Source organism: Centrocercus urophasianus, unplaced genomic scaffold (assembly GCF_019232065.1).
Source record: "Centrocercus urophasianus isolate 14NV4802_14NV808 unplaced genomic scaffold, USGS_Curo_1.0 seq_17, whole genome shotgun sequence".
In the NCBI taxonomy this organism is placed as follows: Eukaryota; Metazoa; Chordata; class Aves; order Galliformes; family Phasianidae; genus Centrocercus; species Centrocercus urophasianus.
In genome coordinates, this window is record NW_024884722.1 from 31,964,493 (window position 1) to 32,025,440 (window position 60,948).

The 60,948-nt window shown below is 41.3% G+C and overlaps 3 protein-coding genes and 1 long non-coding RNA gene across 4 annotated transcripts in view; 1 reads left to right on the top strand and 3 right to left on the bottom strand.

The window, feature by feature from the left end:
- Positions 1 to 12,895, bottom strand: part of BMS1 (BMS1 ribosome biogenesis factor) — a 22,084-nt gene extending 9,189 nt beyond the window's left edge. The window contains exons 1-14 of the mRNA XM_042818587.1: positions 12,863 to 12,895; positions 12,486 to 12,710; positions 11,521 to 11,711; positions 10,534 to 10,613; positions 9,148 to 9,336; positions 8,541 to 8,683; positions 6,974 to 7,095; positions 6,112 to 6,308; positions 5,551 to 5,687; positions 4,205 to 4,971; positions 3,283 to 3,384; positions 2,156 to 2,313; positions 1,552 to 1,633; positions 291 to 367 (exon numbers count right to left, since the gene is read on the bottom strand). Of these exons, the coding sequence (XP_042674521.1) occupies positions 291 to 367; positions 1,552 to 1,633; positions 2,156 to 2,313; positions 3,283 to 3,384; positions 4,205 to 4,971; positions 5,551 to 5,687; positions 6,112 to 6,308; positions 6,974 to 7,095; positions 8,541 to 8,683; positions 9,148 to 9,336; positions 10,534 to 10,613; positions 11,521 to 11,711; positions 12,486 to 12,661 (2,421 nt within the window). The 5' untranslated portion in view covers positions 12,662 to 12,710; positions 12,863 to 12,895. The remainder of the gene's footprint in view (positions 1 to 290; positions 368 to 1,551; positions 1,634 to 2,155; positions 2,314 to 3,282; positions 3,385 to 4,204; positions 4,972 to 5,550; positions 5,688 to 6,111; positions 6,309 to 6,973; positions 7,096 to 8,540; positions 8,684 to 9,147; positions 9,337 to 10,533; positions 10,614 to 11,520; positions 11,712 to 12,485; positions 12,711 to 12,862) is intronic.
- A 13,520-nt stretch (positions 12,896 to 26,415) lies between these two features.
- Positions 26,416 to 31,753, top strand: TMEM254 (transmembrane protein 254). Its single transcript, XM_042818853.1, has 4 exons — positions 26,416 to 26,550; positions 26,737 to 26,840; positions 27,813 to 27,872; positions 30,278 to 31,753. The coding sequence occupies exons 1-4, from the start codon at positions 26,452 to 26,454 to the stop codon at positions 30,396 to 30,398; spliced, it is 384 nt and encodes a 127-aa protein (XP_042674787.1). The 5' UTR covers positions 26,416 to 26,451; the 3' UTR covers positions 30,399 to 31,753.
- A 5,718-nt stretch (positions 31,754 to 37,471) lies between these two features.
- Positions 37,472 to 46,603, bottom strand: LOC122160404. Its single transcript, XR_006168806.1, has 3 exons — positions 46,464 to 46,603; positions 46,136 to 46,193; positions 37,472 to 38,114 (listed from the first exon to the last, which is right to left on the bottom strand). It is a non-coding gene; the product is annotated as an uncharacterized LOC122160404 (long non-coding RNA).
- Positions 46,604 to 47,300: 697 nt separating this feature from the next.
- Positions 47,301 to 59,081, bottom strand: LOC122160082 (L-threonine ammonia-lyase-like). Its single transcript, XM_042818301.1, has 8 exons — positions 58,914 to 59,081; positions 56,478 to 56,594; positions 55,478 to 55,719; positions 51,038 to 51,203; positions 49,668 to 49,764; positions 48,754 to 48,829; positions 47,811 to 47,936; positions 47,301 to 47,349 (listed from the first exon to the last, which is right to left on the bottom strand). The coding sequence occupies exons 1-8, from the start codon at positions 59,079 to 59,081 to the stop codon at positions 47,301 to 47,303; spliced, it is 1,041 nt and encodes a 346-aa protein (XP_042674235.1).
- Between the last annotated feature and the right edge of the window lie 1,867 nt (positions 59,082 to 60,948).

The window sequence follows — 60,948 nt, forward strand, 5'->3', positions numbered from 1 at the left end:
TACAATCACACTTGGTTTTAACATATTTTACTTCTAACTCCAGATCCTGACATCTACAGTTTAATAATGAGGTGCATTGTGTTGCCTTATTAATTTTAAACAACATCTGAATTTGAAACAAAATATATATGCTACTCCAGATACTTACAGGTTCCAAAGTCATATACCTTACCTTCCTTACTCCTACTGATTTCGTACCAAATCACAGAAATGAAATTTATGACATGAGATGCTTATCTCTTGATCAGAAATACATATGTGCTACTCCAGAACAAAGGCAGAGGTCATACCTCATCTCCTTCAGTAGCAGGCCTTCCTTTGTGCACAGCACCTGTTTCAAGATCTTCAAAATCTCCATACAACTCTTCTGCAACAAAACATCTGACAGTTACTATTTTGTTATTCTCATTTTCAGTATTGTGTATTTCTTAGTACTACTTTACAGATTAGTTTCAGCCCAAACTTATTTCCTTTCTATCAGTTTTATACACCTGTTCTTCTCTATATTCTCAGTTGAAGTTCACTGGATCCCACTCTTCCCTTTCAATATCTCAACTTGATGATTTTGAATATGCAAATAAAACATACTCAAATCACTCCAAATGACCACAAACATTGCCTCACAAAATTAAGTTAAGGAAGAACATTCCTATTGTGTTAAGATGAATGGTACAAGGCATCATCAGAGCAACTGAGCTTCTTCATTCAAAAAAAAAAAAAAAAAAAAAAAAAAAAACTGATTAAAAATTTAAATATAGCAAAACCTTTTTAAAGTTAAAAAAAAAAAAAGCTTAAATAAATCTATCAAACCTCAATCAATTTATGCAGAAGACACAGCCACATTATTCAAATTTTCTCATTTTTCCCAGATATGTCTAAAAACATACACAAAATACCCTCCAAAAGATCTCACTTTTTAGCCAAATGCAAATGACCAGTTTGTCTTTCCATTAAAAAATCATTTCTGCTCATCTCTACCCACACCACTGAAAAAAATGAAATACATGTATGTGTAAATAGAACACCTGTAGGAAGCAATTCTTTACTTAGAGGGTGGTGAAATACTGGAAATGGTTGCCCAGAAAGGAATGCGAATGCTTCCAGGAATGGGGCATCCAAGGCCAGGCTGGATGGGGCTGTGAGCAACCTGGTCTAGTGAGAGGTGACCCTGTCTATAGCAGAGGGTGGGAACTACATGATCTTAAAGGTCCTTTCCAACCCAAACCATTCTATGATTCTATGTCTAAGTAGATGAATTAATATATACAGTGCAAAGTTGACACAATCAGGGACGAATCATTTCCTAATTTAACTTACATATCCTATATTTCAGAGAGCAAATTTTAAAAATATTCTACTTCTATGTTTCTTACAGCAACATTTAAATGCTTTAACAACTGTGTAACATTGTGTAACACAGCAGTATTTAAAGTTGGAAAACAACTGTGCAAGTATTAGCTAGTGCAGGACATTCTGAACACATAACTGTGGAGTAACTCCTAAAACCCCTGAATCCATTGATATCTTCCCCTTAAAAAGTCTTACACATACCATCTTCTTCCAACAACTTTGCTGCATCTTTATCTTCTTCCCACTTTCCAGTAACAAAGCAATCTCTAATGCTGCTCATAACCTGCAAAATAAAGTGTTGTTGACTTGTACAGTTAAAGCTTCTCATCAACACAAGCATTCCGTTATTCATTCCCCACTCCTCAACCATCTTCCAAACTCAGGGATAATTTGACACTTGCATACACAGATCTAAGTCAAGGTACCACTACCAAAACTACATAATTCCTCAGCCACAAGCAGGAACGAGAAGCCACCTCAAACCTTGCCCAAATGTCATTACACTAATGAAGCCTCTATGTAGAGATTTGCACTCATGCTTTCTACTTCTGTATAAGCAGAAAATTACAATCCACTAGACAGTTGAGAGGTGAGCATTCAACAGACTTATTCTAACTTCCCACTGAACCCTTCGGCTACTAAATATTCCTCTTGACCTTGAGTAGCACAAGATGTAACAAAGACTGTAGCTTACATAGGTCTGTTTCAGTGACACTTCTCCATAATAACTTAGTAGTGCTTTTAAAAATACAGTCAGGACATAACAAGTATAGGATTTGCAAATTCAACTATCTGACTGAATTACCTCTTCTAAGTCCCAGTCTTGAGGCTTTTCCACCAGAAATTTAGAGCAGTCAAGACCATTAGCCTTCTGTTTGGCTTCTTTATCTGGACGGCTGACATGGAACAGACCTCCAAGTTCATCACCTGCATCCTCACTTTCATTGTCTTCATCCTCGATGGCTAAATGAAACCAACTGTGATTATTTCCCCACAATACACGAACTACATTTGTCAACAACCCCTCTCCTGCCTTATGTTTCACAATATCTGTAGCAGAAGCAGCCAAAAAGATACTATATCCTACCAGTTTCAGTTGTGCAGCCATTCCACATTGAAACATGCAATTTAATACAAAACTCTATACAGTCCTTTGAACAACCTGCAGTCCAGTTTCTACTCGCCCACCTGGAATTATCTCAAAGAACATTGCCAGTAAGCAAACAGTGCTCACTAAATACCATAAGTAGATACAACACTGGACTACCTCGTAAATCAAGAACACTGGACTTGAGAATCTACTACTAAATCTTTCCACTTCTGCACTGTGAAAGTTCAATAGAAGACAAATACTCATTGTATTCTGCGTAGGTTCTGCATGATGAGGTTTGTACATTCAGATAAATAATGGAAAAGCTGCAAATTAAATAGCACAAATTACAAAAAGAAAACAATCTTATCTTTCTTCTAAGCCAGAGTATTTTTTTTCCCTCAGTGAACACCTTGGATGTGATAATGCACAGACATGATAACACTGAGACACATTTAAAAGAATATTACAGTCACTGTGAGAAAAAAATTAATGAAAACAGAAAAATTAGTATTTCACAAAAAACATAAATTACCAAAATGGATTTATGCAATTGCTACTATACAATTGTAAAAGTGAGCAAAATTCAGATATTTGAGGGAAAACAGTTACACCATACAACAGGTAACAGCAGTATCCCAAACAAGCTCAGGATATATATATACATTTTTTGGGGGGAAAAACTAACAACTGCCTTTATTACAAAAGGAAGTGAGTACTGGCAATTAGGAAACTGAATTAACTCTCCTCAAGACTCTCACTGAAAGAGCTCAAAGTTTCAGACTTACAAACTTGCTATTAGCTAAAAACCCACCATAAATTAAGACATTACGAATGTGTACCTGTTCCATACACAAGCTTACGGAGATTTGGGGTTGCCTGCTGCTGCCTTAGAAAGGCCTGAGCTGCTTTCTGTGTGAGGTCTTCTTTCCATTTAAGTGCACCTGAAAGGGGAAAAATTAGCATCCGTCTTCAAAAAAGAGCAAAATTCAGGAACTACTTAATCCATTCAAATAAGAACATTACCTCAATACACATTTGATCAGTTTTTTATACTCCATATACACATAGAAACTAATTGTGGCTAACAAGCTGGAGCTCTGATTTCTTTTTCCCTTAATGAATCCTAACTTGAGAAGGATGAAAGTGTAAGAGATTATGAGCAACGATAATAGATTTTAATATTTTCAAATGTGGAATTACACATTCCCTTGCTGCTCAAAGAATCACAGAATGGCTAAAGCTGAAGCTCTGGAAGTTAACTTCTCCAGCTGTGCTGCTCAAGCAAGGTCACCAACAGCGGGTTGCCTATGACAGCATTCAGGCACTTCGAATGTCTCCAAGGATGGCAATTCCAATGCTTCTTATGAGCAACTTAATCAAATGCTTGGTCAATAATTAAAAAATTTTAGTCATGTTCCTCCAAGAATGGTTTGCTCTAAGTGAAATAATGTACCTTGAATTCTGTTACACACAGATCCATAAAGATTATAATAAAATTTGGTGCAGAAATGCCAAAGTTTATAAAATGAATCATCTCCATTTTCTAGCAAGGAAACCTGAAATCTGTATACTGCACTACAAATGAAAGGCTTGAAAGTAAATAGTACCAGGTTTCCAAAGGTGAAGTTTGCCACCCAACAATTACACAACATTATACAACTCAAATACATATAATATTTGCTCATTATACTATCCTTTAACAATTAACAATGAATTTAATGCAAAATGGGCATACAAAAAATTACAACATTTACAGTCTACCTGCAGTGTCAGCAGAAAAATCTGTTTTTTCTTCATACTCCTCTTCTTCTCTCAGCAGATTTTCAACCTCATCATCTTCAGGTTCAGCTTGCCTCATCCTATCAGCTTTCTTTGGCTGAAATCCTTTCCTATCTGATACTTCAGCTTCTAATTCATCACGTGATTTTTCTTCATCATCTCCCTCACTGAGGGATTCAACCTCAGACTCTGATGCCTCTTCTGCTGTGCAATTTCCCGAATCTGTTGTGAGCAAGGATTTTTTTTTCAGACCGCGAACCAAGAGTTGAGATCTGGTGTCTTTATCTTCATTCGCTAGTTCATTTTGCTCAGGTTCCACAATTCCATTGCTGCCGGCTTCAAATTCACTACCTGAGCTCTCATATGTCCTTTGTTCTTCATCATCATCATCTTCCTCTGTCTCGTTTTCTTCAGAGGCAGTGTTTTCCTCTTCTTCAGAACTCACCTCAAGATCATCCTCACTATCAGCAAATGCTGGCAGTTCACTCACAGTTTCTTCTTGAGCCACCTCCGTTTTCAGACGTTTGGCACTCCCAGGAGCCATCTCTGCCTCCAAGAGCTCTTCATCACTTTCTTCCTCTTCATCATCACCATCACTTCCATCCTCAGACATGGCTTCTTCTTGCTCATCTTCCTCATCACTAACTGCGTCATCATCTTCTTTCTTTTCTTCTTCATCAAATAATGCTTTCCGACGTACTCTTCCAGTGTTCAAATCAATCTGCCTCTCTTCTTTTGGCATCACAATCCTGTTTTTCCAAAGATGTTTGGGGGAAGACAGTGAAGTGCAAATAAATATTAGCAAAATAATTTTGTTTCACATCAGTAATTTAAAACATTTTTGTGGAAGGAACATCAAAAGTTATGAAAACACTAACTATGGATATTCATAATTATGAAATTATGGAAAACACTAAAAAGGTAACAGACTTCATGAAGTAAGAAAAGTCTTTTAGTTCAATTCACTGCAAATTGCAGATGCAAATAACTCCATGAAATTTCTTCATTTGCTGTGGTATGGAAATAGGTTAAACGATGCATTTCACTGAGGATTATAACTGCCATTCTCTAAAACTCTGAAAAGAAACGTTCCACTTAAAGCTGAATCATCCAGGAAATTCTGGGTAATAGAACTATACTACTTGTAAAACATTCTTAATACATTATTTGAGCTAAGAACAATTGGTATCTGGCTTGAGTAGTCTAACAAAATGAACTAAGTAACAAGCCACTCTGCTAACTGCACATAACTGAGAAACTGTCCTAAATTAGAACCCAAAATCAGACACTTAGAATTACTCAAACGTTGCTCAGAATTCGAAACTTACTCTTGTCCCACATCTTCTGAACCTAATGGTCTAGAGTCCATGAAGAGAGAAACCTTGCTTGACGCCATCTTAGTATCTATGGCTGAGTGAGTGGAGATGAGGCTCTGAACCAGCTCATGATTTGGTCTCACTTCCTCCTGAAAAGCCAAAGTTTTTTACATTTCAATTAAGGTGAATAAACAAACATCCAATGAACAGTCAATAAAATCAGTGATCCGACAAAAAAAATGAAAATATGTATTTGTAAAAATGATCATCATCATCATTATTCTTTCCTGCAACTGCCCTACCCTGCAAAATAAGAACAATAATATTCTGGCACCAGAAGCTTATATAAGTCTTGTCTTAACAAACAAAACTTCTGAAATTAACTACTTATTAACTCATTCTTCAAATGCTTTGCACAGAGTTTTACAGAGAAGCCATCTGAGAAGAAAAAAGAAATTAATATAAAGGGATTATTTTTCAGAAGCTTATTATTAAATACTTACTTTTACTCTAGAGGTGAAAACTACATTTTTTAAGATACAAGAATTGAAATCAATAACATAGCTCTTTTACCTCTTCATTTTCATGAGCATGGCTTCCTCCAAGGTCAATATAAACAGCATCCTTATCATATACAATACCCCCAACTCCTGAGAGAGGGGCATAGATTAGTTTTTCTTTCTCACTTAAAGAACGCTTCTTCTGCTGCTCAGGTAGCGCACAGGGATCTGGTAGGAAACTCACATCACTAACAGTGAAGTCCCCTACACCTAGGGAGACAGGCAAGGGGACAAATAAGGTTTTCATTGAGTTTTAATTCTAAAGTGTGTGCAATTCATCATGAAGAGAGTAAAGAAAAAAAGAAAACAAAAAAACGTTGTAGTATTCAGCAATTCATCACCTCTGTATCAAACATCTGTTTCTGCTGTTAAAGCAATGAACTTAGAGGAGAACACTCAAGTTCACCAACACACAGCTCTAGGCTTGCCTGACTGCATTTAATGAGGGGAACTATTAACTCACTTTTCTAAATAGGTCTGTGTATTTAATATTAAAATCTTTGAAATTAAGCTTTTAAATCATGTGCTTAAAATACTGAATTTATACAAGGAGTATGAAAAATTTTACATAAGTCAAATTTACTTGTCACTATTAGAGCTGGTGTGTTTTATACTTCAAGCACCTCATAAAGTGAAACATCACTGAAGATCTTCAGATACTGTGTTTAACACTGCAAGAAAACCGCAGAATTGAAAAGCACAGCTATTTACAACTACATGCTTTTACAGAAACATGTATTACAAAAAAACATTTCCAAAAGCTTAACATGATTTTTTACAATTCACTGTTTAAAGATACAAATCAAACCACTATTAAAATACCAACAGCAACACAGATCAGCACAAACACAAGTTTTAGGAATACGATAACTTACCTGGCATATGAATTTGGCTTTTGTTTTTCAGATATGCTCCTCTTAAGTAGCCATAAAGTGATATCTTCCTGTCACATTTGGGATTGGTTCGTATATCTTCTGGGTTTGTCAAGTCTTCCATTCTACCAAACATTAAAAAAAAAAAAAAAAAGTCAGATCATCTAACAGCCCTAATAAAAAAAAAAAAAAAGAATTTATAGGAACACAACCACAGCAGCACTGAGTCACGCTCTGCAGGCTCTAAAAATCAAAACAGTCAATAATACGAAACAGCTGTATATTAAAACTTGTTGAACACAGATGTACACACCTCCAGAAGATTAACCAACATTTCATGAAATACGTACCTCTGTCTCAACACTTCAATTATTTATATGCTATGCACACTAAACACTCCTCAAATCAATTTTGTCTTCAGGGTGATAACAGGTTACCACCATACGACAGCTGAAAGATGCATTCCCTTTGGACATGCAATACCATCTTTTCTTTAATAATGTGAGTAAGCAACACAAGAACTACCAGAGGGAAGGGAAGAAAGAAGGACTGGCAATCAGATGGAAATCCCTTCCACATCCACCTTCTGTACTGCACAAAGAAGGGGACACAAACAACCAGCCATGGAGAATCACAGAATGACCGCAGTGCTCATCTGGTTCCAACCCCCTGCTGTGTGCAGGGTCACCAACCAGCAGACCAGGCTGCCCAGAGTCACATCCAGCCTGGCCTTGACTGCCTCCAGGAATGGGGCATCCACAACCTCCTTGGGCAACCTGTTCCAGAGCCTCACCACCCTCTGCGTGAAAAACTTCCTCCTAATATCCAAACCTTCCCTGTCTCAGTTTAAAACCATTCCCCCTTGTCCTATCACTATCCACCCTCATAAACAGCCATTCCCCCTTCTGTTTATAGGCTCCCTTCAGGTACTGGAAGGCCACAACAAGGTCTCCCCAGAGCCTTCTCTTCTCCAAGCTAAGCAAGCCCAGTTCCCTCAACCTTTCCTCATAGGAGAGGAGCTCCAGCCCTCTGCTCATCTCAGTGCCCTCCTCTGGACCCGCTCCAAGAGCTCCACGTCCTTCCTGTGCTGGGGGCCCCAGGCCTGGACGCAGCGCTGCAGATGAGGCCTCACAAGAGCCGAGTAGAGGGGAACAATCACCTCCCTCCCTGCTGGCCACCCCTTTTTTAATGCAGCCCAGAACACAGTTGGCCCTCTGAGCTGCAAGCGCACACTGCTGGCTCATGTCCAGCTTCTAGTCCACCAGGACCCCCAAGTCCTCCTCTGCAGGGCTGCTCTCAAGTCTGTATAAATACCTGGGATTGCTCAACTGCAACACCTTGCACTTAGCCTTTTTGAACCTTGTTATGCTCTCATGGGCCCACATCTGCAACCTGTCTGGAGGTGGCCTACGTTCTATAACAAGTAACCTAAAACAATGTTACTGAAAGACTACCATTATTTTTGTTCTTTCTCTCTATGTTTTGTGTTCACAGATGCTCAGCTATTTCTAGCTTTTTAAACACTAAGCATGTTTTCTATGTTGATATTGAGGAACAGAGAGCCACATACCTGTCTGCAAGGACATATGGGTGAGTCGTTTGCCAAGTAAGCGGTCGGAATTTCATAACAGAGATGAAACGTCCCAGATTGTGAATTTCCTGCTTTTGATATTCTCCATGAACCATCCCAGACAGATAAAACAGCTTAGCACCCTGAATATATCAAAAAGACATTAAAATATTAAACATCAATGCAATACTTGCAAAACTGGAAAAACCTAACACAATTCTATTACATAAATCATAATTGTAAACTGCAATTTACAACTGATTCCTGAAGTTCAAGCTCATTAGCACACTTCAACATGAAAACACTCCCCTAAATCTTAGTGCAAAACCATTCAAGGTCAGAAAATCTGTTGTAAAGATTTAGTTTGTCTCCATAACCCATGTAACAGATCTCTTTACTAGTATCACATGTTTGCTAGCAAGGCATGCTCAGATAAAGATACAAGCATTTTAACAAAGACTGCATTATATGATATAATAACAAAATTGTCTATTGATAGCAATACTCAAAAGATCTTATAAATGCAATAAATATTTAAGTATTGCCATAGACTTTATTAACATACTACAATGCAAAATATGCAGAAAATAAATGTGGGATGCCATACCGGATATACTTCAGTCCAGAATCTGTGCTTTAACCTCTTCTTTGTCTTCTTTAATTGTTTGTTGTTCTTGAATGTATCCAGGTGGGTAAGAATTCCCATAATTTTGGGAAAGCCATGTACCTGACAAATGTTCAGGAATTCAAATGTTTCCATCTCAAATCCAAAGCTGGCATCAATGAGCATCAGAACCTGAGAACACAACATCTAAGTTAAGTCTTTAAAGTCACAAGCTTCTCAGAAACCAAAAACAATGAAAAGTTGAGCAACCTCCAATATTAGCAGGATTATTTTGTGTAATTTGTCACACTCTCTGTTTGTTTATCTGACTAAAATTCACTGACAGAGGAAAACGGCATGAAAGTTGAAATAAAGCTCTGCTGGTTCCTCAGTGATGAAGAACTTAAAATGCACGGCAACTGATGACAAAGATCTGTGACTAATGATGTAAACTCAGCCTCCTAACAGTAAAACCAAACAGATTCTCGGGATCACTCAGTGCATTTGGAATCTTCAACATCATCTACATACCAACAGAATTTAGTACTTTTCATACATCTTACTTCCTTGAGAAGGAAGCATGCAGGTAGGACAGGATCCTGGACTACTGCATGCATTTTAGTTTAGGTGGCTCTGGGCAGCCTGATCTGTTGCACACAGCAGGGGCTCGAAACTAGATGGTCCCTGAGGCCCTTTTCAACCCAGGCCATTCTATGATTCTATGATTAACATTCAGCTGAGGGTCCCAAGCCCAAATCAACCATGAACATTCTATTCTAAATCCACACACAAAGTACAATTGCTAATAGTTTCATAGATTGCGTATTAGATTCTCAAGACAAAAAAGACTTCAAAAACAAAAAGTTTAAATTTAAAACAGAGACCACATTTCACTGAAATCAATCCTAGTACTACCTTCAAGGACAGAAACAGCCAAGTATATCAAACAAAACCAACTCATATTTCCACTTTATGCACTAAATGAAAACTTACTGAGCTGAATACCATTTTCAGATTTTACACAGTTTGACGAAATCCTCAAATAAAAAGTCATTTCAATATTTTGCCCTGTTATAAAGTCTTATGCTAACAGTTTACCAGTTCTGTTCACAATAAAGTTGTGTAATTTCCCTTCATCCTCTCAAACCATCCCACACCCAAATCCCATCTTCCCACCCCCACCAGTCAAGGAAACTCCTTGAGGTTCTTAGAGAATATTAGGTTCATTGTAGGAATTAGACATGTTATTTTGGAAGCCCAAGACAGCACTGCCTCGGACAGCAATGACCAGAGAAAACAGACTACTTATGCAGTCTACTTCTAGGACTTCCAGGAAAAAGTACTTTCAACATAAATTAGAGTAGAAATCATATGCTATTTGTAACTTACCAGATCAGCAACTTTAGCCAGGTCAATCATTGTATTAACATCGCATCCACATTCAATAATAGTCAGCCTGCGTTTCTTACCTGAAAACAAAAGTAAGGAGCAGAAATTCAAAGAGGAAGCAAAGGAATTACTCCACTGATTTCCTTCCAGGTTATACTGCTGCAGTCTAGCAAGTGGACTGCCAACTATGTGCAATTGTACAAGTACTTGTTTTCAAATGCTTGCAATTCTCTGAAACGTTAACCTTTCCCTTTAAAATTACCAGGCTGAGCACCTGGTTTCCAAGAAGTTGTTCTGCCTTTTCCAAAAACAACCTAACAACCAAAGATACACTGTATTTTGAAGGAAACCTCTGCTTTACTTCTATCTTTTGTATCCCAGAATTAATTTCCAAGGACTTCATTTTACTACTTACTTTTTCTCCTCTTCAGACAAAACCCTCAGCTGCAGCTTCCCAAAAAACACAATAGTTTAAAAACACCAAATAGATATTAAGAGATTTCTTAACATGCATCTGAATTAGAACAAAGTACCCACTGTTCAGTTTAACTAACCTGAGCTCATTAACAACATACCACTCAACAAGGACACCTTTGACTGAAAGTTACCATATTTTTTTCTCCTTCATATCATCAACTGCAAAGTTCAATTCCTAAGTTTCAGTAGACCAAATAGAAAATCCAATTTAGCACATTTTTCCCATCCCATTTTTTCCTTTTCCATATTTGTGAATCATTTCTGACAAAAAGCAGATTTATTAGTTTAAACCTCTCAAGAGTTTACCAATACCAGACACAACTGTCTGGATCCAAGCAAGATTTTCCCTTACAATTTTTTTCTTCAAATGCTGTGGGTTGGGCTCCTCAATGATCCAAATGGCAATATACAAGAAAAGTAAAAAGGCAATGGCCAAGTGGAAGTTGGGACTGAAAACATAACAAACAAAGGAACAAGTTCAAAAGAACAAAAGCCCAAATTTAATCTCACCTGAAACGATAGTAACAGGGCCCCGGATTTCAACTAATTTTTGTCTTGTGAAGTTCTTAATGAGACATTTTATTAAGGTGCTCTTCCCAACCTTGGGAGGGCCAACTACAACCACCACCACTGGAGGAGGCTCCAAAGGAGTACGGTCAACCACAGGAATGTGATGTTTTTTAGTCTTCAAATCCTGAGTTCTGAGAAGAAATTTAAAATGAACACAAGAAGAAATTAAAAAGCAATAAGTGCTCTTTTAGAATATTTTCAGCATCTGCAAACATTCAGACACGAAAGCTCACCAAGTGCCTGGTTCCTACAATGAACAAGGAACTCTGACCAAGCCGAAGGAGCTCTACAGACTTTTTTTTTTCCAAGTAAACCTAGCATACCTGCACCAGGTAACACATATGCAGGATGCACCACACCACCGACACACGTGCAAATTACAACACAGCCTTGCAAATGATGAAAGCTCAATGAGCCTCTTTATGAAAATTACACTACGTATATTTATGTGCAAAACAATAAGGAAACACCAGATGGAATCACAGAGGGGCTTGGGTTGGGAAAGACCTTAAAGCCCACCAGTTTCAACCCCCTACCGTGGGTGGATTGCCACCCACAAGAGCAGGAAGAAGAGCCCCATCCAGCCTTCCCTTGACTGCTTCCAGAGATGGGGCACCCACAGCTCCAGGCAGCTGTGCCAGGGCTTCATAGAATCACAGAACAGCCCGGGTTGCAGAGGACCTTAAGGATCATAAATCTCCAACCCCCCCACCACAGGCAGGGCCACCAACCTCCACATTTAATACCAGATCAGGCTGCCCAGGGCCCAATCCAACCTGGCCTTGAACACCTCTAGGGATGGGGCATCCACTGCCTCTCTGGGCAGCTGTTCCAGCACCTCACCACTTTCTGAAACCTGTTTGGCCAACGGACTGCATGCTCTCTACCTAATTCCTGCTGCTCACCTATGGAACGTTCTGGCCATCCGCACGGCGGACTGCACTGTGAAGGCTTTGGGGTTTCTTTTCCGAGCATCCTCCTCCTCTCCAATTCCCAGATCATTGAGATGCCGTTTCCTTTTTTTCTCTGCTTTCGGTCCGCTGTGCTTGGCACGGTGCTTCTTCTTTTCCTTTTCCTCCATCTTACTCCTTCAACAGCCGCTTACAGTCAGCGTAGCATGGAAGGTTTCCCTGTGACCGCGCACAACAGGCAGAGGACACAAGGCAGTGAGCTCGGGTGGCACACGTGTAACACCGCGTTCCCGCCGGGCCCAACAAGGCAGCCCTGTATGCGGAGCGGGTCTCGCACAGCGCTGCCCCGGCCCAGCACCCGCAGCACCTACCTGCACACCGCGTGGGCACGCAACGCTTTGCGGCCTCCCCCGGAAACAAGCGGCCGCACCCGGCGTTCCGGCGCTCCGGAGTTCCGGGGGACGCGCTGCGGCGGAGCGCTTTGGCCGGCACACCGCTGCTTCCCGCCTGCAGTGCCCTGTTTCGGCAGGGGTCTTTTTTCCTCACCTCGTGTTCAGAGAGAGGTGAGAGTGCCCGTGCTCACAGTGCCCGTAGCAATGGAACAGGTTGCCCAAGGAGGTTGTGGATGCCCCACCCCTGGAGGCATTCAAGGCCAGGCTGGATGTGGCTCTGGGCAGCCTGGTCTGCTGGTTGGCAACCCTGCATATAGCAGGGGGTTGGAACCAGATGAGCATTGTGGTCCTTTTCATTAATAAAATAATGGTCTGTGTTTAAGTTTCATTTTATTATATTTATTTCATTCTCCATAAAAGCAGTGTACATGTTAGAATCTAGGTATATGGAATATACATATACCTATACATATATGTATACCTTCCTTTGGTAAAATGAAATTTGCTTGTTTGGAGTGTTTGTTTTTACTTAAATCAACACAATTCCTTTAAAATATTAGCAAACAATCTGAAAAAAAAAATTATACAGCAGGAAATCACAAAAAGAAAACCTTCTAAAAGGCCATAAATCTGGACGTTTTTAAATGAAAATACTATACAGTAAATACCTAAAAAGACACCAGGAGTGTCCTTTATCAGGAGCACACCTAAAACACAAACACACCAAGTGAGCCAGCCTGCCGCCACCGAGGCTGCATTTCCCATGCTCAGACCAGCTTGCATTCATGCTTTCTCCACTAGAGGCTCTAAATGTAACGCCAGTTTTCTACATACTTCTTACGTTAAAGAAAGTGAATTCACACCCAAATACAAGGAAAATCTTGTGCAGTAAGACTACAAAACCAATTCCACAGTCCCAAGCCTCCTGGTAGAATCCAATGCAGTCTGAGCAGCAGAAGACAAAGTCTTTGGTACTGAGGTACAGAGGTATCCGAGGTACTGAGGTATCTGTCTGTAAACACAGGTTAATACGAAGCTACTGAAAGCCAAATGTTCACAGGAATGCTGGTTGGTGACTATCCCAGCAGGACAGGAGAGGGACAGGCAACACATCTTCCACAGGTTACTCTCTTGTGCACCTCCCTGGCTTTCCTCATCTTCCTTTCCCTTCCAGACCGAGCATGAAGCTCACAGCAAGTGCTCCATCCTTCCACCTGCAAAACCTCTAACCACTTTGGGACAACACTGTCAATCGAACAAAGTAAAAGATGATTTTTCCATCAAGCAGCCTTGATGTCATGGTTTCACGTGTAACCCAAATGACAGGCTGAATTCTGGCCACCCAAAGCAAAAAGGTAACTTTGAGGCCCACCCTGATCCCCATTTTGCTCAAATAGTGAGTCTAAACCATTCCCCAAAATTTCATTTCTCATACCCAGCCAGTGAGGGTCATAGTCACTCACTGTCCCCAGCAGCTGCTGTCCGTACAATGGGTCCGGAGCAGCACACGTCCCCTGGTACCTCCCTTCATATTTTGCAGGTACTGCAGGAGGGCTTGCCTCGCTAGCTGCAAAATGAGGAGAGCTGTGCCTCATCTGCTTCAGCTCAAGCATAGACTCTCCCTCGCCACAGCTCGGAATGGAACTGTTACTAAACGGAGAGGAGTTAGGTTTGGTATACGAGTAGGTCTCATCGACCAGACCTTGGTCAGCATTTAAGTAGCTTAAGACAGGCTTGCTATATGTGTTCTCTTTAGCTGCTAGATATAGGTAATCTTCTGTACATGGCTGCAAGACATCTGCATAGTAGTTTTCAGGGAAAGATTTCTTCAGGTACGGGTAGTCCTGCGCTTGCTGCACAGGGAGCGAGTGCTGAGGGGCACTGCCTACGGTTCCCGCACCGAACTGCTCCCCTTTTCCCATATAGTCCAGGCCGAAGTGAGACGGGGTCTGAGCGGGGACTCCACAGCTCCTGCAATGATTATCGAGCCTCGCGTACTGCGGCCCCGACCAGGGCAGCGGCTGGCCCGAGCAGCACTGGTTGCCCCCCGGCTGCAGGGCTCGCTCGGTGCCGATGCCCCCGCCGCAGTGCCCGCGCTCCTCCTTGGCGGCCGCCGCCTGGGGGGGTTGCACACCTTCGCTCTTCTTGCGGTTCAGCTGCCTGGCCCTCCTGTTCTGAAACCAGACCTGCGAGAGGAAGCAGAGTTAAACACGACGTTCCCGCCGCCCGTCAAGGCACTTTGACTCGGTCCCGCCAAAACGCGCCGACAGCCCAAAAGACTCTCGCGGGGCTGCGGCCGGCCGCCGCTCTTACCTGGATTCTGGACTCGGGGATGTCGGTGAGGCCGGAGAGCTGCTCGCGCAGGGCGATGCCAGGGTACGGCTGCTTTTCGAAGGTGCGCACCAGCAGCTCCAGCTGCGCCTTGCTGAACGACGTGCGCTTCCTCCGGCCGCCCTCCCGCGGGGCGGCGCGGCGCGGCGGGGCATCGCCTGCCGGGATGCTGCGGGGCTCCATCAGGGCTGCGACGGCCGCGGCCGCTCCTCGCCTTATGAGCCCTCCGCCCGGCTCTCGGCGACCCCCACCCGTCCGGGCCTGCCCCGCCGATAGGGCCGTGTGACTCACGGCTGTCTCCCACACCTCCATTGTCATCCCATCACCAAAATACACACGGGGAGGTCTCGCCCCGCCGGAGGAGCCAAGGCGTCTCACGGCGAAGCGCCCGCCGCCGCCGCCAACCCACCCAGCGATTTTCTAATTCAAATAGAGGGTCAATAACATAATGAGGGCAGCTTTTTAGTCCACTTGGGCCTTCTGAAAAGCCGCCTCTGCTCTCGGGCAGGCCGGCACCAACGATGGAAACAGAAGGATTCCTCTGGGCACTGGGATTCTTCCAGGCTAAGGAATACAGGTGTCTCATGTCACCTATATGTCCACATCACCCCTTCTCGAGAAGGGAAACCATTCTGCACGTTACTGAGCAAGTTACAGGTCCTATTCCCAGTAGTGGGAGATTTCTCCTTGACTTTAGTGGGATGAGCAAAACGCTGGAGCCTTGTCCAGATACTGCACCAAAACCCACTGCTAAACATTGAAGCCACCCCCAGCTTCTGTCACAGAATCACAGAACGGCCCAGGTTGGAAGGGACTTCAAGGATCTTGAAGCTCCAATCCCCCGCAACATGCACGGACACCAACCTCCACATTTAATACCAGATCAGGCTGCCTAGGGCCCAATCCAACCTGGCCTTGAACACCTCCAAGGATGAACAGGGCATCCACAGCCTCTCTGGGCAGCTGTTCCAGCACCTCACCACTCTCATAGTAAAGAACTTCCCCCTGACCTCCAACCTAAATCTTCCCTCCCTCAACTTCAAACCATTTCCCCTTGTCCTGCTGTTATCTACCCTTTCAAAGAGCTGGCTCCCTCCTGTTTGTAGGCTCCCTTTAGGTCCTGAAAGGCTGCAGTGAGATCACCCCACAGCCTTCTTTTCTCCAGGCTGAACAAGCCCATCTCCCTCAGCCTCTCTTCATAGGGGAGGTGCTCCAGCCCCCTGATCACCTTTGTCTGATCATTTTTCTTCTCCAGACAGCTCTACTGACTGAGTCATGTACAGAACAAGAAAGCTCTGTGTTTCAGTCCAAGGTGAGATTGTGACCAATTAATTCAAAAGTACTAATTCAAAAGGCAGGCCAGGAATATTCTTTTATGGAACCAGGAGTGACATAACAACTTACAGGGAGCAATGGCTGCAATGCCAAAAGGGATTAGATGTTAAAACATGATTAGAAGAGCAAGAAATCAATTAGTTAATGTAATAATTTGTCAGATTAGGCCATTAGAAGCTATTACTGAAGGTGTTCAAGAACAGCATCATCGTTACTTCACGTGTCTTTTGTCTCAGCACATCTCTAGTCATTTTCAGCTTTGGAACCTGTTCCATCTTACTGTGAAACTTAAGGGTCCAAGAACAAAGTCTGCACACTATATTACATATCTGCATTCTACAGGGACCGCTGTGTCTGTGATCCAAGCAGACACTTCTGGATTTAGCAGGACAAGGGTTTTAGTGTTCCACATTCCACCACTGAAATTCACAATAAAAAGAAACGCTGTTGCAGACAGGCATGACTGCCAGCCCCCATGAGTCTGCTATTCCTGAGGCTGCATTTTTTCAGGAGCTCTGCCCCATAAGGCAAGGTAAATGCTGTCAGAAGCTGCTTTGCAGTAATATCAGTAAAAACATTAAAGAATTTAAATTTAGAAACATCTGAATTTAAAAGCATTTAAACAGTATATTCCAACAGAAATGCATATGATGGCAGTGAGAATTTCAGAAGGATGACAGCAGCATGTAGTCCAGAATATCAGGGAGCAACAGCCTGAAACTATTTCTCACTATTCTTTCCCATTCTTCTACCACATCACTCTTGTCAGCCCGTGCTATCACAACTCAGATACATCCCACAAAAATTCTTTTCTCCCTCAGAGTTTCAGGTTGGTTCAGAGATTTTCCTTTCCATTTGTGCAATACAATTTGTGTACAGCCAAGCATTTTCACATAGGAGAAAGGCAAAGAGCAGACAGGTAGCAAATAGTTCATCAGTTCTAGCTGCATTGGAGCTGTGCTGCTAAGCTTTAATTTGCTTATATTATTCAGATACATATTTAAGGAAGAGTCGATTAAGGTTCAGACACAATAAGCAAATTTACAGAGCTTAATGGCACAGTTTTGTCAATGATCTTCTCCACAGCAAATCCAGCTTTAGCTACTCCTAATTGTCATCACACAGGATGCAATTCTGCTTGCATTTAAGCCCACAAATGACTTCACACATAGACCTGCACATGCCAGCTCCAACTGGCATATGGTACTAGAAAATTAGCCAATTCACAGAGCTGCTCCTTCCAAAAAGTGTTTGTTTGCTGGCCAGGTCAGTTTGTGGCCAGCTTATTTCAGACACCAACATGAGATGAGGGATAGGCACAGAGATAAAGAAGTGTTGGGGAGCCCTAATTCAAATTGACCCAAGAAAGCACAAAATTGCATATGGCCTTTCCATCGCTGCATCATTAATGCAACTATCCATGGAGTCCACAACAAACTGGGTCCAGGAAACCCATGAGCAGGTTACAAAGAGAGCTAATTCATTCAGTCTGGCCAGAGTGAAAGTGATACCCTGAGGAAAGCTAGAAAAAGAAAAAAATTAAAAAGCTGTCATTTTTTTTTCCTGTGCAATTTTCCAATTTTCATGGCAGAAAAAAATATGAAAACATGATGTCATGGGGATGACTGCAACATAAAACCGACCCTGCAGGCAGCCCCTAATACTGGTCCCAGAGGGAGAGGAAAACCCCCCCAGCACGCACACACACGCCTTACAGACACAGCCTGCTCAGAAGAGATAAGGAAGGAGTCAGCAGAGGAGAAGCTCTGGGGCTTGCAGCGACTTGCACTGCTTGCTAATAGCGAGTGTCCATCACTGCTGGCTAGGTCAAATAGACAGGCTTTTGTTAACATCCTCTGGCTATGGAGAGAGTAGTTCACACTTCCTGGAGTTATTGTTTCAGGCATTCTGCCAGGCAGCCTCTTTACACCCTTCATTTCGAGAGATTTTCTTTGCAATGCTAATTGATAGAGACTTAGATTGTGACTTTGTTTTTAAGTGAGATTCCAGGAAACAAGATGGCAATCTTGTCCTCCCCCTCCTCTGCTGCTCTTCTGCTGAGGCATTTGGACTTGGCCTAACCTAAGAGCCAACTTCTGCTACAGCAGCAGCTTGGTCGCACCTAGATCCAGGCACTGATCTGCCCTTGCTGACTGTGTTCCCTCAGCTGCTGTGCATCAGTTATAATCTAAGCCATCCTATGATTCTATGTGTGGGAGAAATGTGGAGAAGAAAAACAAAACAAAACAAAACAAAACAGAAATACTGAAAGCAGTTTAACAAAAAATATCTCTTCATATCACAGGTTGTCTTCAGGTTCCCACCAAAATCCATGGAATTTTGCTGCAGATTTCAGTAAGGTCCAAAAGCGTAAACTTTCTTTGTCTTTCTTCTGCCAGTGTCCCTTCAAGTCAGGGGCATGATGTAAGTGCATCTACAGAAGAATCAAAATTACATATGCTGAAAACGCGGGAAGAAAAAAAAAATGGAAAAAAAAATGTAATGGACAATTAGGAGAGGCAGCAGAGTTATTGTTAGAAAAGGACTAGCCACAGCGCTCGTTAAAATGGCTTTGAAAAAGGTTCGCATTTATCTTAGTCCAGATCAGGGCATCACGAGCTCGGAGCAGCCCTAGTGTTAGGATATGCAAAGAACCACGTTAGCATGGATGGGATGCCAAATCACCCAGTGCTGCACGGCTCTGCCACCAGGCGCCTGCCTGGGGAGTCTGTGCTCAAGCACAGACCTCTAGAAATCCCTACATCAAACATTTTCTAGGGCAGCGCAGTGTTATTGATGTTTAACCAGATCTTTCATCCTGATGGAGGCAAGATCAATTTCACTAGTTGGTCTTCAGACATTAACACCTCATAAAAAGAATGTTCATGCTCCCTTATCTACAGTGCATCTTTAATTATCTTCTGGTACACCTTTTGCAGCCCATTACTTACAAGTCAACACCACTTTAATTATGGGCTTGGCAGTAAAAGACAGCCCTTACATCACTGAAATAAAAACACTACAAAACAACCCTGGAGAATAACAGAGATGTCATGTCCAAATGTTGTGGAATTCAGCAGAATGAGTGAATTCTCTTCCACAGAGATTTCCCTCTGTGCTATACTGTCATAGAAAACATGCCTAGGAACATCCCAAGGAACACAAGCAGCCAGGAAATGCTTGTTTTCTTGCCTGCTCTGCAGGGTGCAGTGTGCTCACAGTGGCATCTCTTGTTTTGTGCACTTCCAAAACGGACCAAGGCAAACAGGGTGGAGACACATTTTGCACCTCAAGCAAAAAAAGGTGAAATCATACAAAGAATCATAGAATCAGTAAGGTTGGAAAAGACCTCTAAGATCATCTAGTCCAGCAGCCCACCTACCACCAATACTGCCCACCAAAGCAGGTTCCTTAGTACCACATGTACATGATTCTCAAACACCTCCAGGAATGACGACTCCCCCATCTCCTTGGGCAGCCTATTCCAGTGTGAATACTCTTTCACAGAAGTTTTTCCTAATATTCAACCTGAGCCTCCCTTGGCACAACTTGAGGCCATTGCCTTTTGTCCTATCACTGACCCCCACCTCACCACAATCCCCTTTCAGGGAATTTTGGGATAACACTTCCTTTGCAAGAGGCATTTGTTCCCCGTGCAGTTCAGAACCACCTCTAAAGAGAGCTGTCACCTGCAACATGGAGCTCTTCCCTATAGCAAACGCCTTACACCAGAGTCTTGTTCTAATCTCTCTCCCTACCTCAAATGAGCGTTGTTTCTAACAGCTGAAGTGGAGGAAAACAATGCTGCTGAGAACAACATGAAGTATTAAAGCTTGCTCTGACACAGTTCTCATTAAAATGGATAGGTTTCAAGGTGAAAAAGCATTAGTTTCAAGGCTTTAGAATAATCTCACAGTTAAGTTTTTGTTATATTCCACTCTTAAAATAGTTCATAGGGTGGACTGTAAGTATCTGAGATCTAGGGTCACCCTTCAGAAACCAAATACGTGTCTAGCCTGACATTTAACTTTTCAGCAACAGCCAGAAATGGATACTTGGCTGGGGATTGCAGGTACACATAACCAGCACACTCAGCTATATAATGGTACTTTTACCATTTTACTTTTACTTTGTCATTTTCATCCCACAGATCAACTATGTGTTATATGAAATAACACTTCCATTTGCTCTTAATGTGTTACCCACTAGAATCATTTGGTGTCTGCTGCCTCCCTTACAAGAACTTGGAAAGCCACACACTGCTTCCCGTGGTTGCTGCCCACTATTTCATCAACTCCCAGCACTTTCTCCCTTCATCACTCACTTTTCCACACTGAAAAATCCCACCTCACTCACTGTAGGTGATCATCATTACTCGCCCCATACCTTTGTTCATTCATATTGTCCTTTCGTTTAAGGTACAATAAATCAAGGTGTTTTAAGTATTAAGATTTGAACATCTTTTTTTTCCTCCATTGCTTTTCCAGTAACCAGTAACTCTTAACATCTGTGGGGATTTTGTTGTTGTTTGTTTTGGTTTGGTTTTTTACTATTATTGATAGCATTCTCACTGCTCAGCAGCGCAGGATTCCTACTTGCAAAAAGCCAAATGCTTAAAATCATCACAAACCTCGTTCTTCTTTGATTGGAAAAACCTCACAGTAACCTCTGCAGTTGCAAATGAATTCACTAAAATCCTGCCTTGAAAAACAACAAAAAAATTGTGCATAATATCCTCCCAAATCCAAACCAGTCCTCCAGAGCACTGCCAGGCACAGGTCCATCTGGCAGGCCCTCACTTGCCCCAGCACCACCCAGATAAGTACCATTTCATTTAAATGCAGAAGTATTTGCACCCATCAGGGTCAGGTTCACAGTCTGTGTTACTTTACTGCAATCTCTTCCCTCATACTCCTGATCGTCTCCATCCCTGTCTCCTTCCCCTTTGCAAGGGAGGCTCCAGCAGGCTCCTCACCATCCGTGTAACCAGCAGATGCCTTGAGACTGATCTGCTCCAGAAGCACTCGTGGACCCACTGCATCTGAAGAGGGTCAGAACTCTGAACTGCAGATGTTTTGGGACAGGGACTATATCTTTTTCTGTGTATGTGTGTTGACAGAATACAAGCACACTCACACGAAGCTATAGGAATACTACATCGTAGCCTGCCAAGCTTGATTATGATAACTAGTCACCTAAAGACGAGTGAATGTGGCCTTAAGGCTAGTCTGCTGGGCCTGGAGACAAGCTGTCTGCAGTCTTCTCCTCCCTGCTCAAGGAACTATCATCTAAGTTCCCTTGTCAGCCCTATTTCTTCTCATCTCCCAAACACCATCCCCACCCATGCGGATGTCCTGAAGCATGCTTCCCACCCACCTCACCCATATGCTCACCCATATGCTAGTGACCCCAGATCTCTGCTAGATCTGTGTTAGATTCTTATACGGCAGCCAGTTTTTCCCTCACAAGATTCCTATTTCAGGCACAAAGAAAAAAAAAAAATCTAGCTATAAAGCAGTCAATTGACACCATGTTTTCATTAACTGAGAAACACGTTAAAAATGCATTAGCTGGGCCCAACTGACCCTCAAGAGTAACACACAAGTTGGAAAACTTCCCTTTTCCCAACACTGCAAGCCCTCGTTTACCACCATGCACATGAAGAACTTGGCAAACAAAGGCTGTGGCTTTCAAAGTAGTCAGAAATAGAAATAAAAAGACAGGAATTCCTCAGGAAAGGAAGAAGCAGCAATACCAGGTACCAACTAGTCTGTATTAAAATAATTACTGTCATCACGTGGTTAAGGGACAGAACAAGGCACCAGGATGCTGGTGGTTTGTTGGAGATTGACTGCTTTGTCGTGTTTTAGTAGCTCAGTGTGTAATACTGCAGGATGTTGGCGTGCACTCACAGCCCACTTTTTGAATAGTTTAAACAGGCCATGTTCTTCCAACATAAACAACTTGAGGAGGGCTTCCTGGTCACATATCATTTATCCTGGCAAGGTAGGTTCAGTATTATTAGTCTCTCAGAAGGGTGTAAAATGCTCTTTTTGTTCGTATACTTTTAGAAATTCCTGACAAATACTTCATTATAAACCTAACCTAAAGGAATCCCATCAAATGCTTGTAAGATAAATTCCAACTTCATAAACTGAGTTTTCAAATGGATGCCACTTGTTAATACTCCACATTTTAAAGCTACGTCACATAACAAAAGAAATCCATCAGAACGGTCTGCAAAATACTTTTGTAGGAATAAAGTTATTGACTTCCAACAGACACCAACAGAAGCAACTATAGATCTGTAAAATGCACACTTGTAGTCAACACTGACACTATTTTGGCAACGTGCATTTCAAACTGGTGAGCTTTTGCTGGCTGTTTAGAAAGGCTTATTAATGCAATGTTGGCTGAAGCACATCGTGATAAAGAAGTCTGTTTCTTTTTAATAACACTGTGAAAGCACACAGTATGGGCACACAGAACTCAACGTCAATTGATCTCTAAAATGCACAAACCAAATACAACACTCTGCAGCTTAAAAGTAATACTCAGTTCTTAATCTCTGCAAAGACTAAAGAAGGAGGCTGGGGCCTTTACAGCCGGCAATTTCCAAGACTTGCATTATGCTCCTGATTATATTCAAAATACAACAGAAGAGACCTAGATTTATCAAGCACACACAGAATAGGGATACGTCAGGGAGACGTGTAATTACTTGCAAGACACAAAGAATCACAACCAGCAAAATTACTGCACCTCACAGTTTCTCCTTATGCACTTCTCATTACTCTTTAAAAGTTATTTTGAAGTATGTGCATGTGGTACAAATGTTGGCCATTATCTGTGAAACTACCAGGCTTGTCAAACAGCAGCAGGCAATATTTTAAAGACCGTATATTTCCTTAGATTCTTTAGTCCTAGAACTTACAGTGACATAATGTTCAATACTCCACTAGAAATTAAAAATGACAGAGGAGCAAAGTCGTACGTTAACTGGTTAAATTAGCAATCAGACATTGCTTCCAGTAGCTTCATTACAGCACTGTATCTTATATTGATAGTTTCATCTCCTTAGGTAACTTCCGCTGACTACATCTCATCTTTTTTATACAAGCTTCAAAATCATTTTAAAGCTGGAGTAACTTCCTAAAAGGAGCCCAATACCATAATCCTCACTAATACAGCAAGCAGCTGTTTACACAGTCACATCCCTGACTTCAGTGGGATGACTCATGCAATAAATGTTGGTCTGGATTAGAGTAACCACCACCACCACCACCACCCCCCTTTCTTTTCCTTTTTCTTTTTCTTCCTTTTGGGAAGAATTTTAAAAGACACAGAAGAGCCAACATGTCTCTATCTACTCTCCTCCGGCATCTACCAGAACACAAAACAAAAGAGGCAGACTACCTGGCAAATACCCTTTGTACTTCCCGATGAAAGTGAGATAGTCAATATCTCTAAGTTAGAGATAGCAAACGTTTCTAAACTGGGGGATGGGGGAGAACGACAAGTTTTCTCCAGTATTAGATACAACAAAAACGCCAACATTTGAAAATCTAAGAAAGTGATATGCTGCTATAAACAACGTGTGAAATGAGCCAGATATGTCTTAGGCATTAGTAAGAAAGAATGCACTACTCCATTTTATTGTTTTCAGCAGAACTGCCCCATTTCAGCTACATACCCAGTCACTGTGGAGATGTCAGGACCCTCCAGGCATAAGTTCAGCAGTGAAAAAAAACAAAACTCACAACATTACTTTTCTAAAAAAAGTAGTATCTCTGTTTTTGAGATATACAGGACAATCATTCTGCCATCATTCTTATGCTTCAGTTAGCAACCATCCTGTGCAAGTGAAAGAGAAAAGATTGTATACAACTATGAGAGTGCACACTTCTTTCCCCCTAACTTGTTTTTAAGATTGTGCTTTCTCTCTTTTTTATGGCCTTAACTACTACGAAATAGTGGTCTTTCCAACCTTAATGATTCTATGATCATTCTGCGATCATTTGATGATCAGGGGACTGAAGCACCTTTCCTATGAAGACAGGCTGAGGGAGATGGGCTTGTTCAGCCTGGAGAAAAGAACGCTGCAGGGTGACCTCACTGCAGCCTTTCAGGACCTAAAGGGAGCCTACAAACAGGAGGGGAGTCAACTCTTTGAAAGGGTTGATAACAGCAGGACAAGGGGAAATGGTTTGAAGTTGAGGGAGGGAAGGTTTAGGTTGGATGACAGGAGGAAGTTCTTTACTATGAGAATGGTGAGGTGCTGGAAGAGCTGCCCAGAGAGGCTGTGGATGCCCTGTTCATCCCTGGAGGTGTTCAAGGCCAGGTTGGATTGGGCCCTGGGCAACCTGGTCTGGTATTAAATGTGGAGGTTGGTGGCCGTGCATGCTGTGGGGGATTGGAGCTTCAAGATCCTTGAGGTCCCTTCTAACCTGGGCCACCCTGTGATTCTATGATTCTATGAAAACAGTCCCAGTGAGCAATCTATGTAGCCTGACACAGAGTAAAGCCATACTGCTCATCACTGAATACCTATAGAGCCCCATCATTGCTGATTGTTAGTTACCAGCATATGCATGTGCTCCAGCACAGGAAGCTGTTTTGATGCATCACACAAACACATGTTACAAAGTGTGCACTAACTGTGTGAGGTAAGTGAGCTGCATGATGCTGAGCTGCCAGATCTCATTCCATCACTGTGTAACATGGGTCAGAGGAAGCACTAGCAATCTCAAAAGTCAGGGCTGGTGAAGCAAAACAGGCAGAAACAACTTTGTTTCCTCTGACCTTGGCAAAGTGAGTTGGTTCATCGTTTTTCCTCACTTCACATAGTGCTGTTTTCAGCCGCACTTCCTAATTCAGATCATCAGTACTTGAGGGGGGCATATAAACAGGAGGGGGAATGGATGTTTATGAATGTGGATAGTGATAAGACAAGGGAATGGTTTTAAACCAGACAGGGGAGGTTTAGGTTTGATATTAGGAGGAAGTTTCTCACCCAGAGGGTGGTGAGGCACTGGAACAGGTTGCCCAAGGAGGTTGTGGATGCCCCATCCCTGGAGGCATTCAAGACCAGGCTGGATGTGGCTCTGGGCAGCCTGGTCTGCTGGTTGGCGACCCTGCACATAGCAGGGGGTTGGAACCAGATGATCATTGTAGTCCTTTTCAACCCAGGCCATTCTGTGGTTCTATGCTTGCCAGTAAATGTAATTCACTGACAATTAACACTTCCAGCACTGGGACAGTAGCTAAATATGAAAGCATACATAGAAGTCTTTGACCAAAATATGATAGAATAAAACTTTCAGCCAGACTGCAAAAGCCAGCTGCCCCAGAGTTAGCAGTCTGGCACATTCTAGCAAATGCTACGAAACAGTGATAAAGACTTATGAGATAATCTGTCTTTTGCCTTCAAAATCTGTCTCCAAAATAAAGAGGAAACAGTGTGTAAAAAGCCAGGCAGGAGTTGTTAAAACACTTGATTTAATATATAGCATAGATCCCAGCGTGCTTTATCATAGCATGGCTTGGGTTGAAAAGGACCACAACGATCATCTAGTTTCAACCCTCCTGGTACGTGTAGGGTCGCCAACTACCAGACCAGGCTACTGGAACCCGTGGGCACACTGGAAGTGAGCCGAGGACCATCCCGCTCACCCGGGCCGTGTCTCAGAGGTGCCGGCACCTGCCCGTGCCGCCCGCTGCGCTCTTTCCCCCCGGCGCCACGACCCGCAGCAGCCCGGTCTCGCCGCCAGGGGGCGCCACGTGCTCAGCGGCCGGCGCGAAGAGGCTGAGCTGCAGGAAATGACGCGGGCCGCGGTCGCTCCGCCCCCTCGCTGCACTGTTTACCTGCGGCGGCGGCTGGCGGCCCGGCGCTGGACGGCAGGATGACGGGTGCGGAGCGGGTGCGCGATGGCAGCTGCCACTTCCAGCGCTCGCGGCTCATCTGGATGATCGGCATCATCTTCGGCATGATCCTGCTGGGTGTAAGGGCGGCGGGCTCGCGAACGCTGCGATTGGGATTGAGGTGACGGGAGGGGGGCGGCCATCCCAGCCATCGTCGACCCGCGTGCGTCTGACTGCTGTCGGAGATACGGCCGTGGCGCGGGGGGCGGGCGAGACAGCGGCCCTCGAGGACCTTAACGTTAATAATACTGTTTTTGTCTCCGCAGTGGGTATCGCTGTCACCTTCAACCATCCCTTACAGCTATTTGGGACTGTTTGGTAACTTCCTTCGTTATTTAGTGGACAACTACCACAAGTGGGTGTGCTATGGGTGAGTGCCATCTGGCTGCCTGCTCCTCTCTGGCTGTCCTTGTTAACGAGCTGTTCCGTAACCTAGCTGTTAAGTACACTTGGAGCTCTGCTGCCGGGCTCGCCGCAGCTCAGGGTGCAGGGCAAGAAGTACTGCAGGAGATGAGGCAGGCTGAGGCCAGGCTGGAAGGATGAGAATTCAGCTTACAGTTTGGCATCTCTGCTGGTATCCTGAGAAAGGAAAGCATACAGATAATACTTTCAGAGACAGTTACTGGTCCCTATTTAAACTTACGCTTGCTGTTATTTTGCCAGTTTGTTGCTCAAGTAGTCTAATCCTTTGATCTTAAGAACTGGAAAACATTTCTCTGTAGCCCAGCACTTTTCTATGCTGTCTCCTTACGGGAATCCTCAGCCTGCCTTATTTATTTCACTGTATTTCATGTAGTCTTTGCTTAAAGCTTCCTATGCTTTAGTAAGGTACTGAACTGATCCTAATTGGATGTCCTTTTTATGAAAACTTTCAAGACAGGTTTAAATAATTCTCACGTTCTATATTCTCTATCTGTATACACAGTTGAACTATACCTGTACGCATAGAACTATACCCTTAAAAGCTTCCCTAACACTACAGGATCACTGAAATTACTCCTGTAGGTAAAAGGATAGGTTTTGCACATTTAATTAAACCACTGCATTCAGTCAGCTTAACCAAGTACTGAAACTTGTGGAAACGTGCAGTGGGTACTCAAAATGGCAAGCTCAGGTGTATTGCATGAGTTTCCATTATACTTTCTAGTTTTCTGGGCTCTAGGTTCTTCTAAGACAGTGCTTTTTTTCCCCACATCTAAGATAAGCAGTGCCTTCCTTTCTAGCTTAAGGTGTAGCGACATTGCTGTGCTTACAGTTTGACACCCTTTGCATAATAGATCTTAGATACAACAGTTGTCACTCTGATGTAAAACAAAAATAAAATGTATTTTCTTTTTATTAGGTTCTACGTATCCTGGTTGATTCACATAGTAGAAGCCTTGTATGGTATAAAATTATGCCAGTAAGTTATCTCCCCCCTACTTCTTATCTCAGATTCTCTGGAAAGGATTTCTGGTACAAGTGACACTTAAGTTACAAACTGGTTTTGGTGGTTGTCAGGAGTAATATTAGTTCTGAGGGTGCTGGTCAAGTTCATGCTAGAGTATTCCTTTGCTGTCATCCACAGGAGGTTACTGCTGTACTGGATAGCAAAAATTAGGAGATGGCAGCTTGGGCAACTGGCAGCAAGGTCTGCCAAAGCTCATCTGGCTGCAACCAAACACAATGTTCTGTACAATTGTTTGTTTGTTTTTTGACAATTACCCTTTGTGTAATAGGCAAGTTCTTATTCATTGTTGGTTCAGGTGCTGGGTAACAGCACCTCAGATAGCAGGGGGAAAAATAGGTGGGTGTTTAATCAGGTCTTACCTCATCAGAATTCTGCCTCCTGTTGAAATAGATTGCATCTGTATTGTGAAAATAGACTTGGATATCTCCATTCGGGATTACTTAAGATCTAGTTATATATGCAGGTCTGTGAAATAGAATACTCACTAATCAGATTCTAATGCCAACCAAGTCTTAAGTTAGGATCACAAATCATTTGGGAGTTCTTCTATTCCTTTTAATGTTGTTTCTAATTCAGAAGAATTAGAAATGCTCCTATTTTGCATTGATTCTTCCCACTCCACAGAGATGTCAGATTAATTTGCCATTGTGAGAATTACTTTTTCAACTTACTTTAATTAAGGCCTTATCTGTCTCTAGCTTCTCAGATAACATCTCTTGGAAGCAAAGCAATTTTGTTCCATTGATAGCTATTTCAAGTGGCTCTCAAGCATATTTTCTGCCTTCAGAACGATATCTAATGATTAACTATTTACTGAACTCCAGTTGTAAGCTTTAACTTTCAATTAAACCTTTAACTCTGGTTCTGCTGAAAGCTTTTACATATATTGGCTTAAGGTTGTATTAAGAGTGAGGCAATTTCATTACTATTGAGCATACCAAGTGGATGTATTGCAAACAAATAATTAAGTTTCTGCAGATCAATGTTAAAGGCCATAAGAAAGCATGGATTGTCTGCCCATCTTCTGTTGAGGCACACTTCTGTACGTAACTAAATAGTCCTATTAGCACTAAACACTGTTTAATGATGAAAGAAGTAGTAACATCTACACATGAACATCACAAAGGAGACATGAGGAAGAACTGGAGAGAAAGGAGGTATAAATTCATTAATTATTAGTGGTGCTTTCACCTAGTTTTGCTCTGTGTTTCTTCATACAGTGTCTTCAAGTAAGTTTGCTTTATACATAAAAAAGTAAAGTTCTTGAAACCTAGTTTTTCCAGTGTCTGGACTCATTTGGAAACACTGCATTTGGGATTATAAAAGTTTTCCCACAGCTGGTAAGAAGAAATCTAAGAACAAAAAAAAAAAAAAAAAAATCAACAAGCGTTGTGTTAATCAGTACTAACTACACATTCATCTTCTCTGTGTAGACACAACAGATGAATGCTTGCAGCAAAAGTCAGTAGAGGGAGCTCCCTTCTAAAATTAACAAGTATGCTTATGCTTGACATAATTCTCTAGAAACATGATAACAGTTGTTTTTGCTTCTCTCAAAGTATTTCCCAACAATACTAAAATGCAAGAGGTGGTGTGACATTCCTGAGCAAGACAATTATCTTTACTAAGATGAATGTGATTCAGTTTTTGGGAGATAAAAAGTGTGACAGTATTGGTACTGTGGGCTGAAGTTACTATTGCTTCACATCCCTAGTGTATGTAGTGCAGCATAAGTCAGCTTGCAGACAGGTTCTTTATAGCATTGCTAGACCTCTTTCTGTAGCAAACAAAAGATTTGCATATGCTAATTTAAAACTAATTGACTTAAATCAGGTCAAGCATCTTGAGCCCCCTCTGCTTTCTTTTTCTAGCCACAAATTCAGGCAGCAGTGCTCTGCCATCCTGTACTGCAGTCACACCTGAGCAATTGTTAAGCCACTTTGCCTTGCTAGTGTACAGACTACCTCCAGAGTCTGTAGTCAGCAAGAAGGTACTCACAGACTTGTGGTGAAGAGCAAAGGTAGATTTGTTTTAAGCTTGTCTTACTTATTGATCCTTGAATTATGTAAACTTGTCACATGAAACAGCACAGACTGAAGTTGCAGGTTATGTATTACTGAGGAAGTTGTATGCACAAAACCTCTGTAAGTTTCTGTTGACAGCTTATAATCCACTAAAATCCTAAGAACTAGTGCTGTCTTGTAGGAAATAAGTTTCAGTTGGAAACAAGTCTGAGATTAAATGTTCTAATCAAGTCTGAAGTATCAAGGTTAGGTAGAAGTACCTTTTTAATTCTCACAGTGTAGTCTGCGAGACTAAGCTTTTTGATACATCTTATGCTTTTGTTAATGTTACAGATCTAAAGGCATCACTGACCCAGCAGTTCAGTTCCACTGGTTCATTCAGACACTTCTATTTGGGTATGCTTCCTTCGGTCTCCTGGTGTCTTACAAGCCTCCAGACAAGAAATACTACTAGAAGCCTGTGGCGGAAGTCTCCTCTCACATACTTCATCCTTATTTTTCCGAAAACAACCTCACATGTTTAGAAGCTGTAATTAGCTAAGTTACATTCCTACTACATGATGCAGTGCCCTTCTACCAAAGTAGCACTCTTGCTAAAGAAGAAACTCAGCTATAATTCAAAAGGCACTGTGGATGGTTTGGTAGAAATTCAGCCTGTCAGTCTTGGCACTGCCTAAGTTTCATTCTGTTACGTAAGAGCCAAAGGTTGCAGCCTTGCACTGTTTGAGATAGACTGTATACTCCAGTTGTCATTGGTGAGAAAAGGACCTGACAGTACTTAGTAGTGGTTCATAGGTGACCTTTCCACAGGGAGAATTTTTCTTCTACAACAGAAATTGTTATTTATGGCCACAAAGCAACTTGCACCTGTTTTGTGGCAGGATCTAAGTTGTTTCTGCAGTTTTTCTACAGGACTTTTTACTAGCTTTTTGTATGTTAGAGCCTAGTCTGTGTTATTTGTTTTGTCGACTTACTTTCTTTAACAAAGGACAGACTTCTTTATTGCTGCAGGCACATTAAAAAGACCAAGTCCTTTAAAAGACTGAGTTCAGGTTGAGGTGCAGTGATGAGCTGGGATGCATAAAGAGCTTGAACTTGGTTTAATACAGGTGCCTTAAGTTTCACGCAGCCTGACCTCATCTTTCAAATGTAGATTTTTATTTCTGAGTTAGTGCAGTATATGCTATAGAGCATAGAGAGAATCCTGTAGCTTTTTTGAGAACTAATTTATTATCCAAGAATAAAAGCACAACATTCCAAAAGCGAAGTCTTGTAGGCTGTCACATGAAAAGCATAACAAGTCAGCACTCATCCCATCTGCCAGATGTTCAGTGTCTGAAATGTTTGGTTTGTAGACCACGTTCAGCATCCCTCAGAGTATTTTCTTTATGTCTAATTGAGCCTTTTAATCTGATAATCTGTTTTACATCTCTCAGTACTTAACCAGAATTAACTTTTCTCTTATTTAAACCACTTTCAGAAACAATTACTATTTAAAATACTTGTCATTTGGGGAGAGGTTTTTACCACATCACCCACGATGCTACTGTTCTAGTAAAAAGAAGAGAACACAGGCTTTGCTCAAAAGAAAAGCTTCTTGAGTCAGTAATGAGCAAGCATTTACCTAGTGTAGCATGTATGGACTATGCTGTGCTATAAGATGTCTGATACAGAAGTCTTACTAAGTACAGGTACTTGGGGTTTTTGCTTTTTAGCTAGAACTAAGAGCATAGAGAAATAAAGAGCTTTAAATGGTGGAGTGGGTTTTTTTCCTTTTTTTTTTTTTTTTTTTTTTTGACCAATGCCCAACTGATACCACTAACAGTTTTTAGGAAAGTAGAAAGTATGTTTAGTGGTTAGAAAACCACAGGAATATCAAGAACCTGGGCTAGGTTTCCCTGTTTAACTCTGTATCTTACTGTGATCCTTTAATAAAGATTGGAAAAAAAAAATAATGTAGATTTTTTTTTATCCTGGAAATAGATGTATTAAGTAAATTTCATTTAACTAGTCATCATCTTTACACTACTATAAATACTTGGAACACACAGATTCAGCTTTTTCTTAACTGTTTTGTCTTTGTTTCCCACTATTCACTTTCCATCTAAAGTAAAGCTACCAAGTCAGGACTAGTCTGTTACCTTGCCCTGCCAGCTGCAGCCTGCAGAGCAAGCACTTGTGTTGCCAGCTGTCAGATCCTATCAGGTGGGTTCAGGAATTTCAAGCAATCACTTCTTTGAGCAGTTAGCAGCCTACTTTGGACTCCACTCAATTAGAAGAGCTTCCTTTTAGAGTTAGAGCAGGAAAACATTTCTCAATGCAAGACAAGCTATAAAATAGGCAGTCAATAGACAGCTGCCTTAATTGCAAGCTATTTCCAAGCTGGAACAGATTTTTAGCAAAAAACAGCATCAGCTGATGACCAGAGAGAAGCATTTCTCCAGGCTATCCTGATGAAGTATCACTCTTGATCATCTAGAATAGTTTTTTCCACTGCAATCAAAATACTCTCTCTATTAAAAAAAAAAAAGTGGGGAAAGCAAAGAAAACTATGAAATCTATCCTTATTTTCTTAACAGCAGCACAGAGTTCAGACTGCCACATCTGCAGTCAACACATCCAGCCCTCCAGACTTGCAGATGTTAGTGCTTTGCTGTAGAGTCTCAAAAAGTGTTACTTCCTACCAAAAGGAAAACCATATGAAGCTTACAGAAAGGCTTTTACAGTTAAAGAGCATCACTAAAAATAAAAGGGTAAACCACCAAGAAAGCTAGGCTGACATTATGAAAGGTTTTCAGGATGGCTATTTCTGCCAAGCAGACGGATAATACTGCTGAATAGAAGTAAATGGAGTTGAACCATCCATTTCAAATTGAAACCATAAGAAGAAAAATCCCCCTGTGAAAACCAGTGTGTGAAGACATGCATACTTATGCTAATAATATGAAGAAAGAAAGAAAAGTACCTGCTTTGTAGGCATTTGCTAAAATGAGTTATTTATTTTACTTGCATGTTAAAAAAAAATCTTACATACAAATAGTAACTACCATCACTTCTAACAATGGTCTTACGCTGGGTTTGCTTAGTAACTTAAGCTCAGAATGCAATTCCAAGAAACTACCCAGATTCTTTTTTCGTCTTCAAAGCATCATTCATGGAAGCGGATGGACATGAGTGCAATATACTTGTTGAAACAGAGTCACCTCTGGGTCAGTATACTTAAGAAATCACTGCTCAGAATCTCATTCTGTTGATGAGTCTAGGTCAGGAAATGCAACATGAGCACAGGGAACCAGCTCAGAAACTTTCTTAAATCCAAGAAGACAATGAGATGCTTCCTATTTGTTTACAAGAACTTTTTCTCAAGTCTTTGGGGTCATAGGTCGTTTTTGCAAGGAAGTTATGAAAAGAAGCCTCAAAATCATATCATGTTGTCTTGGTTTGCTTCTCTTTCACTCTGACCTAGATTCTTCTAAAGACAATGGGAGGCAACTTTGTAAATCACTAAGTGGTTGGTTGTTAAACGCATTTAATTTGCCTAGGAATGGATAGCTGGTTTCCCAAATGGCAATGTAGCCCTGTTGCAACTGGGGAAGCAACCTGTTGTAGAGTCTGCAGGAAGTTTGTCTGCTATAATCAGGGTCTTCAAAGTGTTGCCATCTGCTGCGTATGGGCACTGTGGTGTGCTCTGGAGAGGAAGGGGTGGCAGACAACAGACATACAGAAGATTTTAAAGGTGCACTGTTCTAGAAAGCATTAACTCACTGATTTTAAGGCTTTCATACTTTCAAGATTCTTAAAGAAAGAACTAATACAGAGATGTTTTCATGAAAGAGAAATCAAGTTACACATTCCTTCTGTATTTATACCTCACGTGTAAGTAATGAGAAGGGAACATCCATTCACACTTCTTGATTACACTACTGTTGTAAACAGCAGGTTTTTCTTTGTGCGTAGGTAACTCAGCTTATTTCAAGACTCGATGAAATACTTTGGCACATGCCGTAAGCCCACACATTCAGTTCACCTTGTCAGTAGAGTGTTTGTTCAGACTGGTGTCTGCATGAACTAATCAAGAGACCATCATGGTGTGTTTTAATAAAGGGGTGAAAAAAAAAAGCCCTGAGCATTTACTTCAGTGTTGGCCATCAGCCTGGCAGGCCCCCTACAACACCAAACATAATTGCAGCATGTGAATGACTGCGGGCAAGGAAGGGAGAGGGGAAAGAAATACAGCTGCATCTTTTATTGGAGTTCTTACAGACTTCTCTTTAAGAAAAGCCTCTTAGGTGCCTCTTGAGGAAATAGGCAGAGACATCAACTTACTGACTCAAAAAGCAACACAGGTTAAAATCTCCTTAAAGACACTCCAGGCATCTCAAGGACCAGACATCATAAGAAAAACAGAACAGGAAAACTAACACTCACCTCCACAACTTCCAGGAGCTCAAAAGATTTTAAACGTTCACACTAGCCAGCCAACAAACAAACAAACAAACAAACAAACAAACAAAAAGAAAGAAAAAAGAAAACACACACCACCCAAACTCTCTTTTTCCTCCTATGGGCAGGGCAAGCCCCTCATATCCTTTCTGTGGATGCACTCAGGTGTGCTTGATTCACCTCTGCCCTGCCCTCAGGTCTTTTTTAAAGAGACATGGGCGAGTTGGGCTTAGGGATCTTATTATTTATGCACAATACTGAATTACTTCAAAACATTCATATTGTGTTCAGTTTTGGGCCCCTCACTACAGGAAAGATGTTGAGATCCTGGAGCGTGTTCAGAGAAGGGCAACAAAACTGGTGAGGGGTCTGGAGCACAAACCTTATGAGGAGCGGCTGAGGGAGCTGGGATTGTTCAGTCTGGAGAAGAGGAGGCTCAGGGGAGACCTCATTGCACTGTACAACCTCCTGAAGGGAGGCTGTGGTGAAGAGGGATCTGGCCTCTTCTCCCAGGCAACGAGCAGGACACGGGGCAATGGCCGCAAGTTGTATCAGAGGAGGTTTAGGTTGGACATAAGGAAGAACTTCTCTCAGAGAGTAGTCAGGCACTGGAATGGCTGCCCAGGGAGGTGGTGGAGTCACCGTCCCTGGCAGTGTTCAAGACGTGTCTGGATGACGTGCTGCGTGATGTGGTTTAGTACTAGTGGTGGCAATGGTGATGAGGAGACGGTTGGACTGGATGATCTTATAGGTCGTTTCCAACCTTGTGATTCTTGTGATTCTTGTGATTCTTGTTAGGATGCTTCCAATCACTGGCAACATTTTTTAGTGCCATCATTTGACTGAAGAGAAATGCATCAGCCCAGGAATGTGTGATATTCAGCAGAATTTGCCCTCCACTGGTATAAAAAAGTTAGGAGCATATGAAAGATAAGGTCAGTAGTAGAATAAATCCTGCAAACTTCAATATCCCATACATGGCAACTCATTTACAGTTAAACTCATGGCAAAGAAGGTGACTGAAGAATCCAAGGCCATCAAATAAATGACTGACAGTAATTTAAGCCCAATCCAGGAGCCTCCAGGAGCTTTATGTTTTGTTTTCTGATCTCTAAAGCACATGCTTACCTTTGGATCTAGCAAAAGTTTGATGCAGCATGTCAAATACATTTACTGCATTTTGGAATGAGAACGTGGAACATGTCCCCAGATCTTCCAAAAGTAGGTTGAATGCAAGGGACAGCTTGTGAGGATGCATGGGATAATGGTTCCTGATGCTCTGTGAACATTACTGGCAAAGTTTTACATGTTGATGCAGAGCTAAGATGCCTTGGCTTAGGAAAGTAGGAATCCAATGGAGAAGAGATATTTCCAAGAGAAGATAAACCTTGTTTGCTTCAGTTCTTGGAAGAAGTTCTGCTGTGGCCGGAACAAATCCTGCATCACAGAGCTGCTCCCAGCATTAAGCAGCTTAGCTCCAACAGAATTAACCAGGTCAAGGCATTCCCCTCCATTGGAAATAAGAACATGCATTCTATCTAGTAGAATTTGCTACGTTCTACAACAGAAGGCCTGCTTTAGTTAAGTTTGCAATATTTGTCAGAGTACCTCTAAAACCTGATTTACCTAAGAAACCAGATGGACCTGCATAACAGCAGTACAGAATGGTATCATTATTTTAAGGAGATTTATACTGAAGAATATGTTACAATTTATGGTGATACCTAATACTAAAACAAACAAACAAACTGTGTATGTCATATGTGACATATCAAATAACTTACAGATAATGCTTTCAATTTTTTTTTCCAAAGCAGAGTTTTGAGAACATGCAGCAATTCTCAGTTTTTGTTGTTGAATCTCTTACCTCACTCATCCCATTAAGTGAATATTGTCTAAATGCAGTTATCTCTGATTAAAAATGAAATCACTAATATTCTGAGTTTCTAGAAAAGTAAAATCCAGGACAATGCATGACAACAAACCAAGAATTCAGACAGCAAAAGCTGTCAGCCACTGTTGAGACCTTTGGTTATAAAGTCTAAATTTGTTCTCGTATAGATACCTAAAACACCCTCATAATTTTCTGAGAGGTTTCCCAAAGGAGATGAAAAGGTAATTTGACCCTCATTTCTAGTGTTTTTACCTCCCCAAGTCTGCTCTTTGGTGAAGCGATCCATCACCTGCTTCAGTGATAACAACGGTACTCAATATGTATTCTGTCATCGTGTGTTTCTATACGAATTTCTTAAATTCTTGTGATTGGAAACAAGGAGTAGTGTCTCTCTCACAGGCTGTAATTTACAGAACACGTTCTGGTGGCCAAACAAGAACTCAAAGAAAATAGAATCATAGAATGGCCTGGGCTGAAAAGGACCATAATGCAGTATCAATAATTTCTTAGTTACATGTACAAGTCAACGTGGTCCTTCCAAAAACACACCAAAGCAGTGAACTTCTTTTATTTATCCATCAGCCTCTGCCCCATTTCCACTCCTTTATGAGCCACAATAAAGGACAAATAATTTGTAATTCCTTAGACACGAGCAGAAAGGTGGCCGTTGTACACACACTTGGAGAAAGGCATTCCAATGAATTTCTCTTACATCTCTTGCCATCCCGTTATGTTACCATATCAGTAGGTCTTCATCTCCAGCAATGAAAACAGTATTTAGGTCAATGTTTTCTTTCTTAATTGCATTAGCCACTTGCCTAAGCCTTGGGCTTCCTTCGCTCCCTAAGCTGCCTTTCCTTAGTAACGTGTGGTCTTTAAATATATTTCACTCTTAACGTTGCACTTAATCTGTCAGGTGAGAAGGATCAAGTCTGCTTTAGGCAGAATAAAGTGATAAGTGGGATTCTAATTAGAAAACTCAAAAGGGTGGAGAGATGCCTTCTTATAATAAATCGTTCCCATCTTATGGCTAGCTTTTACACTCCAAAAGCAGGGGTGAGAACTTGTTTTCTGCACATGTGGTCTAATTATATTCAGAATTTTTTCTGTTTTCATTTTTTAAAACTTTTGCAAAGTGTTCTGAAACCTTATAAATAAGGAAAAAGTACAATATTGGCTTTTATCTTTCAAGAGTTTCTTTATATTGCATTTTATTAGCACAGTATTTTTTCATGATAGCAGAGCTCTTATGCAAACTTAAATACATTCACACTCCCACACACTTATGTCCTCCCTGAAGCAGATTCAGCTTCTGGCTTGGAAATAGAAAGGATGGTACTAGTGATATAGGAGAACCCAGCAGAAGGAGCTACATTGCTTTAATAGTGGCATCAGTATCCAAAAACCCAATGGTCTACATTCAAATATCAAGAAAAATGCCTTCTCCTGTTTATTCACTGGATGCCATAGGATTCTACGTTCTACTAAAAAACAGTGAGCCAGCTGAGAATTCCAACACTAGCAGAAACTATTAAATGGCCTTTAGCTAAGCTAAAGTTCCGAGTTAAACTTCATTTCCAAGGACACGTGCTACGTTTTGAGCAGGAAATAAATATCCTGAAGCTATTTGCTAAGCGTTCAGCCCCAAAAGGTACTATTTGTTCTGAATGCCTCAAGATTAGTGCTCCACAAAATACTTGTCCTGGGGCCTCAGCCCCATCTGTGCTCTGCTCGTCATCGCTCTGTCCACGCGGCTGTGGGGTAGCGTTCCAGCAGCGCGTTCCGCAGCTGGGCTGTGTGGATCTTGTCTCTGGTCTCCACGGTGCAGGTGACCTGGAAAAGGAATTAGGAGCATTCCTGATGGCATGGCAGCATTCTCAGACAAAGGCGTTTCCAGCTAAGTCCTAAAATGCACTTGGGAAAGCAAAATGATCAGTTTGACATAGAAACTCTGGACTTTACATTCCCTATCTATGCATGTGAGAAAGCTGACATTATAGAAACTCTGGGACTCAAGTTCTCATGTATGATTTCAAAACCTTTCAGTAGTCTAACTCTGTTGTCTTCCCAGTTAGAAGAAGAAAGGCTGATCCTCTGCTGGCTCCTGGGCAAATACTTTTGTACTCTTGGTCTCCCTAAGGCCTCCATTAACAACTTCTCCATTCCCTGGAGCAGGTATCTGATGCTGGTGCTGCCTCCTCCACTTCTGATGCTTGCTTCCCTTATTGCAACATTTCTGGGCAACATTTGTTCCAGCACCTTTGTTTTTCACACCTCTTATATTCTCCTAATCTTCTCTCTTGAATTTATTCCCAGATTATCCATCCCTGCAGCATTTTGGCTGTTTTCCTCTAATCACACATCTTGTTACTGTTTCATAGAACCATAGAATGGCCTGGGTTGAAAAAGACCACAATGATCACCTGGTTCCAAACCCCTGCTATGTGCAGGGTCACCAACCAGCAGACCAGGCTGCCCAGAGCCACATCCAGCCTGGCCTTGAATGCCTGCAGGGATGGGGCATCCACAACCTCCTTGGGCAACCTGTTCCAGTGCCTCTGATTTCATTCTGATTTTCTTTGCTTGCTCACTGCGTCACTTCTAGTTCACTGTTGCTCTGCCATTAAGTCAAACTAAACTCAGGTAAACTAGAACTCGAACTCCTACAATTCTGTGATTCTGTGTGATTCTGTGATTCTGTGATTGATAGGTCCCTTTTCTTCTCTTTCCTCCACAGTGACAATCCTGTCACACAACCTCTGAAAACAGTAACTTCAATGCCATTGTTTTCAATTCTTCTTTGGCCCTTTTGATATCTTTTTCTAAATGCTCGCTTTCCTATTGCATCAGTCTAAAATATAAAACAGGTGAGGCATCAACATGAAGGTGCAGAATGAGCATACTAGGTGAATAACTCAAGCCACCTCTAACCCTGTTGCCATTATCACTGATGCCAGAAGTGCCACATGGAAAAAGACCTCAGAATAATGGAAACCTAGCAAGGAAGGGATGCAGGATGAGTCACGGTGTGACAACAGCAAGGCCAATCTACAGAGAACAGGAGCAGCACTAGTCATGGTAATTTCAAGGCAGACTCTTAGAGGCAGATGCCATGTGTAATCTTCCTGTCACAACTGTATCCTTTACAAAAGCAATAAGGCAACACATAAAATTGTCTCAACTCACATGTGTTTATGACAACACTTCTAAATAGGAAATTCGTGAATTCATGTTTCCTGGAATGAGTTTAAAATAACAATCAATAAACCATTAGGAGGACTATTGATAGAGAAACAGCTGTGAGCTCAGCTAATTGGGAAATTCAGTCTAAAAGATCTAGCATGAAATAAACCATAGTGTTTCTGTAATTCTTTGCTTCTTTTTCTGAACATAGTTCTATTCTTTTGTGTGCGTGTGTGTGATTCTTTGGAACAAAAATGATTCTAATTTCTCTCTCCACTGAAAAAAGTGGGATTTCATCCAAAGAAAAGGACAATCACTGAGGACAGGATTAATAATGTGGGAAGAGGAGAGAACACTATGACTTGAACAAGGATCTAAAGGATATCTTGGCACTGAAGTTCCAACATTATACACTCCATGTTTCACATAGAATTCCTAAAGCTTTGCAACCATATCTTTAAGAACACCGTAAATAATAATAATAATAAAAACAACCTCCTATCTCAGCCATCCTGCTTGTTTTGTCCTGAGCAAATCAACTGTTGTGCTAGGAACCACTATGAACTTGTGAGGTTTGGCTCTGATTATTTTGCAGAAGACAGTTGCTCTGCCCTGGGAAAAACATGGGAAAAATGTTGCCTTATCATGTTAATTCTCCTCCTCTCTGTCTTATTTTCTGCTATTGACTGAAATCAGAATGAGTTGGAAAGACTGGAACCAGACTTCTTATAAATATTTTGGATAAATAATGTCTTTTTGTTCTGTTTATGAGCAGCATCCAACAAATGGTAATGGCTATCAAAGTTGGTGTAGTCTATTGTAAATGTAAGACCACTACCAAACAACTCCAGGTATTCATCTGACCTTTTACACATGCCTAATAAAGGAAGAGAGGACATCTGTTCACAACAGAAGCAAAGAGCTGATCACTTTATAACAGCTACAGAGCTAAGCAACAAAGAAGGCAAGTATGTGGAGTATGGAAATTTGCTTTTCCTGTGTGGATTACGCCAATTTACACTGGAATTTTATATTCACAGAGCTCCTTGCTCTTCACTTAACCTGGGAAGGATAATTTATATGAATGCCCAACAGGGCAATCCTCATACTAGTGGGTAGGTGTGAGAGGAATCCTCTCATTATTCTAGGGTATGTACTAACCTAGGTGCTGCTAGGAGGTTACCAACCTACTGATGAGCTATGAGTAAGTGCTGCAAAATGTATTTAATCTACTGCCTGATGTTTCTTATACTACAGGCAAGATAATCCACAACAACTAAGGAAAACTTGTTTGAACTACTGTAACTTGAAATTCATTTCATAAATGTAAGTAGCAGACATAGGCTTTTGATCCAGCAGAGCTCTCAGTGACTGCAGGACCATACTTGTGTAGGAACTTTCTTTTGTGTATTAAAAAGAATAACCCAGTTCATTTTATGGATTTCTCTCCTAGCAGATTGCACTTCTGCTGAACTAAAAAATAAAAAGGCTGTTAAAAGTAAAGACTTAACCATCTAGATGGATCCTTTACTGCAATTAGAGTTCTACTCTGTGGCAGGTAATGTAAAGATTGATTCCAGCCTAAGGATTTAGCTAGCCTGGTTTTTCTTACAGAAAGCCTACAAATAATGGAAGACAGAGGGGTCTTCACTGACTATTGCAGTCTTGTGTGTTTAATTTAACAATTAGAGAAGATAATTAGAAATAATTGAGGTGGTGAGCCAAAGAGGAGGAAAAGGTAAAGACTGATCAATAGTTATTACTCTGCACAACACCAAGCATATAAAAAAATTAAAATACAAATTAATTTGAATTAATTCACAAATACAGTAAAGTTTGTAACTTTGCAGAAGGAAGAAATTTGCGAAATTCTGCTCTGCGTAACTGAACTCCCGTCCTTCATGTGGGCATGTGGGCACTCTGCCTTGTAGATCAGATTTTCCACAATGTTCAAAATTATTTTGGGGTGCCCATCAACTCCTGAATGCCTGATATCTGCATGTTGTGTGTGGAGGTAGAGTAGCCACAGTGAGACAACACTGTGGAATAGAGGAAATGTGAGCAGCATTGTTGACTGTTGGTGAGGGTGAATAGTGATAGGACAAGGAGGAATGGTTTTAAACTGAGACATGGGAGGTTTAGGTTGGATGTAAAGGAGGAAGTTTTTCACTCTGATGGTGGCGAGGCAGTGGAACAGGTTGCCCAAGGAGGTTGTGGATGCCCCATCCCTGGAGGCATTCAAGGCCAGGCTGGATGTGGCTCTGGGCAGCCTGGTCTGGTGGTTGGTGACCCTGCACATAGCAGGGGGTTGGAACCAGATGGTCGTTGTGGCCCTTTTCAACCCAGGCCGTTCTGTGATTCTATGCTGAGTCAAATTATGTGGGTTTGGTGCATTTCTGTGCTCAAGTCAAAGATAGACCACAGCCAGCTAAAGCAATTCTTCATGTTCCTGACTTACTGACTTCATATTCCATTGCTTGAATTCTAGAAAGGATATTCACATTAATCTAAGGTAGCAGTCCTGGGCAATTCATGTAATGTATTATTCATGATACACCATTCTTAGTGAAAATGCGAATTGTTTGTAGGCAAATCACTGGAGCTGCAAATGATAACTTCACTTACTTACATTGGTTTCAGTTCTATATAACAAATAAAGCTATTTCTATTATTTCTATTTCTATTAAGATCATCAAAAACTGAGTAATTTTCTGAATTATTCAATGAACTACTGGAGATGACTGCACACTGAAAGTGCACATTGAAAGTGCACCCTGCACTTCTATTTATGAAGTAATCATCAGCTGCCAGTAGCTTCTTCTTGGTGCAACGTAAGGCTTGAGAAAGCGTAACAGCTGGGGTGAGCAACTTGAGCCCTTACCTTTGTCATACACTTGTGCTCAGGCCTGCTAGCACTAGCATCAACAAGTCGTCTCAGCATTAAACAAGCCGGATAATAGTCAAGCAGGTCTACTCTTGGCTTCCTCAGACTGAGTTTCTAATTTTTAAAATCACAGTAAGATATTCTCTAACGCATTGTGCTGTGGAATGCCATTAAACAAAATGGCTGTATACTTCTGGAGGGCCTCAGAGGAAACTTATTGTCTGACTTGCCCAAGGTCATGCAGGAAATGCTCTATGGCATCCTTCTCATAGCTGAATAGCAGCGTGCTCGGCTATACTCTCTCAGAAGGCCAATAACATGGAATATGTTGGCATCTAGGGACTCCAATCCAACGTGCTCTTTCTGCTCTTTTGCAGAATGCAGGTTGGCCCAAAGGGATTTACTCAAATTGATCTGAACAGACCAAAATAATTAAATGACTTCTGGCCTGAGGGGAATAAACTATGCATACAGCAGATATTACACTGCACAAACTGAGCCAGGAAATGGAGCACCACTGGGAAAATGTGTAATATTATCATAAAGAAAAAGCAACATTTGAGTTATGAATTCATATATTGTTGCAGTCAGAGGAAGATGTGATGGATGTTCTTTTTATGACTGGTCTCTTCCAAGTTATTTAAAACCAGAGCTGGGAAGAGGCCAGACAATCCCATAACTTCAAGCAGGCCTGGGGGCAGAGGGAAAACTGCATTGCTCCACAGTGGCTGCTTCTCTGCAAGGCTGCTGGAGCACCTCACAACCTGGCAGGCTCTTGCTGCTCCATTCCAGAAGTTCTCCTGCACACATGCTGGTCACAGTGGTGAGGAGAAGACTTTCCTAGAAACGTGATGAGCTTAACACATTTTTTTTTTTTCAGATGTGTTGCCTGAGCTCAAATATGAGACACTCATTAAGCAAGTCAACTGGTAATCTATAGCAGAGCCTTGCATGGTTTCATAACAAAAGTGTATCTCAGCTTACCAAGTCACTTATAAATTTTGCTCATTGACTCCTAAGTTAGTGATAGTATGAGATGTTACAGCTATGAAGTGGTTTACAGATGGAAGCATTTATTTAAACAATGTATTTTCCCACACGGGATGTGAGAAACATTACTAATAAAGATTGGTTTAACAAAGGCAAGCTGTGATTTCCTTTCCTTTCCTTCCAACAACTGGGTAAACCATTAAATCTCTACTTTCGGTTAGCTGGTGATGTTAGATGACTCTATTCCTTAGCTCTCATCTGTGTTAGTGCTTCCATATTCCTGGCCATCTAAATTGCTTCAATAGTTGTAAAAGCCTACAGAATTTATTTGTAGATTTGCTGAGAGCTTCTTGTCTGTTTCAATGTTGGGACCTTGGAAGCCATTTTCTATCTGCTCAGGTAAATTAGGGTATAGTCCTCTGCAGGACAGAAATCTAGCATAAGACACAGGGTAAGAAAATATCAAATAGGGATGGAACGAGTCTGTATCCAAAAGAAAATCCCATGGTCTTCCAAGGAATGCGACCTGCCAATCTCATTGCTCACAGCACTTCGTTAAGCATTGGCTGAACTCTGGTGTGACCATAAATCAGACATGGAAAGATTTGTTTCTCCTTGTTTCATCTTCCTCCTTCTTTTTTTATTTTAAAAATTTTTTTTAATATCTCTTATTTTTGCTAGTGAAATATTCCAAAAGCAAAAAAAAATGTAGTTTGAACACAAAGCTTCCTTTTAGAAAGTCATGACTACTTCAAGCACGGATCCTCCCACAGCCCGCACCAGGTGAATAAACACCCACCCATCAAGGCATATTTCCAGAAACATCCCTGAGTTTGAGGCCAAGTTTCCTTCCTTTGGAAATGAAGGGATAAACCCGTAAGGATGACTGCACACAGAGATGACAATCCAGACAGGATTGATTTAGTGTTTCACATAAGCCACTACACTTCTACACTGCTCTGTCAAACACAATCTATATCCACAGTTGAAGGTGTGCATTAAAGGTAGAGTAGATGTAACTATTAAGCCTTTCTTATTAATAGCACTAGTCCAACACACAATGATTTTCATTTCTGATCCAGATTTAAATGCACATGTAAATGCAAATACTTAATTTAATTTTTTTTTTTTATTATTTATACTGACCAAAATGATTCAAAATTCTGTGTGGGTCTGCTTTAGAAGCCAGTGCTCAAAAAGCATTGCTGGTACAGGGCTTTGGTTCTTACAAGCAGTAAAAGAAACAAGCAAAACTTCCCCTACATGAGTTAGCTTTACTATGAAAATATGTGCATTCTTCCATTTCAGCTTAGAGCAAATGCATTTAAATGGTTAAAGGTAGATTAAATATTCCATCTTTCCCAATCACCCTTGTTTTAGTTTTCCAATTAAAGGTCTGCCATTCATTAGGTCTCACCAGACAGAACTACCTGCACAGCCATGGAGCTCTATATATCTGGATGAGTACTTTGTACTTCATATCTCATTACCCAATAGCCTCCCCCAGACTGGTTAAGAGCCATCATGCAAATCCAAAATCCAATTAAATTATTCAGGGACATGAGTTCCTCCCTCTAACCTTCTTGCAATACAGCACCATCAGATGCTTGAAGTGGAAAGTCAGTGAAAACACACCATGTTTGAAATGCAGACAAAAACACTGCATTTTTTCATTTCTCATTTCTCATTCACAGACTGTATTTACTGCGGATTCTGATAAAAGCAGAAAGGAGTCATAGGGATTTTTCTACCCCATGCAATGTCACATTACACCAACCAGGGATCTGGCCTATCTTAGTGGCACAACACAAAATAATGCAGTTAGCCTCAGACACCTCAGAAAACTGGTCATAGCTTCATTGAAGTCCTTCACTATAATCATCTATTCTTTTTTTTTCTATATTCCTTTGTCAACCTACTCCTTTTATCTGTGAGTGGATCTTATTTATTCAGTTTATTCTTTACATCCATAGCTGAAAATACTGAGCAGGTTTTGACACTCAGATGAATTCATATCCAATGCAGGACTCATCACATCCTTCCTCTAGCTGGGAAATTTGATTATTTTAGATTTAAAAGTGAAAATGGAAGAATTTTCTTATCAAACAGCATTACTGAATTCCATTATAAGCCAGGTTAGCAAAGTTTCCAAACTTCCACCCATGATTTCACAAACTAAGTCAGATTAGCCTTGGTTGGCAGCGTGAAACCAGTGGAACCACACCTTTGGTTGGTTTGCTCAACCAGTTGAAATAAGAGATATGTCATGAGGTGAACAATCCTTTCAAGAGATGTCATTAATTGATAACACCTCCTCCCCATTATCATATCAAATACTCAGCAAATACTCCATTCTGTGCTCTTTGAGGTTAAGGTACAAAACTGATGCCCTGGTTGAAAACATGGATTCCTTAAGGGTAAGGGTGCTCTCCATGTTGCTGCATGGCAAGCTGATCTTTGGTAATTACAGCCAGACTACACAGCTGGCTCTTCCTGTTCTAGATGTGTGCTGCAGCTTGCTCATCACTTCCGGCACAAAACTATTTAAGTAATGAAGGTTTGCATTGAGTATTTCACTGGCTGTGTTGCAATAGCAGGTAAAACAGGTCTGGTAGTACGTGTGTGTATGCTGAGCGTTTGGTGAGGCAAGATGCTGTATAATGCAGGTGACATTATCCATTACACTGCTCTGAAAGTCATTGTGCACACTCTATTGGACTCCTCTGGTATCTAGATATCAGAATAAATAGGGGGATGTCAGCACTGTGAGAGGTCCTGGAGTTGCACATCATCTTACCTCAACATTGAAGAGCTCCGATGTCACAAATGTGCGTTCTTGTCTGATATCCAAAACTCTAGATGAAATAAGGGATAAAACAAGTGATAAATTACAGATTACAGCAAACTTTTGTTATTATAAAATTATTTTTGTGTTTGGACAGCAACTATCTGTGCAGTTTTCTGTGTTAGGCACTTGTTCCATGCTCCAGAGGTTATTTTACATAGGAATAAAAATAAAGAAAAAATACTTTTTCTGAAATGTAACACAGAAAACACAGATTAATTAGTAACCTATACTCTTGCCTCCAGAGTACATTTACAAACACGACCAAGTCTTTATTCACCTTTGTGCTCCATTTCACTGTTATCAGTCTGAGTTACCTTGCTTCTTCCCGAGCCAAAACTTCCAGTAGCTTTGAAACATCTGCTGGGCAGTCAGAAATCACCAGGGAAAATCTGCACACTCTGCTCTCAAGGGTCAGGGCACGAGCAATGCATTGCTGCAGCAAATGTAAATCCACATTTCCACTGCAAATAGCAATTGCCACTCTGAAAGAGGAGAGAAAATAGGATTCTCTATTTCTCTTTTCTCTGCAAATGAGTCAGAAACCACAGACACTGAATTCAATGTCAGCTGAGCATCTGCGGGGACCACTCTTTCATAAACATATACTGCATTTCAGAGGGGCTCAGCCCTCTGTGTCAGCTGTGCACAGGATACAGAACCCTATGGAGCCATACTGTCTGAAACCACTCTTGTTTCACATTGTCACTGTTGATTTATTTTTGTTAGCACTGATTAGATGGACAATTCTAGATCTATTTCAAATTTAAAAAGCAACAGCACTTTCACTTGCAAAGGGAGTCTCAGATTCTTAACAGTTAGATGTCATGCATGGTCTATGCTTTCTGTAAGCATTAATTAAATTCATCTCAAACTTGCAAAATGAATACAGAAATGTTTGAAGGGCAAGTGAAGAGCCACATGGTTAGTCCCTGATAACCTGCAGAGCCAGTCCTGTGCACTTTCCCTCTTATTTCAGCTGTGCTGAATTGAACTTTGTTGTCAGACCCTGTAAGCCTGTTCTGGGAAACTGCCTCAGTGGTATTTCAACATATCATGCCGTGCAATGGAAATTTTATCTTGTCTTGAGTGCACGTACATTTAAATACACTGCAGACTATACCCTGAGCTGGGGCTCAAGCTGCTTAAGTCCTAAGTGCTGAAGCCTAGATGTAAGAAAGGAGTTTTATTTAATGCTGAGCACAAGGGTAATCCCAGTGACCGTCTGGGCAGGAGTTCCTGGGGCTGGAAGGTAGGTGTCACCCAGTGACTACAGATGACAGCCTGGCTTGCTTACTCTCATGGCAAAGACCCACTGCAAACCATTGACTTCCATAAGTGGGATGAGAAAAGGCAGCTGGTTGACAAGCCAACTGGGGCTGTGCACAACTGCCTTTTTCACCATCATTTGAGATTATAGGAAAGTGATTTGTCTGGTGTCCAGACTGACATCTGTCTTGTTCAGCACAGTCTTATGTCACACGAATGGTATTTTCAGCCTGAAGTAGATGTCATGGACGAGAGCATTGGCAGCTCAAGGCAGAAATGATCACTCCTCCATTTCCTATCATGACAGCACTCCGCCCCACAGATCCTTATGAAGCCCTGTTTGCAATAACTGCTGTACCTTTTACCCTTCAACTCAGGCAGCTTCCCAGCAACCAGTGCTGCAAGCCCAATGGCCCCTTCTGCATCGACTGTGGCTCGCTCGTACTCCAGCAATCTCAGCATTGAAATGAGGACGTCCTCCTCACTGAGGGCCAGAAAGTGGTATTAAAATGAAACAAAACAAAACAGATAAAACAAATAGCAACCAGTAAATGAAGACAGTACATTTATGTATCAAGGGATTCCTTTAGCCCTGCTGAGAACATAATAATCTCACTGTGGTGTTAAAGTAAGCTGTGTTGCTGGGAATGAATGGAGAGTCTTATTATTTAACTATGATTGCTTTTATTATTATTATTAGCAATAAATAAATAAATAAATAAATAAATAAATATTGTCTATACAATTAATATAAATACATAAAAATAAATACAGAAATAATAATTATTAAATGACAGGGAGATATATATATATATATTTTTTTTTACTTGACCCATTATGCTAACTATATCCCATTAGGTAAATGCAGTCTTCAAATTTGGCATCTCAGCAGACTGGGAAGACTTCTGCCAAAGGCTTCTTTCAGTTGGTGTAAAATGCAACAAGAACACAGAGGGTTTTCACCCAGAGGGTGGTTAGGCACTGGAACAGGTTGCCAAAGGAGGTTGTGGATGCCCCATCCCTGGAGGCATTCAAGGCCAGGCTGGATGTGGCTCTGGGCACATAGCAGGGGGGTTGAAACTGGATGATCATTGTGGTCCTTCTCAACATAGACCATTCTGTGATTCTATGAGGAACAAGTTCTATACCCAGAGCAGAAGAGGTTATTAGCAACAAGCAAAGAGTTTTGGCCAAAGGGGGCGGATACATGAAATCAGGCTCACTATCTCTGGTGTCAGCAACATCATATTTGCGGTGATGCTCCCATAATATTATTTATTTCACTCTTTTTCATCACCTACCTCACAGCAACAACCTTATCCACAAGTTTCCCAGTCAGCTGCAAAGAGTTGCTGCCAAAGCAAAGTCCACTCACATCTGCAAATTTTAAAATACAAAAATATGAGGCTGGCTGCTCTAGAAAAGTTTAACATATTTTAGAATCCAGACATTGTTTTATTTCCTTGATGAGCACAGCACATTGCTATTCTGAGATCTCAGGTTGCTTGATATTTATATTTGACAGACATCTCTCAGGAAGATTTTGCCATTTGGGTCCTTGTTATGAAAACCTCCTCAGTGCACAGTGAGTCCTCCATCAGAGAAGAACCACTCAGAGCAGCACTGGGTTTGCAGCCACATTAGGACAGCCTGCAAAGGAGCACAAAGAGAGGCAGAACTTCCCGAGTTATGTGATTTGTTTATAAAACCCCCATTAAACCTACAGCTTCGGGGGATTTTAACATCAGGTAAACAGGATATGCTTAATTTGCTTAAGACCTGAGTGTTTCTTATGCAAATTATATGGAAGCAACTGAATTGTTTATAAACACTGTTATTCTGAAAGCAGCTCTGCTAGTCTAAATACTTAAGCACCAGATCTTTCTGGCATTTTTTATAAATTAGTCTTTTACACAAGAGCTTCCCCATTGTCTTCACTGGCTCAGACATTGTGTGTGAGCACAGCGGTCAGATAAATACTCTCATATTTGTGAAGTGTTCCCCAAACATTTCGGGTACTGCAAAAAAGAAAGAGTACTGCACCTCAGAGAGGTGTGTCAGAAGCTGCTTTTACAACACGAATGAATTCTGACTCTTCAGAAAAGTTTTTTTTTAATTATATTTAAACTGATTTAGTTGGAAAAGACCATGAAGAGGTGGGTGAAATCAATTATAGCCTTTATTTCACATCCAAAAGAAGAACCCATTTTCTCACCTCCATAAAAGTGATGGTTGTTGCAAGCCTGGTCTTCAGCTGGATGGCCAGCCTTCAGGGACTGCTGCAATACAGGAAAGCTTTCAGATTCAACCCCCTGGGGAAGGCAAACAACAGCATTGTTTAGTGTTGAAGTTATGACAGAAGTCGCTGTCAAAGTCAACTCCAAAAAATCTACACCACATTTCTTCTTAGAATCAGCACTAATGCAACTTGAAATTCACTCATATTCTAAACGTGCATTCACTTTTCTATGCAGTTTAAATTTAAGAAGGGATGGGGAATATTTTTAGAACAAATTTCCGTAGAAATTTCAGAGTGAACTGAAAATGAGTACAAAAGGCAAAAAGCTTTTCATCTTCCTAAGCGTATTGTTTTGCAAAAAGTACAAAAGACACAGATGATGATAATGTGAAATCCAATCTCATTGCCATGTATGGGATGATGCATGGATACTGAGGAGTAAAGGTGAGCGGGGGGTGGAATTGGTTTCGGTGTTTTAAGAAATCCTTCACAGAACATGTTGATTGAAAAATAAATACTGATTGAGCGTGTTATTTCACAGCTGTGAAATATCCATTTTGTGATTAGTAAAAGCTCCTCATTTGTTTTATCCTACCTTTTTATCTCATTCCTCATCACTTTTGAAGCAGAACTATGTTTGAAAAGAATGTATTGAAAAGCCTGATGATTAAATTACTGCCACCTTCTACAAATGGAGATTCCATTAATCTACAATGTCAAATACATCCATAAATTACAGCAGCAGAACTTCCTAGACGTAAGTCCACAGCACTGTAATATAATCAGGACAGCAATGCTACATTATGGATCTTTAGAATCATAGAATGGCCTGGGTTGAAAAGGACCACAATGATCATCTGGTTTCAACCCCCTGCTGTATGCAGGGTCGCCAACCACCAGACCAGGCTGCCCAGAGCCACATCCAGCCTGGCCTTGAATGCCTCCGGGGATGGGGCATCCACAGCCTCCTTGGGCAGCCTGTTCCAGTGCTTTACCACCCTATGAGTGAAAAACTTCCTCCTTCCTCTTTTACATCCCTCTTGAGCACTTTGAACCGTGGTATCCTAAGGATCCAACTTTTCCAGTAAGAAATCAATCCAAAACACGGAACTGGATTCCATGTGCTTTGGAAGAACCTTCTTAAATATCTTAAATCCAGCCAGAAGGCAGGTGGCTGCAAGGCTCTCAGGCCCATCTTGCAGGGAAAGACCATGGCCACAGGTAGTACCCATCCCCAGCACAGGCAGTCCATGCCAGCAGATCACTATATTCCAGTGCTTTTGGAAATAAAAATCTGTGGCAAAAGTTATCAAAATGCAACTCTTGCTAGGTGAGAGCAAACTTACAATGACAGAAATACGTGGGTTGAGGTGTTTTAGTGCAGCAGCCGAGCCTGCCAGCAAGCCACAGTGGCCTCCTGCAGGCAAAATCACTGCATCCAGCTTGGGCACCTGCTCGTACATCTCCAGCCCCATGGTGCCAAGGCCTGACAGGTACACAGCACTGTCCTCCCTGTGGGAAAGAAAGGCACAGATCAGCAGGGCTGTAGGAAAAGCATACGAGTAAATGCACAGTGAAGCCAGGAGTTGATGTGGTTGTAACACGCTTTGTGAAGAGTGATGTTCTCTACCAGATGAATATGTTGTGCCATTGACAAACAGGGAGGAGCGAAATCAAAATGTGAGAAAAAAAATTATGACAAAGCAAAACCCTACGAAAAGCAGAGGTACAAGTGCTGTAGGTATAGTCAGGTCAGCAAGTGCCTCAAGTCACCTGAATCTCTGCATTTGGGCCTAATAGGGGTGCTAGTTATCACATAGGAGTGGGTCCTACAATTAAAGCAGTAAACAGCAATCAGTGAGAATGTGTAGAATGGTTTGGCCATGGGTAGGCCTTCCAAACAGCATTTAGGCTGAAGAGCCCATTGCTCTGTTATCAACACCAGGGATTTACAGATCTGGTAAGGAGACAAATCATTTTTCTGTTGTCACCATTTCTTAAGTTCTATGAACTCTGAATGTTGTAGCCAAAACTAAAAGCAAAGTCTGAAAAGAAGTTCTTTTTCTCTTATAAGTAGAAGTGCACATCCATTATAATTAGGAATTTTTATGAAATTTAAGCAGGTTTTTTTGTTGTTTTTTTTGCAAATACCAGACTGCTCTGGAATTCTGTCTTTTCACAGACCAGGGCCAGTATCTGATGCTTTCACATTGCTTTGGAATACCTAATGAAAAGATAATCAAAGGATTTGTCTGCCAAAACTCTCACTTTCACACAACGGTAATTTAATGACCAGAACGAGGACAAACAGAGTCAAAACACTGAGGAAATGTCCACTGTGCAGTCATATGATTTACTTGGATCTGTTTCTAAAAAGATGTTTTGAATTTTATTTAGATGTTGGCAATGCTGAAAATGTAGGATAAGACAGACAGTCAAGAAATTACAGAGGAACCAGTAACTGAACTCTTGAATTTATTGTGTTTATCAAAATACTTTGGGAGGTCTCTTCCTCTTTTCTATACATAACAAAATTTTTGTAAATATTATTGCCTCCTGATTTATTTACTTATTTTCTGGAGTCTTATTCACAAATAAAATTCAGAAATTAGTTGTCCCTGCAATTCTGGGGACTTGCAAAGATGGATTAAAATGTGGAATACTCAACTTATGAACAGAACTGCTCTGACTAAAAATTGTTTCCAAAGGAGAGTGCTCTGTACATAAAGATTGATTAGATTTGAGTGTTTTAGATAAACATGGGTTTTTTACTAGTATCTAATTAGAATGCCAGTTCACTGATTAGCCTTAAGTTTCTTGTAATAAATGGGTGATTTTATTTGCACTGTGATCGATCATTTGCTCTTTCAGTATCATATTGAAGGAAGGGCAATGAAGAGGAGCAGATAATTTTAAAGATTGTATATTCAAGCATGTATTTATGAGTGACAGGTAGAAATCTGGCCCTTTGCGATCTGAAACACACAACATATCAACAATCAAAATGGGCTGCCAGGCTGCAGGTTGACAATGAAATTCCGACTTGGCAGTTAGCAGGCTCTAGTCCTGATGAAGGGTGCCAAAGCTACCTGCTGCCCTCCTTAGAGAGGTAGACTACCCAAACCAGAAGGGAACTAGGACATCTGATTGGTATTTGGATAAGGAATCACATGAGAAAAAATTGGACTCCCAAGGAAGGAAGGTGCGTAATTCATTGTGGCACCCTAATATCTCACAAATCAATCATTCTCACATCATCCCAAAGGTACTCTGTGATTTAGTGGCAATCTTCGGATTATGTTTATCATAAGGTCCTGACCTACCACCTATAGAAACTGGAAATCCTGTGTTACCTGAGCAGCAATTGCGTAGACTTCATGACCGAATTCCACCTTGGAAAATCACATTTCCTTCCTGGAATTTTACAGGAAGTCACAACTGGATGAAAAATTCCCTCTCCTAATTCAACAACTGCACGCTCATTTTCATAACACTGCATTTTAATTGCACTCAAGAAATGGGACGCACTGACATGGACACACCCAACTACAGGACATTACGTGCACCGGTGAGACTTAAGAGAGGCATGTAATGCCTGTTTCAGAAAGGAAAGAAGGAGTTGCTGGTTAAGGAGATCAGAGAATCCACAAAGACACTTTTCTTTATCCCAGCAGTACTGCAACAAGCCTGATCAATAAATACATTTCATCTCTTGGATCTCATCTGCCTACCCCAGTAGAGGACTGGGTCCTCGATGGTTGCAGTTGTTTTCAGTATTCACTTGTTACTTACATTTTTTTTTTCTCTCCTATATTCAGTGAGCAATAAATAAAGAAAACAAACCCACCGGCTTGCGTTGTGTGGGAATGCTTTTAGTATGTGGAAAAGCATTACTGTGATTTTTTAGGTATCAAAGGATAGTGTCGCTGAGGATTCTAGGCAAACTAGAATTAAAATAAAATAAAATTCCATTTCAGAAGTTCCTTTCTAAAGCAGAAGGATGGCTAGTCTTTTATGAGTGGCTTTGGCAAGTGGTGGTGAATATGTGGCAGAAACACTGAAGATGACTTCTATCCATACATGCACTTGTCTCTCTGGGAAAATTATCCCAGCCTATACCTAACAAAATGTGGCTCACAACTCCAAGCTTTTTTATGTTGTCGCTATCTTTCAAGGTTGTTTTTTTTTATTTTTCCTTCAGATTGTGAAAAAACTCATCTGTGAAGAGAAACATTTTAATTAAACATAGTGATAAATTGGATATCTACTTCTTACTACTTGAAGCAGAATAAATCAGTGTTTTGACGTTATCAATGATAATGTCATTTAGAACTCATCAATGCCAGATGATTTACACATACTGTCCCTAGAGCTTCACGTGCCCAGAAAATATTGCCCTTACATAACACAAATAATTATTTGGGTAGGAGGTGAAGATTAAACATGAAATTATAATACAACAATTATTTATTATGTGCAAATGCAATAGCTGATGCAAGCCAACTTGGAGCGAATGCTCTGATTGAAAAACATCTGTCAGAAATTTGGAAATCACAAGATTATGGAAAGCTATGGTTTCTCAAAAAGAACATGACTGGTTTTAAAATTCAGTGGAGTCTAGGATACCTTCCTTGCAAGTCTCAGTCTGAGGAAAGGCTGAGCCCACGGCAACAGCTGATGCGCACCAACCAGCCCTGCGGCCTCCAGCTGCTAGCAGAACTCCCTGTGCAGCTGTAGAGTAGTTTTTAATATTGCTTCCCTAGTGAACCAGTTAGGAAAGAATTAAGGACTCTTTATATCTTGTTCATTCTGAAATCCTCTTTCCAAGCAATATCACCCATTATTGCTGTGTTTGTGGCAGTAGGGCTAACAGCCCAAGGGAGCAGGCTCTCACTTCAGTAAGAGCTGTATCAACTCACAGTGGTGGATAAAGCCTTGCAGCCTACACAGAGGCAGCAATAGCCTGGATGTGAGACTGCAACTTAGTGCATCAGAGGGAGCTGTGTCATGATAGCGATCCACCCCTCTGCCCTTTCAGTGATCTTACTTCAAAAAAGCTTAGAAGAAAGAAAACTGAAGGCAAAGGCAGAAGAGACTGCAAAGAGAAAAGGAAGAAAAGGAACACTGAACCAGTTCTAAATAATTCTACCTCTGGCTCTAATTGTATTTTTATTAGACCTGGCTTATTCCATGAGCTCAAATAGCTCACAAACTCCATTTTATAATTAACTACTTCAACTTTCAGTCATCCTCAGCTACTTTAAATACGTGTGTGAAGTAGCCTCCTAATGAGCTTCCTTCAAGGAAAAAACAAATTTGACAAGTCACACAAGATATTTTGCAGCATTAATCTCTTGCTCTATCCTACACTTCCAAACCCTTTGTGTTTAAGGTTAACTTTAACCCACCTTGATCCTGAGAAAGAGACCAAAAACAGACCGAACCTCAGTGCATACTGACATGTTTCATAAAGATTTAACATACACCTGTAATTTTATATAAATATATATATATGTACACACACACACACAAGATATATTCATCCCATGAAGTTCCTGATCAGGAAGTTTCCTTAACTTTGGGAAAATGGGAAGCGCCTCATTTTGGATTCCATTCCAAAGTGTTACAGAAAGATTTACTGTTTGCACCTTAGAAAATAAAAGTACCTCAGTTACAGGAGCCTTTTTATGATATATGAGCAAATGTTCAGTTAATGACAACTAATCAAACCACTTGTTTTTACTTTAGTGCTATGGTCTTTCTAAACAATCTGACTTCCCACTTACTCTTCCAGGTAGAGATAACCATTTTCCTGTGCCAGCCTTCTTGCATGCATCTGGGAGTCCTTAGCTGTAGTGCCATAGGATATAACCATGGCACCGTACTCACGGCACATTTTCACTCTGGCAGGGGAAGTGCTGGTTGACATGATGACAAAAACTGGGATATGAAGCTCTGAGGCATGGTAAGCAACAGCCATGGAAAAGTTCCCATCTGAAGCCACAATCACTCCCTTCCTTTGCTGATCCTAAAAACACAGAAAAGTTTAATGCACGTTATGCAGTATCACAAATTTGTCTCATATAATTCTTGATCAGCCTAGTGGTCTGACATTTTTCTATTAGGAAGTTCTCTTTTCCTCTGCTGTCTAATAATCTTAGGGTATTGTGAAACAGTACACATATCTGAGGTGATTTTTAGACACAGAACTAAGACAGCATAAGATCAGTCCCTGTTCCTGGATTGAGATCCTTTTCCTCATCCACTGTCAATTTCATCGTCACTTCAAATTTGGTGGTTTCATGTATCAGAACACATACACATATAAGCAATCCCATCTAAACATCACAGGAAAACAGAAGGTTACACTTTGCCAATTATTCTTTCAAACATTTTAAGTATTCACCACTGGATTGGCCATGCATAAGTACAACATGTTACATTGAGGTATTTTTCACCCAGAGGATGGTGAGGCACTGGAACAGGTTGCCCATGGAGGTTGTGGATGCCCCATCCCTGCAGGCATTCAAGGCCAGGCTGGATGTGGCTCTGGGCAGCCTGGTCTGCTGGTTGGTGACCCTGCACACAGCAGGGTGTTGGAACCAGACGATCATTCTGGTCCTTTTCAACGCTGGCCATTCTGTGATTCTATGATTTGCAGACCTATCTATGTTGTTTAACACAGTGGTTCAAAAGTCAAGAAGCACCACAGGTAAAGTCTAATTGTGTTTGATTGCTGTGAAACAGAACAAATTATTTATCTTTATACTTGACATTTTGTTATACCTGAGGCAGTGATGTCAGAAGATAAAGCACACCTCTCTCCTTCACAGATCCCGTGTACTGGAGGAACTCTTTCTTTAGGTAGAGGTCAACTCCATACAGCTTGGATAGCCTGGAGTACTGGACAACAGAAACATGATTATTGTGGTGATGGACCTAAAATTAAGAAAAACCTGCCCCATTCAGGCAGGCATACAAATGCTGTGCAGGATCCCCAAAAAGTACATTTACAAAATCCTGTGCTAGGAGCTCCCACTTGCTGCTCCCTATGAAAATCAGGCCGCAGAACTTAAGGAAATCGCTTCAGAAACTAAGAGGATAGCAGTTCCTAACCTAAACACCCTAAATTATAGAGACTGCTTAAACAAAACAGGAGAGCACTGGACATGAAATGCTGCTTTACTGGACCTTCACATACCTCCCCACTGCTACTCGTTCTGTTTTTTAGAGCATCTTGGATTCTACAGTAAGGAGAAAGGATTTGAGGAGTTGAATCCTGTGACTTTGTGCAGTTGCTGCCTCCTACATTTTAAAATGAACATTAGTCATAGAAGTGGTATACTTCAGGTATGTCTTTTTTTAAGTATTGATTGTCAACATTTTAACTCTTCAAGTTTTCTTTTTCTGCTTTTTTTAACTGAGGCTTTTTTACATGGCATAAATACAACAGCTATTTCTAGCAATGGAGGCGTCCATCTATACTCACCTGTAGCAACCCAATTTGTGAGAGTCAATGTCCCACCCTCTAACTTTTCCCTTTTGTAACCTTGCCCTTATCTAGGGACCACGGATACCAAGTCTGAGGATACCAAGTCAGCACAGTGCAGCCTCTGCTTGGCATCCATAAAGCCAACACAAAACAACACAAAAGTTCCTACGTCAGGGCCCAAATCAATGTCCAATTCAATTCTGTCCTTGCTTCCCTTTACTTAATACCTCTGTAACATCTGTCATGAGCATGCGTCATGCCATGTCTCAGCTTCAGGCAGATTGCTGACTGAAGGAGGATGCTTCACTCGTGGTACTGCCTGGAGTTTAGGAACCAGGATGCAAAGTATTTGTCTGTTCAGTTAATCGAGTAAGTTTTAGTCAAACTTGCTTCTTTATGCAAATGAAAGCTCTGAAAGCGGCTCTTACCTCCCACTCCGGAATTCCATTTAAGCTATTTAAGTTAAGGGGCAGAGTTGCCTGAGAGCAACTGTGAATAGGCCCAAGAGAACTTCACTGCCTGTGAGTAGGAGCACTGTCAATGTATGAGGAGCTCCATATCACACAGATGCCTCTGCAGGGACAGAAGATGGGCTCCATGGTTCACACTTCTTTTCTCACACTGTGTATAGAGCAGGAGCCATGCTTAGGGAGCAGTTAGGGAATTAGGACTGAGGTACAGATCCCAGTACTTGGGAGTTGTTTGTCAGATCCATCCAAGCAGGGGGTGCAAATGAATCCTGCTGTGGGCATGTGGCCAAGACTACCCTTATTCTGGGAACAGAGCCAAACAAAAAAAAAACAACAAAAAAAACCTACTGAAAATCATTATGATACCTCTGGATCAGGCACAATCTAGTGCTGTGCACTGCAGACCCAACTGACCTGCACCCACAGACTGCCAGCCCCAGATAGGGGCTCACACATCACGTTCCCTTTTCCATGCAGTCCAGAAAGACAACTGACAGCTGGTGAGGCCAGTGGTGTGCCCAGGAAGACATCTCTGCAGAGTGACTTGGGGCTGCTCTGCTCATCTGCCACTTAGCAAAGACTCCTTTCCCACAGCAAGAAAAAAAGGAGATCAGCCAAACAGTGCCTACAGTCGTCTTCCTGAGGAGCTCCCAACAGCAGAAAGACATCTTGAATCCAATAGCTGAAGTCTGCACTGAAGAGATGGTGCAACTGCACCTCTCTTACGTTTGAACAGACGCTTCTGCATCTACAATGAGAGCGTTTCCATGTGTGTGTTTCTCAATGCCCTTGTTTTGTTGAAGAGGCGTGTGGCAGAACCACCTGGTCACAGTACAGAGCCAGGCTTCCCAGGCTTCCCAGGCCAGGAAGCAATATCTGATCCTTCACACTTCCCAGATGCGTGGGCTGGTTCCAAAAAAGACCCCCTCACATGACTCCTTACCCTGACACTAACACAGGGACTCCCTGTAGCATGAGTTTTTCACCCGGAGCATAATACCACATTGCATTAAGTCAGTGCCTAATGTGGTTTATCCTTTGTTTACAGGTCACTGCAATCTTCGAGGATTACACTTTGCAGTTAGCACAAACAGGTAAGTAGAAAATGATTACTGACAGTTCACAACAACTAATATGGACTCAGGTCATCTCACACAAATCCACCTGCTACAGTGAACGCTCTTCATTCATTTCCAACCAACTTCTATTAAAAAAATAAAAGCACTATTAAGAGAGCTTAAAGACATAAGAATCCCCTACCATGCAAGGGGTTTTCTGAACACCGGACTGGATTTTGAAAGCTGCTGCACTAATGTCTTCAAATCGAATCAGTTTGTTGTGGCTGGACAGGCTGGTCCTGCTGCTTGACTGAGGGAGGAGGGAAAGGGCATCCCCAAGTAACTCCTCATTGCGGCTGACTATCTTCATTTCCCACGTCTTCACATCCCCATTGAGGTAATCCTCCTCAACGAAATCTTTCAGTCTTTCAGGGTTGATTGGTGGTGGCCTCTGCCCAATGTGTCCATTTCTTATTGGCCCATCCTTACAAAGGCGAAGATCACAAAGTGCTGGACCATCTTGTTTCTTTATTTTACTGTCATCCCTGGAAACAAATAGGAAAGCTTAGATGATTAAAGGCTTGAATTTAGCATTTAAGTTACTCTTAAATCAATTGCACGTCTCAGTTGCTCTTTGCAAGCTTCAGACTAAATTATTAACATCTTCTTAACTATCTTGTAGAGGGATTGAAAGCTACTGTGACCAGCCAGTTTTTACTAAAGGCACAGATGACTTGACAGGCAGACAAATTGTGTCATAGCCAATTAAATAGGAAAAATATCATGCACGCTGTCTGGGCAGGCAGAAAATACTTGGTCTTTGGAAAAGAGCTGATAGTGTGCCTGGCCTGTGGATATAACTGTGCAAATAGTATGAGTCTCTCTACATAAAGTAGAAGGAGAAGAATCTCTTGGAAGAGATTATTTTCTAAAAAATCAGCATGGTAAAATATGTCAGAGATAGACCATAGGCCAAAGACAAAAAACATTCATCAGTTTTGCAAAGTAATTTCAATTTAAGCTATGCATTCATTCGTCAGCAGAATAGGTCAAAGCAAATGTCATCCTAATTCTAGAGCAGCAATGTACATTGCAATAAGTTTGTAAAAGAACTTCAAAAATATTTAGAAACAGCTGCTTTTTGAGCAACTGCCCTACTTTTAATGGTCCATTTTCTGTGTGGTTCCATAAGCTATGCTTGAAGCTCTGCTTCCTATTACACCTCCAGTTGTCCCATTGAGGAGTTCACATAACAATATGAGCAGCACAAGGGGTTCTTTTTAGTGGGAACTATTAGTGATATGGTGGATGGTTGGACTGGATGATCTTGGAGGTCTTTTCCAACCTTGGTGTTTCCATGATTCCGATTCTGTAATATTTGAATCAAGTACTATACTGGTGGCATCAGTCATTCTTAAATCTTCTCTCTCCAAAATGTCTCGTATCAATGCCTATTTTCTAAAACATACAAACAAATAGATAATTGATACAATTTTAATTTATGTTGACATTCATGATTTACGACATTGTCCCAAGAGGTATCTTAAAGCTGATACATCCAAAGAGCAGACATTGTGTTTTCAAATTAAGTAGTGTATCAAGTAGATCTGTTCTACACTTTGCTGCTCATTTCTTCTCGTTTGGGGGTTAAAGAGTTGGAACATTATTAAGGATGTTTGAGTTGCTGTGTTAGGCCTCGTGCATGTTAGTAAGCTTAATGCAGATATGAGAATCAGATCAAACTGGCAAACTTGTCACGGCACAGCCCACAGATCTGGAAACCAAATGAGACTATTGCATAAACAACAACTGCTGTGATGTAAGGGACCACACCTCTGCTAGGAGCTCATCTCTGCCATCCGCAACGCCCCCAAAGAAGTAAAACCCTTTTCTACACAGTAGCAGATTACCACTCCAAAAAGAATAGAACATATTTATCTTATCTCTAATTCTCTAATCATGTTATCTAAAGTGTTTAGCAAGCATTAGCAATGAATGATATTATGCTGGGTTTAAGCATAGAGTGAAATACAAACATAAAATATAACGAGCAAAAATCTATGATTTTTTCCAGGCGATTTTTTTTACTGATTGGAATTTGAAACAGAAAATACATTCTCATTTGCTCCCAGTGCTTGCTGCAATGAACTACAAAAGGTCTGTTAAAAAGATAGGCAAAAGCCCATTGATAAATCAGGGTTCTGTTAGAAAGTACAAATTACAGGGTAACATCCCCC

Coding starts and splice junctions, on each gene's coding strand:
- TMEM254 (XM_042818853.1), top strand. CDS start 26,452: ATGACGGGTGCGGAGCGGGTGCGCGATGGCAGCTGCCACTTCCAGCGC. Junction 26,551..26,736: donor TCGGCATGATCCTGCTGGGT/GTAAGGGCGGCG, acceptor TTGTCTCCGCAG/TGGGTATCGCTGTCACCTTC. Junction 26,841..27,812: donor CACAAGTGGGTGTGCTATGG/GTGAGTGCCATC, acceptor TCTTTTTATTAG/GTTCTACGTATCCTGGTTGA.
- LOC122160082 (XM_042818301.1), bottom strand. CDS start 59,081: ATGAAGATAGTCAGCCGCAATGAGGAGTTACTTGGGGATGCCCTTTCC. Junction 51,204..55,477: donor GGTTATCTCTACCTGGAAGA/GTAAGTGGGAAG, acceptor TCTTTCCCACAG/GGAGGACAGTGCTGTGTACC. Junction 48,830..49,667: donor CAACCATCACTTTTATGGAG/GTGAGAAAATGG, acceptor TAAAATTTGCAG/ATGTGAGTGGACTTTGCTTT.